A 60,948-nucleotide genomic window follows, 5' to 3' on the forward strand; every position below is an offset into this window, starting at 1 on the left:
CACTTGTGCCTGTTCAAGTAGACAGCTAGACACATAAAATTAATTCATGCTTCATCTTTTTTCTTTGTTGCCTTTTGAAATGGTACTCCCTATGTACTTTTGTTCTTCTTCTGACTACAGCAGACTAACATCTACTCTCCTTTTCTTTCCAGTAGCTTTTCTCTTTTCTGGACAACGCATACGGACTGCTCCTCTGCTTGCATTGTAAATGCTCTTTGTGGGATATAAATGGACTTGTCTGGCAGATTGCTGTCATTATCAAGAAGACCTATCTCATTTTACACAGTAAGACCTCATTAGGCAAATTCATCCAGCAATTAACCAAACCTAGAAATGAACGACAAGTGGGGCCCACCACGGTGAAATCCTGTATTACCGGGGTAAGACCAAACACTGTGGATGGAGTCTGTAATAATGACACATGCAACCAGGTGTGTGTGTGTGTGTGTGTGTGTGTGTGTGTGTGTGTGTGTGTGTGTGTGTGTGTGTGTGTGTGTGTGTGTGTGTGTGTGTGTGTGTGTGTGTGAGAAATAGAAATAGAAATAGAAATAGATAGAAATTAGGGCAACAGGAGTGTACAGTTACACACGCATCAAAGACGGTCATAAAATCAGTTGATTTGACTGCTGTGTAATAATGTAATTTAGGGGGGGGGGAAACCTATAAGAAACTCTCTGACTGAGTCTTTAAACACTTTAACTCATAGATACTTCATTGACCGGGGTCCCTCAGGGGTCCATACTGTACTTGGCACACTCCTTTTTTCCCTCAACACCAAAACTCTTTGTCAAAAATACAAATACAACACGTTGCAATGTGAGCTTGTACATGGGCTATTTTCGTAGAATGTTCGCCTATATGATCGCCAATTATGACAAGCCCAGGATAGGGACGCTACGGTTTATGTAACCCCAAATACTTTGTTGACCGGGGTCCCCCAGGGGTCTACTTGGGCCCTTTTTTCGCAGAAGACAGCCGTTCTACAAGCCATTTGCGCCAATGTTTGCCAATCACAGAGTGTTGGAATATTATTCCCAGAATAGGGAAACGCAAGGGTTTAAGTGGTGCTGCATGGTGCTGTAAAAGGGCTGCCTTTGCTCTGTTGGAGACACTTGGCATAATTTACACCATCCCTTTGTTGTGCTAGGGGTGGGGGTGGATGGGAGGTTAGATGCAATTTACAGACTTTCAGAGCACTCTGTCTCCAATCATCGAGAAATTATAGCTCCATGAGACAGACCTATAATCAAAGTCTAAAGTGGCTCCTGAGGATCTTCTACAGTAAACTGGAGCAGAGAATGGGGAGTAGGTGTGGGCTGACACCCCCCCACAACCACGCATGAGTCCACGTTAAGTTCTTTCTGACGCTTTCTTTACCCGAGTCGCGTCCAGCACATTCAGTAAGAGTTGCAACAGTTATCAAACTAATCAATGTAATCGTTTATGCATTTTTGGGGAAACATTTCTACATTTCTATCCCACCGCCCCTTATTGTTGCGCTGGACGTGATGGGTTCGTGGCTCACAGGTAAAGAAAGCTTCAGACAGAACTTAAACGGTACTTCACCCAAGAAATTACCTAATTTCTACCGGTGATGTCTTTGAGTCACTGAGAATTCTTGTTTGTAAAACATTCCTTAACGTGAATGAAGAATTTTTAAAAAATGGTTAAAAAAAAATGAGTCCAGCTAAGCGACAGTATCAGTGCAGTCCTGGTTTTATGCTGCTGTTTTCAAGTTATGAAATTACCTGAGGTAGTCTGTTTTAAAGTGGAGAAATTTTGGCAAACAAGCCAGCAGGCCTTAATTTGATTGATATATCAGTTTAGTTTGTACTCTTTTGGTTCAGTGTAATGTCTGTACTTATATTACTATAGACAAATACTGCCACTCTGTGGGAGGTTTTAAGTACTGCATACATCCAAAACCTTCATTTACCGAGACCAAAGCCTCCAGTAATTTACAATTTAGCAGATCCTCTTATCCAGAGTGACTAACAATAAGCAATGAGCTCAAACAACCAGGAAAGCAGCTGCTACCTTATAAAACTGGTGAAAATCCATACTTGAAATCACACATTTTATGATCTTACGAATCATCTTACGATCATATGAAAACAGTTAGTCACAGAGAGGTTGTCTGATATGGTCTCTTTGACTGAAATGTCACTTATAATGTCAACTAGAAGTTCGGCCCTCACACTCTAAAGTTCGGGCCGCAAAACTGCTGAAAACTTTAAAACGCGCTTGAGACTGTGATGTAACACAGAGAAGAGGGCCCCACAATCTAGCCCTTCGCTGTAGTAAATGTGCACAGGAAACAGAGCGTGCGCAGAAGACCTTGGAGACAGACCCCATGCGGGAGATTGAGATTGCGCAGCAACAATGTATGGGGTCAGGACGAATGGTCTCAAGGTGCTTTGGCAGAGCCACTCCAGCAAGCGAGAGCATCGAAGCTCGTGCTCTGAGAGCTGTAGCTGAAAACCTCTCTCCACTCCAGAGAGATCCCAGAACGGCTGAACCAACTCAACCAAGCAGCCAAAACTCAGCCAAACACCTCACAGTGGCAGTGCTCCAGCAGAGGAAAGCTAGGCTGTCAGGTAACAGGCAGGTCAGGGAAAGGTGAAATATCAACAGTGGTAGGCTGGGTAGTATCCACTGACTGGGTCCATGGATGGGTTCAGCATACATTTTGCTGAACCAAAGACTAACTGAAGACAGGGACTGTTCTGCCAGGTTTAGCCCATTGACTGCAAAAACTGTAGTCAATGGATGTACACCAGCATGTACATAGTAGGTAGACAGAGTGGTGAGCAGGAAAATATAACTTATTGTCACAAGCTCACGATTTTGTGAGCTTGTAGATCTGCTATTTTTGTGTGTGCAACTCCAGTAAATCAGGCTTTACATGATCATGAAGTATGGATACTCTGCCACATCCCATATAGACCTACGAAGACCGGCTGTAAACAATATTGTACATTGCTCCTCGCTAAGGTCAGCTCATTTATTTATGTTAAATTCACTACAGTTATGCTTAAATCTACTAAATTCAACACAGAGCGATAGTGCTTCAAAAACCTACTCACAATCACATCTATCGGTAGCAAAGTTATAGACATACAGTAGTACTATCCGAGATAACATAGACATTCAAGGTTCCCATTCCACAAGAAATTACTGTCCAGGCAACAAAAAAAATGGAGACTCACTACAATATCAGTATTTTATATATTAGACCGGGCACCGGCATACTCAGGGACCATGCCAATAGAGCATCGCAGTTCCCGCCCACTTCCTGGTTCCACTTCAAAATACTCAATGCATTTTTCCTATTGACATTTCCAAAAATATTTATATCAATTAATTTAAGCCTAGAATCAAGCCATCCAGGGTCCTGGTGAATCATGACCATAAAAAAAAAATTTCTGTGATTTTTTTATTTTATATTTAATTATATGAGGTACTATATTTAATAAATACCCTTTGTTTTGCCGTTTTCAAAAAAGTTTTTTCACAGAATCAAACGTTTTATGGTCATGATTCACCAGGACCCTGGATGGCTTGATTCTAGGCTTAAATTAATTGATATAAATATTTTTGGAAATGTCAATGGGAAAAATGCATTGAGTATTTTGCAGTGGAACCCGGAAGTGGCCGCAACTGCGATGCTCTATCGGGAACGATGTCAATTGGCAACGATGCAAGTTGGGAATGCATGCCCCACCCAGTTATGCAATACCCCTTGTACCTGTTGTCTACAGTACTCACTGTACCTGCCCTTTGTTTCTCGGAAACCGTAGGTCTGTCCGAATTGCAACTGACGCTGCACATCCCCAGGTCATGGTACAGGGATGGTTTATAAGAAACTAAAGACAGGGACCCTTTTAACTGCTCCTGCTTAAAATCTGTTACCCTTCGAAAATACAGCTTTCCTGAAGTCATGTTCTGTGACCTTTTCAAGTCTGAAGCTAAGTATTCTTTATACATTAGTAATCATTGTATAAATTCATATTTTCATCATGAATTCATGACAATACTGTAAAGTATCTCTCAAGTCTAGTATTATATGAACTTCATAGAATGTTATTACAATTACATTATCGTAACTATTAACTAATGTCTACAATTCTATGAGAGGTTTGTATTACCTGTCTCTCTTCATGAGCCTCTTGGCTCATGGGTCCAATAAGGTAGCTTGGATTGCAGGATATTGCTCTGAACATCTGTCCACCATGAGAAAGAGAGAGCTCCAGCGCGTCCTCACATGCAGGAGGATAACAGAATGTTGATGCAGGCCTGAAACATATTATAAAGCATCCATCTATCAACTTAAATATAGACCAAACTGAGTGATATTGAAACAATTATGAATGAGGTTTAGTTTCCCTAAGATATGTTGCTTTTGTGGAACATAATATTCACGATGGATGACCTTTTGATCCACACTTCAGCGACTCCCTAGATCAGTGGTTCTCGTGACAGACCCCTATCTGAAAATATTTTGTGCCAGGGACCGCCATAAAATAAGATATAAAAAAGATATAAAAGATAAAGATCTTTCACAATTTTCCAATTTATTTCTAAAATATTCAAAAGTAGCTTATCTACAAGCTCACCACGCGTCGCATCACAGCAACGCATTGTGAGCTTTTAGAGCTGCAATTCTGGAATATCCGTCGAATAAGTTGTAGGTTAACATGGTAAAAACTGATTTTGATGCTATATTAACTCATTTGTTGGGGTCCCCCTGAAACCGCCCCAAGGACCCCTGGGGGGGCCCGGACCCCACTATTGAGAACCACTGTGATAGATTGCCATGGGAACCACCCTTCTATCAGTGCTCTGTACCTCGATCTATGCCCTGTATCTTTTTCTGTTCCACCTCCGCTATTTAGCTAGGCTTGCTTGTTGCACCCACAGAAACTGCATTTGTAAACTATGCACCTTGAGCATGGAATAATCAACAAAAAAGATCTAGAATTAGACATATTCTTGAATTTAAAGAGGCACGTGGTTGTTTTGAGGTTTGAATAGCTTTTCTTCTGTTTTATTGTGGACCGACTGCCCTGTTAAGTGGTCAGATGGGTGGGCCTTGTGCATTTTCAAATGGCTGAAATGTATATAGGGGCTGAAGTGGTTAATGTATGTTTTGTAATAAAAATCGTACTAGTATCTAGTAACTAAAGTTTTCAAATAATTGTAGTAGAGTAAAACTACAATAGTAGTGGAGTAGAAGTAAAATAATTGAAAATTGGAAATACCCCAGTAAAATAAATACCTCAAAATTGTACTTAAGTACAGTACTTGAGTAAATATACTTAGTTACTTTACACCACTGAACTGACAAGCTCTATGCACAGCAGCCATATTGGAAATAAATTGGCCCTCTTCCTTACTGTTACCAATGATACTAATGAAGGCTCTGTTCCATTCTGGTCTGGTCAAACATCAGGGAGTTGATTTTGTGCATGTTGGCTCACTGGAAACACTCTGCTACACCAGGAGGTCTCAAAGTGTGGTCCAGGGACCCTCATGGTTCCTTGAAGGGGTTCCAAAGGGCCTCTTATGAGTGTGTAGCTCTGAGAGTTTACAAATGGAACCTTACGGGTCCATTTGGTTCCATTTGATAAAATCTCAGAGTTATGGGGCCCGGGGGTCCTTGAAATTAACACATGGAACAGAGCCTTAATTAGTATAATTGGTAAGACCTGTGAAGGCAGTAAGGCAGAGGCCCAATTTCTTTCCAATATGGCTGCTGTGCATCGAATTGGCTACAACAACACATATTATCACACACTACAACAAGGTTTACAACATCTATGAACACCACCTAGTAGAGTAAAACACTACTTTTATACATCAAAATAACATTATCAACACGTGTATACTTTACCCAGAACTAAAGTAGACACATTTTTCTGCGCCATGCGCTAGCAGCACGAGACATGGCCAACGTAGTTGCGCCCCAGATCCACCAGGTGGCCTCATAACACATACAAAAACTACATTTTCCTGACCCTTACCAGCCAATAGAGGACAACAGATATAATTGTATATTAACTAACAGGGGCCAAAGAGCCCTGTTACTAATCTACCCGACAGTCACATTATCCCAGTGGTGTAAAGTAACTGAATACATTTACTCAAGTACTGTACTTAAGTACAATTTTGAGGTATTTTTTTACTTTACTGGAGTATTTCTAATGTTCAATACTTTTACTCCACTATATCTGAGAGGCACATATTATAATTTTACGCCACTACAATTATTTGGCAACTTTAGTTAGTAGTTACTTTATAGATTTGGATTATTATTACAAAACATACATTAACCACACATTGTGAGCTTGTAGATCTGCTATTTTCAAGAGACTTTTATGCATTTTATACATTTGAAAACTTGGGACTTTTACTTGTATCAGAGTATTTCTACTTTGCAGTATTGTATTGATACTTTTACTTGAGTAAAAAAAATGTGAGTACTACTTTTCCCACCTTTGTATAAATGCAAGACATTTAGATTGGCGATAATACTCTACCTGACAACCAACTAGCCAATCACAGCGCGGCCCTTTCCTTTTCAATCTGAGTTCCCAGAAGTTGTGTGTATGTGTGTGCGCGCGTGCGTATGCGTGCGTGTGTGATGGACGGACGGAGGTCTGCAAGGGACGGATGTGCTGCATTGTGAAACACTGATGGAGTCCATCGTCTTCTTGTGTTAAAGTTTTAATCAGTAATCCTAGTTGATTGATTTACTTTCGCCTGTTGTCGTTTCTAAAGATCATCTTTTAGATCATTATTTCACCATAATCGACGTTAAGAGCAAAGAAAAGGTGAGTCAAATTACACTTTTTCCCTCGCGATGCATGCGACCCACACTAGCCTTTCTCGTCGTACGGCGGTGTCGCGTGTGTGAGCTCGTAGATTGGATCTTTTCAACGCGCACACACCCTGCTGGTGGCCAAAACAATGTTTTATACTCGGCTAAACTTTAAATATTTACTATATTGATTATATGATTGTGAAGTTTACGTTATAAACGTAATCCCGGTCGACATACTGTATGTATGGACGGATTAGCAGAGGCCTATTAGCAGCATGGTGGAACGTTCATTGAAAATAGCAGATCTACAATCTCACCATCTCTAAAAATAGTTAATTTTCTTCATCAGAAGACTTGTGCATTACTTTTTTAGCCCATGTGAGCATCAGTCAGTCTCCTGCTAATACCAATCGTAATGGTAAGTACGAAGACAAAATATATATATATAGTTCTAACAATCTAATCTAACAATCAAATCTAACAATAACAAATGTCTTTTCAGTGGTCGTGTAAAGTAACTAAGTACATTTACTCAAGTACTGTGCTGCCCTGCCAAGCTACGTTTTTGGACACACCCACTTATTTGTGTATCCCAAAGGTCAAATTAGCCTTCGTGATTTTGGGGGATGAACAATTACCTCAAGAACAGATGTACATATATTGTAATATCACTTACATGCCGATATCTCATTTGGCTGACCAGTTGAATCACTTTTAAACCCATTTTTCCCCCCGTAGTTACTTCTACTCCACTACATCTCAGAGGCAAATATTGTACTTTTACTCCACTAAAATTATTTGAAAACAAGTTACTAGTTACTTTGCAGATCTAAATTATTATATTATAAAACACACATTTACCATTTCAGCCTTATTTTATACATCTACAAGCTCACAACACGTCTGTGAGCTTGTAGATCTGCTATTTTCAAACATTTTAGTACATTTACTTTTGGTACTTTAAGTATATTTTGATGGCAATACCTTTGTGCTTTTACTCAAGTAACATTTTGAACACAGGCCTTTTACTTGTAACAGAGTATTTTTACATTGTGGTATTGCTACTTTTACTTCAGTAAAATGTCTGACGTAGTCGTATACTTCTTCCATCACTGGTTGTTGTGTCCTTATAGTTCATGATGTCTTCCTCTGGGACTGAGACCGGCAATTCCCTGTCCTTCCCTGAGCCAATGGACCTCTGCCCAGACCAGTGCTTCAGAGACAGACCCTTTGCACCCCATGCTGCACACCATGCTGCCATGGCCCCATGCTGTCCAGATCACAGGGGCAACGTCATCCCCAACCGAATCTTTGTCGGTGGAATTGACTCCAGTGTGAGATTTTGTCTTAAGTCCAGTGGGCTTTTTGTCTTGCTGGTGTTTCTTTTGTGACACATTACACACATGACACACTTCTTTTGGTGCTAAGACTTTGGTGCAACCAAATACTAATTAGTGTGTGTGTGTGTGTGTGTGTGTGTGTGTGTGTGTGTGTGTGTGTGTGTGTGTGTGTGTGTGTGTGTGTGTGTGTGTGTGTACGTGCATGTGTTCTCCAGACTGATGAGAATGACCTGTGGCGGTATTTCTCAGCGTACGGTAGAGTTAGAGAGGTGAATATTTTGACAGATCGCTCAGGATTTCCTAAGGGGTGAGTTCATTCTTTGTTTGACATTCATATTTTTAACATTTATTTTATTAGCATTTACTGTACTAATAACATAACCTCCTTCTGCCCATGTATCGTCTAATCATGATTGATCAATATAGCTTGTGCTAGTGTTTTCCAAATCTTTGTTCATATTCTATCTAAGTGGCTGTGCACATAATGCCGTACTGCTCAACAATGCCTCACTTCCCATTTAGACCGTTTTTGTACATGGTAGATGTCCAGTGTAATTGCAGCCTATTGTCTACGAAACAACACTGAATGTGTTTTGTTTCTTTCTATCCATCAGATATGGTTTCATCAGCTTTGAGACAAGAGAGGACGTACAGAAAATCCTTCAGAATGTAAGTTTAGAAGCTAATAGCTACTTTGCCCCGTCATCCACACTCATCCCTCCTCATCTCTCCCCCCCTCTCTCTCTCTCTCTCTCTCTCTCTCTCTCTCTCTCTCTCTCTCTCTCTCTCTCTCTCTCTCTCTCTCTCTCTACCTTCTGCTAATATAACCATCTCTCACCATTGTATTGAATGCTATATTTCCCTCCCACCCCTCTGCCGCCACCTCGAAGGCTGACAGGGTCCATTTCAATGACAAGTTTTTCTACATTGGCCCGGCAATCCGCAAGCAGCACAGAAGAGGTGAGTAGTGAATTCGCGCTGAAAGTACCACCACAACAAGTATACTACTATTGTAGTATACATACGAACGTACTGCCAGTGAAGTTATAGCTTCATGTCTCAATTATGTCTAAGTGGACAATGATCCTGTGAGAGTTTAATTTTGTACCAAATCCTATATTAAAATTGGCTGATGGGAGGACGAGCGGGCGGACCTCAGCCACGTCACTCGGACTCAGACCTAACCATAAACAAACCCGATACGCCCATATATAGGCAGGACCACGGCCATGTCACCATGACTCAGACCTAACCATAAACAAACCTGATACGCCCATATATAGGCAGGACCACAGGCTTCTCAGAGAGAAGAAGTTCAGAGGGTCGTACCCGCAGCCACAATCCCAGCGCGCCCCTGCCAGTGCCTCCCATGCCAGAACCCGAAGGGCCTGTATACCTAACCACCCCCGATGGCCTCCCTTACACCTACCACAATGGTGTGGCCTACTTCCAGAGGCCTGAAGACATCCAGTCAGCACACTACTGGCCTTCCAGCTCTGGTACCCATCATGCATACGTACGTAACACACCAGTTCATATGGTATTATGATTAGTTTTTGTGTTTGTTCATTTTATTAATGAAGGCATACATTTTCTTTTTTTTCTTCTTTCATTAATTAAGCATCCTACTACTACACACAAAATCTTGTTAATTTAAACATAAAGTGTGTAAATTAACACTACGGTCTTTGCTGTGTGCCACAAAAAAGTAGCCGTTAAAGGGTGTACTGTATATGGAACCATTTTACACACATTTAAAATACCACACGGTTCTCTTCATCAAAACAAATGATTGCTTTTGGACATTTTCAGATCTTTTTTGGCATGCGGGTAAAAACTGTGAAAATGTGCTTTCTCAGTCTCTGTACCAGCTGTTAATAAAATATTTTGCAATAGAAGTCAACCAAGGACAAAGATGAGTGAGTTGCAAACACAATCTTTTATTTTCAGCCTCCTGTGATTCTCAGCCCCCCTCCCCAGCCTGCCCATCAGCAGCCAGCCTATCACCACTACCAGGTCAGCAGTAACCCACCCAATATGTACAGTTATAATGATCATGTGAAAACGGCCAGCAATAGTTTTTCTAATAATGTCATTTGTTAACTACTTAAGCCCTATGTACTTCGTCAAACAACAAATAGTGAAATTGGTCGATAGTCAAGCTCACAACACGTCAGACTGGGCGTGTTGTGAGCAAGTATTTTTGTTATATTATTATTGACACCGGTTTTGACTACAATCTTGATTACAAGAACGAGCAATTTCCTTCCTCACGATCTCAGCAGGAAACTGATTCATTTTACAGACTGATTTTCCTTGATTCTCTTACTCTTCCAATGATTTTTCCTTCTTTTTTGTCCCCACACGTGTGTGGGTGTGTTTGTGTGTGACTATGTGTGTGTACAGTACATGCAGGAGTACTTGCAGCGCTCTGTCTACCTGTACCAGGATGTAGCCCAGCCCAGGGCCTCAGGGGGCTGGGTCCATCCAACTCTGCCTGCCATATCAGAGGTACCCACAAACAAAAGAAACACTTAAGCCCTGTGTAGTTTTGTCGTATGACAAATAGCAAAAATAGCAGATCTACAAACTCACGATGCATCACCCGGCAACACATTGTGAGCTTGTAACAATTGGTTTAGTGATGTATCATGTAAATATTTCTAATACAGTATGTGCTATGTACTACATCACCATAAGGCGAATGTTTGCCTGTGTTACATATTTTGACTGTTTGGTAAACATATTAAGCATTGTTCAAGATGTCTGTTTGGGTTCAGATAGCTTCACTTTGCTATCTAATTACATAAAGGCTTAACCCGAGCATCTCTCCCCTCCAGGAGCAGACATTCCAAGTGGTTTACCAAGGCGTCCATCCCTTGCCACGTATGAAGCCCAGGCACGGCAGGCGCCACAGCCGCTACAACAGTGCCCGCTTGGCGTACATACCGGAAGTCTCCGAGCCGGAAGAGCCGTCCAAGCCACCGGTCACACAAGCAGTTGAATAGACCTGGCCATTGTTCCAAGTCCGCTGCCGGTGTGATTGCTCTTTGGTGTAATATGTGTAATATCTTAAAATGTGCACTATTGCACACTGGGTGCTGAAATTATAGTAAGTTCTCAGCCATGCGTAGACAAATAACAGCAGTCAAAAGAAACAAAATGTGAGCCTAGAAGTACTTCATTTTCTGTGGACGTGGATTCTTAAAGCAGTGCTGCCCTCTTTTACTGCCGAGCCTTATTTGTATTTGGAACATTTGTGAAACATTTGTTTTTATTTTTTTACCTTTTCCTGTGTCTATTTTACTACACGGCTTACTGCCGAGCCTTATTTGGATTTGGAACATTTGTGGAACAGTTGTTTTTATTATTTACCTTTTCCTGTGTCTATTTTACTACACAGTTGAGCCTTCAGGCAAATTGTTAAAGCCTTCTTAAGAGTTTACAACCTTATTTGTGTTTTTAAAGTGGAATTTTGTTTTTTACCTTTTAATATATTAAATGTTACATATGCTTGCACTATTGTTGTAGGGGTATAGCCAAATCTGTTCAAAAGCAAAGAACACAATCAGTGAGTGACACTGACCTCCCCTGTACTGTTCTCAGAGCTGTTCTCAGGTGTTTTACTGCACAGTTAAGTCTGTTAAAACCGTTTACAACCTTATTTTTATTTTTTAATAGATTTTATTTTATCTTTTACCTTTTTATATATTACTAGATAATATATGATTGCACTATTGTTGTTGTGGTATTGCCAGGTCTGTTAAAAGGCAGCGACCACTGTCAGTGAGTGACACTGACCTACCTCTTTCTCAGGATTTCAGGATGTTCTGATCCACTCGCCATTTGAGTGAGGACAGTTTTGCACCTTGCATGCACTATTGTTGTTGTGGTTTCGCCAGGTCTGTTAAAAGGCAGCGACCACTGTCAGTGAGTGACACTGACCTACCTCTTTCTCAGGATTTCAGTGTGTTCTGATCCACTCACCATTTGAGTGAGGACAGTTTTGCACCTTGCATGATTGTTTCTTGTTATGCGTGTGTTCTGACGGAAATAAAAGTTTTCCCTTGGTGAACTGGATTTGTAAATTGCACTGTAGTTTATTAACCTTCCTGATGTGTTGCCTACACCTACATAGTATTTGTGGGTCAAATGTTTACCCGTAATTAAACAAAACAAAAAAGGAAAAGATTATCCAATATTTTTTTTAAAGCTAATATCCAATATTTTTTTTAAAGCTAATAAATTATAGTATGCATTCATAACCATGCATTCATTGTAAAAAGTGTTATCATATATTATACAGCGTTGTGTGCTTGTAGATTGATTTTCGGCATGTGACTCCCATCATACGAATAAAGTAGTTATCATTATTCCCAAGGCATTTCATGTAAGTACCTTAGTGCTCCATATATGACACAGGCCAGGGATGTAAATATACAGTATCTGGGTTTTAATTAGAAAACATGAATGTGTGTCCACCAGGGACCAAAAAAAAACATTACATTGTTTTAATGCATGAGTAAATAATTCATTATCAAATATGAATATAGAATAAAATGACACACTCGTGCTTTTGAAACTCTAAGGCAGTGGCTCCCAAACTTTAATTTCAAGGACCCCCATAACTCTTGAGTTTACAAATGGAACCATTTGTACACTACAGAGTTACAGACATGCAAGGGTACATTTGGAACCCTGACGGACCCTGGACCGCAATTTGAGAACCACTGCTCTAAGGCAATTGTGATTGATTATTCACGTCAAGAAAATGTAGAACAATAAATAACCCTCATCATGTACACTACAGTATGCTGCCTGAAGGGAGGATTGGTTGAGTCCCCAAATATCCCTCTCATGTCCCGAATAACAGCAAAGTGTTAAGCCCGATTTATAAATAATTGCGCATCATCTCTCGTACGGAAAATCTGCAGATCTACAAGCTCACAACGCATTGCGGTCGACATTGACATTACTAGCAGTGAAAAGTGATGGAGACAAGAGTCTCTAGCCTCAGCTGAACACATGAAAACACAAGCTGATGAAGAGGGCTGTGGAACATCACAACCAACTAATGATGACCAGCACTGAAAATCACACAAGACATGTGGAAGGACAAAGATTGTCTTTGAGCAACAAGATGTACCTGGAATCATCAAAACAAACTCACACCATGAGGTCACACAGTGAAGAAACATTTTAGTTGTGAGCTTATAGACCAGCTTTTTCCGGTGTGGCACACAAGTATAAATCAGGCTTTACGAATCACCAGTCAATGTAACAGTTGTAGGTTTGTTGTTAAAATGAATAGCACACCAGTTCATTGTATTTGATAAAATCATCAGTGGACATTTTATCATGAGACACTTCTATTAAGTTTTGATTAAAACAAACAAAACAATGCCCTCAAATTCCTTCCCAATTACCCGTCAGATAAATGTTATCTTGCTGCGAAACCAGTGACCCAGTTAAGAAGCCACTTGAGATTAGTGAAGGAAAGTAAGAAAATGGATGAACAACATAGCCATCTCTGTGTATAACAATATAAAAATAAGATTTACTTTCCCCAGCCAGGTTAGATTGTTTTAAAAGCAAATGAGCATATACACATGAGTTCCCACACCAAACCGATACTTAATAAGCAATGTTAAAATGGGAGCATAAGAATATTTCAAGAGCAGGGCCACACTCTTTGGAAGGACATAACATGAGTTATGAGGAATATCTTTGAGATAATTGGAGAAAGCCACGAGAAAATGTGCACAATTTCCACCTCAAACCTTGATTTGACCATCAGCATGAATGTTTATCCAAAACTGCACATGAATGTACTATGTATGCATTAACATGGTTGGCCGATTAGCTGTGCTATACCCACAGAGCCTACAGGTTGTGGCTTTCCAGATACAAACCCCCAAAACATTATCCAACCAATTGATGTGCAGTATATTTCTGAATTCCTCCACAGCACTGGCAAAATAGGTTTCTCATGAGCATCTCATCTATGAATCGCTAGTGAGTTCTAATGTGCTATGTGTCTTAGATCTCCAACGTGATATATATACGTAGAATTACAATATTTTTGGCTTGTTCATTTTGGGATAATATTGTGTGTCCATCAAATGTGGGCAAACAGTATTTGCAAAATAACTTCTGGGTATTTGTTTTGACCTACACACAGGTGGGGATTCAACATATGGGGACAATTCAGATACAAATGTGGAGTTGTTAGCCACAGGAAGGTACACTAAACTGGTTTTAAATATGTGCCTGTAATGGGCTGAACTTTATCACTAGAAAAAAACACAACGGAGACCATCAAAAGGTTTGAGGAGAAAGCCCGGGAAAAGAGAGCAGAGATACTCAACACAGCCAAGGGTGAAGAATGACCACCCTTCAAACCATTGTATTTTCTAATTTAGCAAAGCCCACCCACTCACTGGCACCTAAATGGTCTAAAACAAAAAGTCAGCCAAACATTTTACAAACAGCATTTGTCCCCGCCCCATCTACTTATTTGTGTGTGTGTGTGTGTGTGTGTGTGTGTGTGTGTGTGTGTGTGTGTGGCTGGGTGATATGGACAAAATCAAATACCTCGATACAGCATCTCTATTCTGACGATACTGTATTGCAAAAATAGCAGATCTACAAGCTCACAATCACGATGCGAGCTTGTAGATCGGATATTTTCACAGTTTTTACAATTGACGAGTATAAAACAAGGCTTAAGTGATTCAAACCAGGAAAAGATAACACTCCCATATCACGATATGAAAAATTCTACACGATATTTAGTCTCATTTGACAATATCGCCCAGCGTGTGTGTGTGTGTGTGTGTGTGTGTGTGTGTGTGTGTGTGTGTGTGTGTGTGTGAGAGAGACGTGGCCCAGGTGAGTTGTCAGTCTTCACTCTCCGCTTCTGCTTCAGCTTCTTCTTCTGCGTCATTCTGAGTCTCGTCCTCCATGATGGGCACTATGAGGTTGTCCTTGGACATCAGGTTGTATTTCATGACGAAGCGTGTGAACCGATGACAAAGGAACGTCTCATTCTAGACCCAATTAGATAACGTACCATTAGAATCTAGTCTGCAGTATGTAGCATTACATTCATGAAGTGTTCAAAGAAAGGCAAGATGTGGGAAAGACAAAAATACAAGAATATAGAAATCCGATGAGACACTTTTAACCACTTAAATCCTATATACACTTCATTGACCAGGGACCCAAGGGGTCTATACTTCCCCTCCCCTTTTCCTCTACACAAAATCTCTTTGAGCTGGTGGACCTGTTCGCCTATTTTTGCTGTAAGTTTGCCTAATATGACAAGTCCAGCATAAGGATGTTACGGTTCATGTGGTTGTTATCCCTCAGTATCATATATAGCAAACAGTACATATGTTATGCTGTGCTCAAGTCTTGTGATTTGACTGCATAGTGTATCTTAAATGTAATTTAGTTACAGGTGGTGGACAGTAATTAAAAAAGGTAGGGTAAGTGATATTTTTGGGTTAAAACAAAACGTTGTGTGTTGAAAGTTTAAAGCACTAGGGTGCCTGGGCCGCAAAGGTCCAGGCACCCTAGGCTGCAATGCCAGCGTGTCGCGGGTTCGAATCCTGTTCCCGACGACCTTTGCTGCGTGTCACTCCCCATTTCCTGTCAGTCTACTTTCCCTATCCCTCTCTAATAAAAAGCCCTAAAAACGCACGTTTAACGCACAATATTCTGATGGCATTTCTATATAGTGCGCTTGTTTTTTCAGGTAGGAGGCCAGATTTCAGCCAATCAGGCGAGAGTACCCATTTATTAGCTTAAATTTGATAGTGGTCCAGTTCCAATTTTATATGCTCATTTCTTTGTCATCATCACTTTCAAACTCACTTGTTTATCCTGTGTGAGTTCTCTCGCCTGATTGGATGAAATTGATATCCCGGCCTGAAAATGCATTTTCTGCATTTTCTGAGCTGGAGAGACCCCTCAGAATATAGATCTATTTAATACTTAGTTTAACAAAAGGAAAATCACTTACCCTACCATTAAGTTTCTAATTCACTCAGCCTATAAAAAATACCGAAAATGACATGTTCTTCTACCTCATATTTGTCGAAGATCTGGCGGTGGTGAAAGTATGCGTGGGAGAAGATCCTGTAGATCCTCCGACACACTGAACCCAGCTTGGCTACTGAGGATTCTTTAATGCTTACCCTGTAGAGACACCAAATTATCTTCACATACTAAATGACATGTTTATTACACATTTAAGGAAAGAAGTAATTAAGTAGTACCAACCAGAGAGGGACAATCTGAATACGTTTTATATGCTACAGATATTTTCCTGTTGATCTGATTATCAAAAGGTTTAAACTGCGCCTCTCAAACAGAATGACAGAATTCCGATCAGGTCTGACCAGTCTCTTCCAAATTGAGGTGTTTACAAGGGGTGTAATTATTCTGATCATTCAGTTTATTAGTGGAATATTGGGGTCCATGTAAACGCAATGACTGCAGCTACATGAAAACTAGTTTGAACCCCGTTAATTTCAGTACAACTTGCAAAAACTAGCTTGAGGTAAGTAATCCAACAAATACGCATATATAAGCACTACTTTTGGTCAAAGTTAAATTATAATTGCATTTTAAAGTATGAGTTCACTTGAAAAAACAGTGCACAATGATGTTGTCGTTTCCAACATTGCCTCAATTATTCTAGATAAGTTTGGTAACATTTTATGACTTTGGAGAAAATGTAAAACTAACAATTATGAAAAATAAAGCCATAAACAAGAACATGGTCTATGTTCATGTACTGTATTATGGCCAAAGAACACACACAATGATATGCACTGCTAATGATACTATGATCATTTAATGTTGGTTAATGATTTTACCTGCTGGGAAAGTACTTGTTACTATTGAGGAGGCAAGCAGCTCCGTCTAGTGTGTGTCTGGTGTAGTCGATGGCTGGGCACTGCAAAAAAGACAATTGTACAAAAGGTTGAGCCATGGAGGATTATTCAGACCCGTTGTGATTTATGGTACATAAATAAACCAAAATAATCCATAATCAACTTTTTCCATGGGAGTTTCACATTCTTGTCATGCCAGGAAATGCCAGGAAAGCTTGAGCGGTTTCCAAAAATGTAAACCACGGTTTATGCCCCCCAATAAAAACGGTGCTCAGTATAACTGTCTAATTTAACATGGCCAGCGGCTGCATTACCTGGTCGAGATGACAGCTGTTAAATATATGCAATCAGAGACTGCTATTACAGTATATCACCACAAGATGCCTCCTTTCCCCAATACACACTCAAACTAGAAACTAGAAAACTAGAAAAAGTGCTCCTCGGAGCACAGGTCTCCGCCAGGTCAGGTACGTTATTGTGGCCTCCTGGTGGCGCTATAATAGGCCAATGTGAAAAGGGTGCCATTACTTCTTAGGCCTTTCACGGCAATCGGACACTGCATTCATGATTTGAGGCATGATTTGAGGGGTAAAACTTACTCTCACCATGCCTTTCGGCCTGGCGGAGACAATTACATTTAGTTTCCTTTCAGTGTGTTCAAAGAAACAAACAGATCATTATCGGGAGTAACAACGGCACTTTATTGACTGGGGCATACTATGTTCCCTTCTTAACACATTGGCTGCCAAAAACGCAGATCTGCGTTCTATTTTTAATAAATACGTTGGCTGCCAAGAACGCAGATCTGCATTCTATTTTTTTTATTTGACCCAAAGACCAAGGAGATATGATTGTTCGAAGATTTAGACTCCTATCCACTTCCTTGTTAACTTAAAACTTAAAAATTCTGTATCTCGGCTCCTGAGTACTTTTTTTTTTCAATGAAAAATCTCTGGCAGGCTACAGCTAAAAATCTGAAATAATTCTGGCAGTCAATGTGTTAACTGATTGATGTCAAGTCTGGATATTAAAACTTGTGTCAGTTGATTATGTCAATCAATGCAATTGCAATTTGAAAAGTGAGTTCGCTGCCCCACACCATCACTTTAGTTCCAGGGGGGGCGATTAATGTATCCCGCAGTGGTCGGATTTTATTATTTTGTCCATGAAAAAGACTTCTGTAAAAAAGGAAACTTGGATGTTTGCGTTTTGCCACATCATTGCCGTGAATGGTGCAAACTGCGGTAGGCTCTCCTTCAACTTCACTTCATCTCCTAGCTTGTGATGTAGCTTAGTCCTGAAAGGAATATCCTATGGAGTGATATGTTTTACAATTCTTCATTGTATAAACACGTTTGTCAGTGATACAAGTGCATGGCAGCAGAAAGACAGTCGTGTCATCACGTGTTACAGCCGAATGTATACTTCATCGTAGGAAGGGGCGGTGCACCAAAAATAGAAGATCTACAAGCTCACAACGCGCTGCGGGCGTAACACGTCGTAAGCTTGTAGATCTGCTATTTTCGACACGCGGCCCGCTGTACGGCGAAGTATAACTCCAGCTGGCGAGTGGCGATGTTCTCACATAATTTCATTTTCTAGCACGATCGACGATTTTTGGGCTGATGGTGGCCGATAAGAATATTTTGGCATATCACCCAACCTTAGAAGAAATCCAAAGTGTTCCCATACTGGGGGAGTCGCATTACTTTTTGAGACCGGTCTCCAACTGTTTGTTATTTAACACGCTGCTATTCACTCAACTGCTTCCGTAATCAATAATCACGTGACACGGTTTGGCTGACAAACCGTTAAGATATCATAAAACCGTATTAAACCGTAGAACGGCGACACTGCACAACCTTAGTGCCAGGTAGGGCTGTCACCAACTCACCATCATGACATTTTACTTGACGATTAATTGTCACAAATAATTGCGATAAACGATTTAATTGTGTTTTTAGCATTGAATATTGGAACTTGGCTTTTTGGCTTTGTAAACAAAAGTTGTGAGGCAGACGTGACAAATGCACAAAACTTTGCACAAAAATTAACATTACGGTCCAAATATCAGAGGATGGTGGTTGTACCTCTTTGGGAGTCTTGTGGGCTGCGCAGAGGAATATCCACTGCTCTGTCGCTGTCATCTGTGTGCATGTGTCTGGGTGGCACTCTCCCTGTTGTAGTAAAGAGCACAAGTTCTCAAGTTGGCTAATTATATTTCATAATTACACAACATTCCATAAATTACCAAAGCACTTGACCACTTACAACCACTAGTCTGAGGTGGAACTGCACTTGGACCACTTTTTTCTACACATCTTTTCGCCAAAAAAACAACCGATGTGCAAGCTCACAACGCTGCAGATCTGCTATTTTGGGGGGAATGTTCCCCCCAGAATAGGGATTCTGGGGTTCAAGAGGTTTAAAACAATGTAATGAGACACCTAATTTCTCCTCTGGGATCAGCGATGCATTATATTTATTTGGAATAATGGCTGTGGTAGAATATTATGAGGCAACTTACCTGCAATTTGACTGCCAGGCCATTCAGCTCTAAACAAAACTGCCTGAAACCAGAGAACAAGAAAACATCTAGAGACCAATGTTTCTGTAATGTAAACATTTAGCAAACTGACAAGCTAGTGTTTCCATTGAATGACCACACATTCATTCAGATTTCAGAGCGATCAAATAACAGCCTTAGCCAGTGCTGGCTCATTATGACTATAATGCTAGAAAATGTTTGTTATTATTCCCTGATATTTGCAAATAGCTTTCTAGGACATTTTGAATCTTGATTTTTCTAGGATCATCGGGTGACACTTCCATGGCATTTCCTGTGTTACAGACTTACAGTACTTTATAAGTAGAAATTTGTAATTTTTACCATATAAGCCCTGTATTCTCTATGTTGAATAGTGAAGATAATAGGGGTGGGACGATACGAGTAACTCACGATTTGATACTGTGACGATAATTTGTCCCTCAATAACTATAATACCATGTTACACGATTCCCACCGTGGCAACGGGGGGAATCCATAGAGCACATGCATGTTGTAATAAAATATCGATATTTGCCGGCAATGTGTCAATTATTTATTGCGAGAGGGAGCACGACGATATATCGCGATATCTATATTTTTTACACAATCAGAAAATAACCAATCCACAAGCTCACCGCAAAATACATTGTGAGCTGTAGAGCTGCTATTTTTGCCATTTTGGAAAATTCTAAATATTTTGTGTTTAGTGATGCCAGGGTTAAAGCGTCGTCCCGCCCCTCCCCAAGACACCTGGGAATGCTAGCATCATTAAGCAGTTGCAGGACACACTTGTCAACTTGTTAACTATCCATGACATGCTGGGTTTGGATCTTGTTCAAGACATGATAAGCAGCGACTACCTGAGATGTTCATACTTCCAGACTCCTTCATCTTGACCTTCAGGTGGCTCTAGAATCTTGTCAATGTTGGCGCAGTCCACTCTAATATTCTGCTGGATATACTGGAAAGAGACAACGTAAATAGCGGCAGTTTATTTGTACAGCACATTTCATACACAAAGGCCAGTCAAGCTTCTTATATATACATACATAGTGTAAAAGTAAAATAACTACCCACTCTCCAGGTTTATTGTGAACATAACCATCACCTTTTCAGTTTTTGGTAGGGCTGGGCGAAATGGGCAAATATCACTATACCAAGAAAAATCAACACTTATGGCATATCATGATATCACAATATTCAAAATCCCAGACGATATCTAGTCTCCTATCAGTATATCGATATAATATCAATATATTGCCAAATTTTTGTGTGATAGGAACTTTTATGTCTGAAAATACATGTGAATCCAAATACAAATGAATCCAACATATTATTAGCAAAGATCATGTGTACGGCAACATTGATAGAGCTGTCAGACAAGTCTCTGAAGCCATCAAAAGCTGCAGCATCACTTGGAGACAACCAACGTAATACTCCATGCTTAGTCTCAAATCTCTCAATGGTCAACAGAGTCAGACAATCAGCTAATTGAAGACCCCTGCTTTAATTTCATGTGGTCTTGAACTCTTGATCATCTATATCGTTTGGGTTGGTCGACATGCAAGCATGCCAAAATGTTGTCTTACAACATCATCCTCTGGGTGCCGGGTTCCACTTGTCTGATGAGTGAAAATGATTGACATGTTCCCTCCCACAACCATAGATAGTAGTTCTTAAACTTTTTTTGTGCCAAGGACCCCCAAATTAATAGATATTTGACCGCAGAGCCCAATCTGAAACTCTTTTGTGCCAGGGACCCTCAGAAGAGAAGATTCAAGTCAAATATTTCTAAAAATAGCAGATGTACAAGCTCGCAGCGCGGCACAAGTGACACGCTGTGAACTTGTATATCTGCTATTTTTTGATAGCCAACATATAACAGCCCCCCAAGAACCCCTGGGGGTCCCCGACTCCCCGGACCCCACTTTGGGAACCAATGCCATAGATGGATAATGTGATCTCACCTGCTGCACAGCCAGTGTGCTGTCCATGTCCTCGAATGACTCATCAGGCCAGTTGTAGAAATCCTACAACAACAACAAAACAATGGTACACACACACAGCGGTCAGATGACACCCACGGATCCATTGATTTCCTACCTGCTGTGGTGTAAAGAAACTAAGTACCTTTACTCAAGTACTGTACAATTTTGAGGTACTTTTACTTTACTGGAGTATTTCCCATTTTCAATACTTTTACTTCGACTCCACTACATCTCAGAGGTAAATATTGTACTTTTACTTCACTACCTTTATTTGAAAACTTTAGTTACTTTGTAGATATAGATTGTTATTTATATATATATATATATATATATATATATATATATATATATATATATATATATATATATATCGGTTATTTGAAAATAGCAGATCTACAAGCTCATAAAGCGTCGCATCGCAATGCGTTGTGAGCTTGTAGGTCTGCTATTTTGAAATGATTTTTATACATTATGATTTTGAAAACTTGAAATGGGAGTATAGGGTGAGTATATTTTTATGCCAATATTTTTGTACTTTTACTCAAGTCAATTTTGAATTCCGGACTTCTACTTGTAACAGTATTTGTACGTTGCAATGTTGATACTTTTACATAAGTAAAACATTTGAGTACTTTTTCCACAACTGATCAATGGAACAACAACACGTAAGCCTATATAATAAATGTTATTGTGACTGACTGTCAGTGGATCAGCTGTCACAGTGATGACAGCTGCGCTGCTAGCCTGCGTGCTAACGTTAGCCGTGGAGGATGGCGTCTATGGCTGATATTAAAACAAAGTCAGACGTTTCATTTTTACTCCACAACAAAATCCGTGTCTTCAGCAACAAGCCATTCAGACAAAACTACGCGAATTCGTCGTCTTTCTTGCTTTATTTCTTTCTTTTAAAAAAGTTGCTATCTTTCTGTGGAAGCGTTCCAGAGCTGCTAACGATTAGCTACAGTGTTGCCATGTCGGCATATTATAGGCGACATTGGGCTTCTTTGTCTGTAAAGTTGCTTGTAAATACAGTTAGTTGCTGGTTGCGTTTTTTCTTTTCTTGTTTCTGAAGTCTACTTGCTTATTTACGCTTGCTTTACAATTTTGTATTATTATTTAAATAAGTGGTTCTAAAATATTTTCATGAAAGTGTTTTGTGCCACAGGGAGTGTTGTTAGTATGTTTCAAAAATATTCCCAAAACAATTAGCAGATGTACAGTACAAACTATATATTTTCAATATTTTCAAATAGCCTATGCCCAAAATAATCATATTTGAACTCTTTATTATATTATTTGACAACTTAGCCAATGTTTGACCAGTTTTTATTTTTAGGCAATAAAAAGGACTTATAAGTCTGGTTGCTTGTTTCTCTCACAAAACATGGCAACACTGATTAGCTACTGTAGTTGTGAACCAGCGCTTCGGCGTCTGCGACCTAAAAGCTTTAACTAAACACCCGAACCGAATGAAACTAGACTTGCCACGTACCCTCTGGGGCTAGTGTTTTAATGTACCCATACACACGTCCATTAAAGAAACCCCCGGTATACCTTGGATTTCGTCCCTGGTCGGTTCCTCCTCAAGACGGCTGTGCCCTCCGCCATGACCATTGCGCCTGGAACCAGTGTTGCCAGATTGTGCGATACAAGTAAGCAACCAGGTCCATGGAAACAAACCCAAAAGAAGTGACTTGCTCATGAGCACTTTAAACCATAGATATCTATGCTTTAAAACATGCGTCTTCTATTGAAAATAGCACACCTACAAGCTCACAACGCGTTACAATGTGACGCGTTGTGAGCTTGTAGTCGTAGATCTGCTATTTTCAAAGAAAATCTGGGGGGAAAAGTTAAAATTTCAAAACCACACAAATCTTATATGGGTCCCTGGCACAAAATATTTTCAGATGGGGGTCCGCCGCGGACAATTACATATTCATTTGGGGGTCCTTGACTTGAAAATGTTTAATAACCACTGGTTTAAACAACATTAGGAAACAAGCCCAAAAAAACGCAACCTGCTGCAACTTTACAGAAAAAGAAGCCCAAAGTCGCTTATAATAAGCGGACATGGCAACACTGCCTGGAACCCGGACGCTGGTTTTGCCACCGTCGGGCTTCCAGGCGCCTCCAGTGGCCAATGTGTGCAACCACAGTCACAGTTTATTATCGCAGTGGTGCTTCAGACTTTCAGTGACGGAAAAGCCGAAAAGGTATAATAAAATGTATTAAAAAATATTTTGAAAATAGCTGATCTACACGCTCACAATGCGTCGCATCAAGAGTTCGTGACGCATTGTGAGCTTGTAGATCGGCTATTTTCAAATGGCCAAATTGTATCCACCTGTTTCCGCGGGAATTTACTGGAGCAAAAATCCTGTGTGGGAAACATCCTGCGGGGGGACGGGAAGTAGGAAATAGCGGCTCAGTGTGTTTACATTTGCCAGCAGAACGTAGCTGTACGAACGGGCCTTTTGCATGTAGTTGAAGCGCAAGGGGGCAGGGGGCGGGGGGGGGAGAGAGTCAGCGCACTGAAGTCAAGGCACAGACTACTGTGTTGTTGACGGACAACGGATGCACGCTTATGAGAAACAACACAAATAAAACCTGGCAAAACAGTTGCGTGCATTAGCGCAAGATGAGGATAAATGAAACATTCAGTCTAAATGTCCAGCAACTACTACCAATACTTTTGTATTTGAAACCTTACATTTCTCTAAATATTATAAACTCTTAGGACAGCCTATACAAATATAATTTATGAAAAGGCTACTATAGGCTACAGACAGTGAAGTCGGACTGAATGACTGAAACGTTTTTTCTTTTTTAACTCTCTTGGTGATTATCTGGCACAGTAGTTGTGGATTAGCAAACTGGACATTAATGTTTCCTTTTCGCGTGCGAATTACTGGACATTTAGACTGAATGTTTCCTTTACCCTCATCTTGCACTAATGCACGCAACTGTTTTGCCATGTTTTATTTGTGTTGTTTCTCATAATAAGCGTGCATCCGTTGTCTGTCAACAACACAGTAGTCTGTAGTGTGCCTTGACTTCAGTGCGCTGACTCTCTCCCCATGCACCGACCCCCTGCCCCCTTGCGCTTCAACTACATGCAAAAGGCCCGTTAGCCAGCTGCGAACGAGCTACGTTCTGCTGGCAAATGTAAACACACTGAGCCGCTATTTCCTACTTCCGGTCCCCCCACAGGATGTTTCCCACACAGGATTTTTGCTCCAGTAAATTCCCGCGGAAACAGGGCTGAAGTGGTTACTGTATGTTTTGTAATAAAATCAAATTTCAATTATGTTTTCAAATAATTGTAGTGGAGTAAAAACAAAATATTTGCTTTTGAGATGTAGTGGAGTAGAAGTAAAAGTACTAAGAATTGGAAACTCCAGTAAAGTAAAAAAGACTTCAAAATTGTTCTTAAGTACAGACTGTACAGTACTTGAGTAAATGTAGGCCTTCTTAGTTACTTACACTTTACACCACTGCAAACTTTATTATTTCAAGGACTCCCCATAACGTCTCAATCTCAAAGTTATGGGGGGTTAAAGGAACCCTGACTGGGCCCAAAAAATACTAATTAACATCAATATAAAACAGTAGCAATGAAGGTAAGGGAAATAAAGATAATAAAAAGCCTCATCAAGAAGAAGAATTGCTATTAATAGATCGAGCGACCACCCCACCCCATCCATTGAGTTCAATGGACAGGTGGCCCCATCTTGTGTGAGGTTTTCAGTAATTAATTACTTTCAATGGTGTGAAGGTAGGCTACTATTACTTTCATATAGTTCTCTTCACTACTATGAAAATAAGGCATGCTCATGTGTACAGATACTTTGTATGTATACAGTATTATACAATAGCAACTATAGAAAAATATGCTGTGGTTCTCAAACTTTTTCACGTCAAGGAAGGACCCCCTAATTGATAGACTATTTATAGCTATTTGGTCAAGGACCCACCATCTGAAAAGGTTTTGTGCCATGGACCCCATATAAGATTTGTGTTGTTAAAATGTAAAAATTTGTCACATGTTTCAAGGTTTTTAGAAAATAGCAGATCTACAAGCCACTATGCGACACGTTGTGAGATACACGATATCTGTGATAATCAATATATTACAAGAGTTTTTATCAACGATATGTCACGATATCTGTAACTGAAAAAGAAGTTAGACCTGAGTTATATTGGCTATTTTCAAATAGCCAATGTATATAGAGTTCAAATATGTTCAAAATAATTTTGATGCCAACACATTTTGCTGGGGGGCCACTGGAACTCCCTCAAGGGCCCCATGGGGGTCCCCGGACCCCACTTTGAGAACCACTGATATACGGTATAACACTGTTTACAGACAGCCTATATACATTGTGCGATATCGCCGATATCGGTTTCAGCAATCCCTAAAGAAATACAGTTCATCACACTTTATCTTATTATTTTATTTATTTTATTTTGCAATTTTTGTCTCCACCGGAGGTGGAGAGTATGTTTTCGTTCTGTCCCGCTGTGTGTCCCCCCCCCTAGCCAAGCTAACATTGGTCAAACTTCACGTGACACGTGACAATATGTTGTCACCAATGCTTTTGATTGGCTAGTGAGACGCATGACGAAATAAAATCCTATAAATAGGTGTGTCACTTCAAAAAGCCATCCGTGCGTGTGTGTGTCCCTCTGAGAACACCTAACATTGGTCAAGTTTCACGTGACATCACAATATGTAATATAAATATATAAATAGCTTAGACAGGAACAGTACTTTACAGTACAAACAGAGATCACAGTTGAGATCACACAATGAAACTAACTCCCATTACGCAAACTGAAGAAGCAGCAAATCATCGTCTGAAACCTGATGAAGAAGCAAAGGCGCAGAAGGCCAAAGCTAAGAAAGCATACTCATCTACAACAGTAACACAGAAGAGGACTATAGAGTTGAATTGATCCCACAACAAGGCCGAAGTCTTAATACTGTAACAATTGGCCACCTTGATCAAATACATTATGTAGCACTAGAGAAAACTGACATAGATCAAACACACCCATCAACTGCTGAAACTGTTCAAGACAATGAAGATGAAGAAGACAGACAAGCATTTGAACAAACCATTCAATTATGAGGACTCCCATATGAAAACCACCAAAAACCACGCGCATTCTACCAAGACGACAAGTTTGAAGAGTTGGCAAACCCATCAAAGTACCCTTATGGCCGCGGTGGTTTAAAAACAGAAAGAGCAAAAAACATCACACACAGAAAATATTTTAACCAACGCCTTTTGCATTGTGATGGCCGTTTTGCTAAAGACATAGACTATCTCCTGGCAGCTCAGTACATGGTGGAAGCACAACAAGTCAAAGATCAAATTCAGATATCCCTACGGCAAAGCCGCGGTCAAACATTCCAAAATCAAAGGGTTAATGCTGGCATATTCAAATCACAACAAAATGTACAAACAATGTTATTCACAGACACACGGCCCCATTCTGTGGCCAAAAATTCCCCGTTAAATCGGGATAATGGACCTGCGCCGCCCCAATAGGTTATTCTAGCACCTGCTCTACCCGTCACCATTATGCCGACGCCGTTATTTGCGCGTGGAGGTGTGCCCGTGGGCGTGTTGTTGCTATATCCCCCACATTGAAATTCTCAACCCACACATGGGTACGGCTTGGGGAGGGAGGATAGTGGATTCTAAAAGCACCCGCTGGTTTATAAAATCACCCGTCAAGTGCACACAGACACTACAATGGCTTTGTGCGTTGGACCATGAGCCGTGTTGCCAGCCTTGGAGAGAAATAAGCAACCGCAGTCCGCAGGTCTATGAAAACAAAAAGAAGCAACTAGCCACATGAGCACTTCAAACTACTAACTAGAGCTTTCATATCCCCTAAATATTTCAGCCTGGCTCGACTAATAATTGACAAATTAGACCCAGCCCAGCCCGTCAGTCATTTTTCTAAAGAAGCCTTATTTCTCATTAAATCTTGGTAATTCGTTAAGAACAGGAGTCATTCTACCCTAACAGTCTATATTTTATTTAAAAAACAGCTTGGAGCAAATAGGGCTATATAAATATATACACTTCCCCATAACCATTTTAAAAATGATTATGGTTATTCTATGAAATATATGTTTCATAGAATAACCGTAATCATTTTTGCAATGGAGAAATCACGTCCAATGTTACCTTCTGGCCGCTGCCTGTGCTTTCATTTGAAGAAGTAATCCAACATTTACTTTGAGGTGAAAAAGACATGAAGAAAGTTCTGAAGATCCATTATTTATGTCATGTTATGGTTTAAACTTTAAAGGGAGCTCTCTACTGCTGCGTCATGACAAGACAGTGATTGATTTGACCTAGGCTACTTTAGCGTTGCGCTGCCCTGTTGATTAATTATTTGGCATCAGCTGTGTAGGAATATATAACTATTTTAAATGGCTTTCATATACTCTTGGGGATCTGACTAATATGACAAGTTGCTTATTGTGAACACAATAGCCTACGCTACAAATTAATTAATATGTGAATTTATTTGGATGTAAAAAAAACGTAGACCCAGCTCAGCCGGTGCCGACGGGCCGGGTCGGGTCCCGTTGGGTTTGGGCTAAAATCTTAAGCACTTACATTTTTTATAAGATGATCGGATCATAGTGTGATTTTCATTTTGGCTGCTGTCTCATTAAACCCATTCTGCGGGACGTGCGGGTGAATATTATATTATAGCCTATATTATATATATTAGCCTGCTATATTATTATTATATTCCCCGCGTAAACGCTACGTTCATGACCCCCCAAAATAACCATATTTGAACTGGGGACCCCCCCATTTTGTTTGACTCGGTTCCACAGATAAATATTGTGAAAATAGCAGATCTACAAGCTCGCCAGGCGTTGGGTGCTCCATTGTGGTCTCGACCCACAGGTTGAGAACCACTGCATTAAAAGCTCCAAGCAAGTTACATGTCTAGTAGGCTATGTTGTTGACCACGTAATGTAATATTTTTGGTTTAGTGATAGGCTACTCCGTGGCGCGCGCGCGCCTCATTGTATGCTGTCCAAAATAACAGATATGTAAGCTGTCGACACGACATGATGCAGCGCCGTTGATAGCTTGTATGTCTGTTATTTTGGGTAGGTATAGGCGACGCACATACGCATCGCAGCAATGTGTCTGGGTTTGAGAGGCTTTGATTGATGTAAACTTAAAGTTTAGCTCTGTTCGGGATTACTGAACAAAGGTGGATGATGAAAGATAACGGGGACAATATGGATGTAAGTTAACTTTAACTGCGTCACTTCAGAGGAAACTATGGAGCTACTACAGAGATGTTTACACACCCCTGGAATCCATTAGAACGGTGGAAATAGAACGATAACAGCCAACGTGAGTACATAGGCTATAGACCTTTCCTAAAACTGTCCAATTTATTATACCCAGTGCTACTGTTTGTCTGTGTACCACGTAGGAGCGTTGTCGCAACATGATGTAATTAATTATTTGGGAGCAGCCAGTGTGTACCAATAGTATACATATTTTAAATGGCTTTCATATACTATTCCGGATCTGACTAATATGACAAGCTTATTGTGAACACAATAGGCTACAAATTAATATAAAAATGTATTTGGATAAAATAAAAAAAAAGAAGGAAAACAAGCCCAATGTGGCTTATAATAATCAGACCAGGCAACAGTGCAGACAGGTAGATAGGCTAGAGCATATATTGGATCGGGATGACGGCTAGCGCAGTCTTCTCTTAAAGGCAATGGCTTCTGGCACGGTGATTGGTTTTATCATTGTAACGCCCAAACCACACCTATGCATAATGTAACGGGTAGCTCAGGTATTTGGCGGGTGAGGGGGGTGCCATAGAATACCGAATTTTGCGGGGAAACGCCTCTTGCCTAGTCCGAAATCCCTAATTAGTGGTTTGTTCAAATGTCCCTGGGAATAGGGCCCACAGCCTTCAAATTCCTAAAAAACACAAGAGGTTCACCAGCCTATTGGCAAAATGTGCTTTTAGAACATATTTTTGACAATAAATATTTCTTTATGTTCCTCATCTCAGGGGTACATAAATTACTTTAACATTCACCTTTTAACAAAGAACTTTTTGTTTAACTAAAAGATATATCTTTTACCCTACTGTATCTCATTAGTTATTGCTATGATAATATAATTGCTATGATATAGTAACATGTTCTATTTTAAGTAAGAATTAGAACATTCCCAGAAAACTATGGTTAAAGATAGGGTAAGTGATTTCATTTGATTAAAATAGCACAGGTCTGCTGGCGGAGACTTGTGCTCCGAGGAGCGCATTTTCTAGTTTATGTTGTTTTTGTTTTGATTTGTATAGTTTCTTTTTGTTTTTTTCCCCTTTCATCCTATTGTCCATGTCTTTGCCTATGGCTCTAACAGCTGCTGGGTAGATGCTCTTCCTGAGCCTTGAGCCCCGGGATATGAGACACCTCAAACATGCCAGTCCACATTGCAGCAAACAGTCCCTTACCGGGATGTTGCCTGTTGTCCGTAATGCTTCAAGTATCATCAGCTGTCATAAATATCCAGCAGGGGCGAGAGAGTGTGTATGGTACGCTGAGCCGAACACAGTGATGCCCGCTGTCAGTATGCTCTGGATGGTAGTATAGAGTAGAAGAACTTCTTTGCTACAGACTCCCTGTGCATTCTCCAGGTCGAGTCCTCGGTGATCTGCACAACGGGGTACCTGAAGCTGCTCACTCTCCACCGGTGCCCCATCGATCAAGCAGAGTGTAGGACCTCTGTCGTTTTATAGCAGAAGCCCACATTCTTGGTTTCACCGATGTTCAAGAAGAGACAGTTTACGGTGTGACTGCCCACCCTGACTATCTGTGGTCTAGCAGTTAGGAAGTCCAGGAGCCAACATCCAGGTGCTCATAGCAGGGTTCAGACCCGGATCAACTAAGTTGCTATAGCCAGCCTGGTGGGAACTATGGTGTTGAAGACCAAGCTGTAGTCGATGAAGAGCAGCCTGGCATATTCCCCTCCTTGTTGTCTAGATAGGAGAGGGTGGCGTGCAGTACCTGGGAGACGTATGAAGAGTGAGCGGAGTTCTGCTTAAAAAGACAGCCTAGAATGAACCATTAGGATTGAGGGCGTAGCGTAGGAGTTAGCGAATGAGATTGGACGGTGAATGAGCGTGGGGAACAGCCTGACTGCCGTGACTGCCTGATCTATCGTGATGCTCGATATGGTATTTTACTAGCCTCTCAAGGCACTCCATGAGGTTTATTTTTAAGTGGTGCTAGACCACTGCTACGATTGACTTTTTGTGCATATGTATGTATGTCTGTCTGTCTCCATGGGCACGAACACCTGCAGCTGATTGCACCACAAACCTGCAAGAAAACAAAACTCAAACAGGAGGCACGGTACTCACACACGCAGCACTTAAAAAGACACGCACAAATGCGAGAGAACACATGCGTACCACTTATAAAGACACACGGGAACACACACACACGCGCGCACACACACACACACACACACACACACACACACACACACACACACACACACACACACACAAAGTCGTACTTAAGACACATGCATGCACATGCACGCAGCACGCACGTATGACACATATCAGCAGCCTCTCTCTCTCTACGTCGTCCTCAGACGAGCCCTCCATCGGAGTCTCCAGTCATCTCGGTTCTCCATACATCTGGCCAGCTCCTTTGTGCTTTCTGCACCAGCATCTTTCCTTAGTACATCCACGTAGGTAGGTGTGGGACGTCCTCTTGATCGATGCCCGTGTGTTGGTTCCCACAGTACGAGCTTTTTGACCGGGAATTCTCGGTGCCGATGGCAGTGGCCGCCTAGTCTCATCCTCCTGACTGCAATCTTTTCTGATACACTTGGTAGTGCCCCGTACAGACGCTTGTTGGTAATGTGCTCGTCCTGGTTGATGTTCAGTACCACACGTAACATTCTGGTGTAGCACCCGTCCAGGGACTTCTGTAGGGCTCTTTCATTAGCGGTAGGCCTATTTGCAAAACCTGGGTGCGATTTGCTTCAAGTGGCGCTGGTGAGAACGAAGCCTGCTTTACACTGAGATTGCATTCCAAAATTCATTCATTTATTCATGTTCTTTTTAAATGTTAACATTTGAACTTGTTTGCACATGATGGAACTCTGCATAGGTAGACATACTCTGACCAGCTCTCATAAGTTCCAGTTTACATCTTTATTTTACCTCTTGCAGTCGACAATCAAACTCTCATTTCAAGGGACTACAAAGTGTGTACGTTGTGATGACCTGAAGCATTCCACTCCCTAAACATGTACAGTATCCCCTATATTGTGGATTAGTGAATAAAATGTCTCCTGGTGGCCGACGTACAGTATCAAAAGACAGGAGGGACAGTAATGTGCCAGGCTAGGCCATTTGCATTGATGAATCAGGGTTTTTATCTGTATGGACAGGATCAAGTCCTTGGCAGGGTATCCAAAGCCTCAAATCCCTGCTCATTACAATAACAAAACATCTAATCCAACAACCTTTGATTGAGGTTTATAAAAGAGGCGGCTGTCGCTCTGTTGCATTTACGGAAACCGCTTCAGTTATCTGTTCAGGATGAGTAAGGTAAGAGGAGAAATAACTTGTTTGGGAACTGTACATATAATTTAGTTTTTGGGGCAGGTGGAGAGTAAAATAAGTTATTAAAAACATGCTTAACTTCAATGTTATCATCATATCCAGGTTAAAATGTAATTGTGGAAAAGGGGGCATCAGCTAAAGTAAATTGTTGATTGTACTATATGCACACTGTATGCATCTTGTATAACTAAATACATTTTCCATATTGAACCTTTTCCCATTGTGAAGCTTTAAATAGGATCTAAAAGAGTCAAAACAAGAATGCATTCAATAAAAGGATTTAACGGTGGTTTGAAAATTGCATTCAGGATGGTTCGAGTCACAGCCCTGCAAGTACACACAATAGAATCCCCAGTGTTCATTTATCCATTTGTAAATCTTTTTGGTTACATTTGTACACTCCAAGAGTTCAATGAATACTGAGGATTTTACTGTGCAGCAGCAGCGGCGACAGGCATTTGATCCCCTTGATCTGTTCCAATTCAGATCACTTTCTTCGAGGACAAGAATTTCCAGGGTCGCTCCTATGAGTGCGACTCGGACTGCCCAGACATGCACCCCCATTTCAGCCGCTGCAACTCCATCAGGGTGGAGAGTGGCTGCTGGGTGCTGTATGAGAGACCCAACTACACCGGCTACCAGTATGTCCTGACCAGGGGAGAGTACCCAGAGTACCAGCGCTGGATGGGCTACAATGACACCATCCGATCATGCCGTACCTTCTCCTATGTGAGTAGCATGGCGGGGAGGAAAGCGTTCACACAGTCAAATCATCAGTGATCATTTAACTCTGTAAAATGGCGCTCATGTGTTAAATGTCAGTGACAGGATTTTGCTGTGGATGTCTGACCAGTGAGGAGTTTTGCCTCGTGTTTATCACAGACTGCATTATGATAAAAGGCCTGAATTGTTTGGGTTTTGTTCTTGCAATTCTGACTTTGTATCTCAGAGTTTTTATTTCTCACAAATGTGAAAGAGCTACGTGCAAGAATAAACCCTCAAAATGTGGATATATAAAGGACTGCGAGAAAGTAAGGCCTCACATTCAGTGGCAGAAATAGGCTCCCATAAAGGCCAGTCCACACCAATGCAACTCCTTGCAACTGCCATTTGGGATAATGGTTGCAAGTAGTTGCAAGGACTTGCATGTTGCACAGAGTTGCATCGCGAATCATTGGTGTTGACTGGCCTTAAGACTGGTTCTCAGTGTGGGGTTCTTGATGAGTTTCCACAGGGTCCCCAGCTAAATTGTTGATAGTTAAGAACCAAATGGAACTTTACTGGTCTGTAACTCTGACAGTAAGTCAAATTTGGTTCCATTGTTGGACCCATAATGGTTCATTTGGTTCAATTTTTTGTTCCATTAGTTCCATTTATGCTCCATTTCCATCAGAGTTACATTAACACAACTTTACAGTGTAGATTGATGTCCCAGAGATGAAAAAGTATATCAAATGAGCGTCCATGGCTTAATAAAAAGAAAAGTGGGCCCCTTGAAATGAAAAAGGCTGAAGAATCACTGCCATTGGCAACAGTAAAGTCACACAGTAGGAAAGAAGGCTACATAGAAAAGCTTACGAGTTGTTACGTGGCTCCTGTGTCTTCTTACCTCTTGTCCCAGCAGACTAGCGGAGGGCCCTACCGTATGAGGATCTACGAGCGCCCAGACTTCCAGGGACAGATGATGGAGTTCAGCGACGACTGCGACTCCGTCCAGGAGCGCTTCCGCAGCCGCGACATCTACTCCTGCAACGTCATGGACGGCTACTGGACCATGTACGAGCACCCCAACTACAGGGGACGCCAGTACTTCATGAGGCCCGGCGAGTACCGCAAGTTCAGTGACTGGGGAGCCACCTGTGCCACCACTGGCTCCTTCCGCCGCATCACAGACTTTTAGAGAACAACCATTCAACCTCGCAACTTAATAAAAACAAAAAACGATGCTCCCAAATGTTTTCTGACTTGCATTATTTGATTGTGTGTGTGTGTGTGTGCGTGTGTGTGTGTGTGTGTGTGTGTGTGTGTGTGTGTGTGTGTGTGTGTGTGTGTGTGTGTGTGTGTGTGTGTGTGTGTGTGTGTGTGTGTGTGTTTGTGTGTACGAGAAATCTAACAAAAACTAAGTCAACAAGGCAGTTTTTCTTTTGTATTCTTTTTCATTATCTATATGCATATTATTTTTGGAGGATTATGTATGAGAGTCTACTTTCTCTTTGCTTTGTCTTTTCTAGTTAGTTGGCCTAAAATGGAATATAGCTGATGATTCCAAGAGGGATGAGTCTTATAATAATAATAATAATAATAATAATACATTTTATTAGAACGCACTTTACATTTTTGGTGTTAGTGCTACAGGGTTTAAAAACAAATGGCACAAAAATAAATAAAAAAAAAGGCAGGGCAAAAACAACAAAAAAAAGCATTCAGCAACAATATGACACTTTCTGAAAAAGTTTATTAAAAACGAATTATAAGACCTAAGAAAAAAAGGCTATGCAAAAGCTGTTAAAAATGTGTTAAAATGTTTCTGAGGCTCTTAAGTGGTCGGGGAGGGCATTCCACAGGCGTGGGGCAGTGGAGCAGAAAGCCCGGTCGCCCAGGGTGGGATACTGGTCTTGGGGCCTGGAGAAGGTTGGTGTTGAACAAGGCAGTGATGCCCGGAGCAACTTCTTTGGCAGCTGTGAGGGGCAACATTGCCCACATCAGTTGCTGCTACACTGCTGCTTTGATCACACTAGAATCTCATAGACATATCACCATAGTAGGCCTATATGACACAGTGGCTCACAGTCAACAGAGCCTAAAATATGCACCGTTGGCAGAGCCCTCAACCAGAAAGGGTCATAAACAAAGCTCTACTGGACAGGAGAAATGCCCCTTTGTCTGCACAGGAAAACCTCTGTGAGAATGACGAGAACATTGATACTGGCAACATTTTCGGAGCTGTTAGTTGAGCAAATGAACCATCATGTTCAATAAATACTGATTATGCCAGATTTGAATTTGGCAACCATTATTCAATAACGATACAATGAATATTAGTTACACAAGTTACATTCTACCACCCATTACCTACTCTGACTAAGGTTTCGTGACATTCGTGTGCAACTGTTGTCCAAAGAGAAGATACCGGTGACCACTCTGCTGACTCACCTACCTGCTTATTTGAATGACAACAGCTGGCATCACACCTTTGCAAAGCTCCAACGTATATATATAAGTATACTTCATCCAGGTAGTGACAACAGGGAAAGAAGCTCGCTTACAGCAACAGCAACCATGGGCAAGGTACATGTTCGTTTGGTACACTAACCGAGGGAAACGGTATATTTGCAAATACATTTCATGGCCCAGATGGACAACAAAAAGTATATATTATGTATACAGTATGTGTTTTAAAGCCAAACTAGTATCAACTGAACTCACATTTAACTAAATTTGACATTGTCTGATGTATTCTGCAAATACTGCTTCACCTACTGTAGGCCCTACTCCTCACACAGCAGGGAGGCCTCTGTGGATGATGCTGAACCACTTACACCCTTCTTTGCTGTATGTCAAATAGCAAAAACAGCAAAACACATCAACACGTTGACGTGTTGTGAGCTTATAGAACTGCTATTTTTGCCAACTAGAAAGAAAAGAACAGGGACTCTATGGTTCATGTGTTTAATGAATGCTGCCTTCATCCTTTGTCCTTAGATCATCTTCTACGAGGACAGGAACTTCAGCGGCCGTCACCATGAGTGCATGAGTGACTGCGCCGACCTGCACTCCTACTTCAACCGCTGCCAGTCCATCAGGGTTGAGAGCGGCTCCTTCCAGATCTACGACCGCGCCAACTACATGGGCCACCAGTCCTTCCTGAGGAGGGGTGAATACGCCGACTATCAGCGCATGATGGGCATGAACGACTGCGTTAGGTCCTGCCGCATGATCCCCATGGTAAGGAGCGGTTAGGACCACACAGTGCCTCCGTACGAGCTTGGGTTTATGAATGTTTCGTAACCGAGCGAGGGAATTGGCTTTGTGTTCAAAAAGCTGTTGAAAAACAGTGATACAATTATATGAACAACTGGTCGGTTGTTTTCGTTTGGATTCTTGAGACATTGACTTTAGAGACGTTTGACAACAGAGATAACAAGGAAATTCTGCAGAGAAACGAGGCTGCACAGCCCAGGGAGAACTAGAACAGAATGTGTATTGTATCCACATAATACACTGACTAGTAATAGAGAACAATTTTCAGTTGTTGAGCTGCAGGTTTCTAGAACAGTGGTTCCCAAACTGTGTGCCGAAGCACACTGGTGTGCTGTGTGAAAAGTCCAGATGTGCCTTGGGATTTTGTGACAACCACACATTATTATTGCAACAACTATACAAAAAAGTCAAACACCCTTTTTAAATTGACTATATCAGTCCGAATACGGAGGCAAATTCTGTACCCCCCAAAATATATTTTAATCACTTTCAACCTGACATCCCTGGTTTGCCTGGGGCACAACACATTTTCAAACCAGTGTTTTCAAACCACACAACAGAGAAACAGCCACCTGTGCATGTACTGTAAGTTCTAGTTCATAACTCGCTCTCTTCTTCGATTGCCTCCGCAGCACCGTGGCAACTTCAGGATGAGGCTGTACGACCGCCACGACATGAGCGGCCAGATGATGGAGCTGAACGACGACTGCCCCAACTGCGAGGACCGCTTCCACATGTCCGACTTCAACTCCTGCAACGTGATGGACGGCCACTGGATGATGTATGAGCAGCCCAACTACAGGGGCAAGATGTACTACATGAGGCCCGGCGAGTACAGGAGGTACGGCGACTGGGGTGGCATGAGCCCCCGGGTCGGTTCCATCCGACGCATCATGGACCTCTGAAGAGGAGGAGATCCTCATCAAGTGTCTTCTGTATGCCCTTTTTCACACGTTGAATAAAATGGTATCAGCCCCTCGTATATCTTTGTGCATCTTGATTATTTCATAGAGTTCATACTGTACCTTGTCCATTGCTATTCTTGCTGCATTACACGACTACCACCTCCACACACACACACACACACACACACACACACACACACACACACACACACACACACACACACACACACACACACACACACACACACACACACACACACACACACACACAGAGAGAGAGAGAGAGACTTAGGATACCGTGGGGCCTTCCAATGCGGTGCAATGACGCTTTTACTAGTGTTTCTCAAACATTTTCATGTCAAGGACCCCCAGATTTATCGGACACAGACCAGTGCCAGGAACCCTCATAATAAAAGATTTTTATTGTTCAAAGATTTCGTAAATTTCACAAATGTAGCTGTGCTAATAACAGTGAAAAGAGGTAAACCTATGATATGAATAGTCATCCTTATACATTCTCTCATTGGGTTTGACTCCTATAGTGAAATAATAATGAAATTAAACTGTTCATCATTTTGCTGCAGACCTCCTGGAACCATAATGGAGTTATGGAAACAAGCCCCTGGGGCCTTTTGTGTTATTCCTTTAGCATAACCTTTGACAGTACTACCTGTACTGTTCATAAGCGTGTTAATAAAGTATTCAATCAATCAACCCCCCCCAATGACCCCAATGCAGTATATACAATACTGAGTATGTGTGAGTGTGCGTGCGTGCATGTGTGTATAAAGCACAGTGTGCTGGTGTCATATTTAATTTAAAATTCTCAGTAACCATTTTCGAGGAGACCATAATAAAACCCTTTGAATTAATGTATTGTTGGACCTTATTACAGAAAAATACAGACAAAAATATATAAATATCACATTACAAAAAAGATTAGTTAAAGCTGTATTTTATCCCGACTTAAACTTTCTACCTTATACCTAATAGTCAACCACATGTAATGATACCTGTGTGAGCTAAACACATTATGAAGAGGTCTTGATAAAGGTCCTTGTAACTGAACTTAATCAATACAAATACAATACAATACAATCATAATGCAAAGGTGGCCTTTGTGTGTGTTGGAATTAACTTTTTCTTAAAATGTGGATTTTCAAGGGATTGATTCCCTCCCTGCACCACAGAATGTGTGCGTGCGTGCGTGCGTGCGTGCGTGCGTGCGTGCGTGCGTGCGTGCGTGCGTGACTGCCTGCCTGCCTGCGTACGAGCTTGTGTGTGTGTGTGTGTGTGTGTGTGTGTGTGTGTGTGTGTGTGTGTGTGTGTGTGTGTGTGTGTGTGTGTGTGTGTGTGTGTGTGTGTGTGTATGTGACCTTCTATTATCCAACAAAAGAAAGACTTCAGAAGTCTGAACCAGAGTAATATGTTTGTGAACTGGCTGTCATCCAACAACTCAAAACAAGGAACATTTAACGTTACCCACCCAGTTTAATTGCTAAATGCTCAGTTGCTCAATGTGAGGAATATATAAAAGTGCATGAAGGAATTAATCGGTTCATGGGATAGCTTTTTGTTTTTGATTGCAAACAAGCACATTGCTACAGTATGTTGTTTTGCTGATGCTGTAAGCGTTGACCACATGGGTCAGTATGTACCGTGGTGTTTTGATCAATAGTGATGAACAAGAACAATGACACATCACACCATGAAGCATGGCTATACGTAATCTGATTGGTGTCCCTATATCTGTTGATAGCAGCAATTTGAATGACAATACTTTATGCTGCGCAATCACACAGCAGCTTTTTATATAAAAGGCGAGAGACGTGGAGAGCATCCATCCAGTATCATCCAGGAAGCGACAACTGTAACAATGGGGAAGGTACAGTATGTTTGATAGCCATCATTAATGCTATTACATTAATTAAATAATCAATACGATAAGAATCTCTAGAATTAATCGTAAATGATAATCAAACCACAGTAATGTATAACCATGTTGACAGTTCATAAATGACCCTTTCACAGATAATCTTCTACGAGGACAGGAATTTCCTCGGTCGGCAGCATGAGTGCATGAGCGACTGCGCCGACCTGCTCACCGTCTTCAACCGCTGCAACTCCATCAGGGTGGAGAGCGGCTGCTTCATAGTATATGAGAGGCCCAACTACCAAGGCCCCCAGCACTTCCTCAGGAGAGGGGAATACCCCGACAACCAGCACATGATCGGCATCAGTGATGGTATTCGCTCCTGCCGCATGATCCCAGTGGTAAGTCTTGAGAGTGACCTCTCGACATTGAATTGAAGAGCATTAAATTGCAGGTATTGACAATATTATGGTCTACTGTCAATGCTTGCACATCGTCAAATGTAACATAAATTATTGATTTTATCAGCTCATTTCTTACATCACAGTGTACCATGGCACATTTTTTTTTTTTTACCTTTCTATAGTTTCTAACCTTTAGAGAGAAGCAAACTCACAAATTTGGCCTGGTGTTAAGTGGCACTTTAAATGAGTACTTTACTCCCGAAAATACATTTTTTTCTATAAGCTACTCCCCCCATGAAGCCTTGAATTGACAATTGTATTCACTTTTTGTGTCAATTTCCTTCATGGTGAATAAATAATCCAAAATAATAATACTACTAAAATAGTTCAGAAAAACTATTTTTAAACAATCTATTTATAAGCTTCAACACAGCTCAGAGTATAATCCAAGTGTCTTGTATCCATACCTATACACAGCATTTTTGCTCAAACTTTACAATTTGAAACACTTCACGAAGAACACGAGGGTCTTCTTGACTATCGTCTGTCCTTCTCGTCCAAAACAACTGTGAATTGGTTCGGAGTCACTGTATGTCAGTGAGTTTGACTCTGGTACAGTGTTGATTTCGTCGACTAAAACTATGACGAAAAATGTTCGCCGACTACCTTTTTTCACTGACGAAAACTAAATAAAAACTAAGCTACAATGACTAAAACTATGACTAAATATATTGACAATTTCGTAAACAAATAAAAACTAGACTAAAATGTTATGGAGGGACCGGTGGAGAAGAGATCCAGTAGAAGTAGAAGTCATTTTATGCTTGGTTGCACTCGGGTGTTGCGCTCTGAAAATAGCAGATCTACAAGCTCACAACACGTCGCACTGCGATGCGTTGTGAGCTTGTAGATCAGCTATTTTCAACAGGCAACCAAGAGTAAAATCAGCCATCATGACGCCATCGAGGCCCGCCAAAATACATTTGAGTCGACTAAATGTCTAAATCAACTGTAGATTTAGTCGGCTAAAATCTTATGATATTTAGTTGACTAAAACTAGACTAACACTAAAACATTTCAGATGACTGCAATATGACTAAAACTAAATGGAATTTTACTAAAAAAGAATATGACTAAAACTAAATCAAAATTTGCTGTCAAAATCAACACTGCTCTGGTATCTTCTCCTCCTGCAGCACCATGGCTCTTACAAGATGAGGCTGTATGAACGCCCAGACATGAGCGGCCAGATGCAAGAGGTGAGCGATGACAGCCCCAATGTACAAGAGCGTTTCCGCATGTCCGACATCAATTCCTGCAGCGTGGTGGACGGCCACTGGCTGCTGTATGACCAGCCCAACTACAGGGGTCGACACTACTACCTGAGACCCGGCGAGTACCGCAGGTACAGCGACTGGGGAGCCGTGAGCCCAAGGGTCGGCTCTCTACGGCGAATTACTGACTTCAACTAGAAGTCTTCATACCTCCTTCCTCTGTCCATTCTGAATAAACATGCTTGTTTAAACTCTGTGTATGTGTTTGCTTCTGCATCAAGTGATCATGGTTGAGGGAGACATGTGTGCATCGATTACAGGGTGTCTGTAGATTTCATTTGGTTTGGCTTATGTTGAAGCTGTTTTCCTGTAACATTCATGACACATTTAAACCTACCCAGCCACGCATGGGACAGATCAACATATCAACAGGGTCAGATGCAATAGCATTGATTGTGAGAACTCCAAGGGTCAGTTTTGTAACATTAGTCTACCTTTAGTTGTATCATTTTAACATTTGACATCATGCTCATGAACTTTGACCATGTCAAGCAGGAGCCTCGAATTACAACACATGGCTGGAAAGGAAATGCAAGAGGCAGCACAGTGGGTGTCTGAACAGTTTTATTAACATCACATTACATGAGACCATTGAGATCACTCTCTTCACATGGCGATGCGCTTGATGGAGCCCACCCTGGCGCTCATGCTCCCCCACTCGTTAAACCTCCTGTACTCGCCTGGGCGCATCAGGAACTGGCGTCCCCTGAAATGAGGATGCTCATAGAAGATCCAGTGGCCTTCCATCACGTTGCTGGAGTGAATGTCGTTGAATTGGAAACGCTCGGACACAGAAGCGCAGTCGTCGTTCATCTCCATCATCTGACCTCCGAACTCGGCGCGCTCGTAGATCCTCATTTTGTGAGAGCCAGTGTGCTGTGGGGTGGATGAAATGACAAGGATTCATGTTACAAGAGAATTAGAGACAGCTGGTCTCTCTTTCTTTCTTTCTTTCTTTCTCTAATAAGAGCAACATGACTATTACAAAGCTCTAGCTGTGAATCCAATATACAATCAAAAATCACACGACTTCAAGGAGAAGCTAAGCTTTAACGTACAAGCTGAAATTGTCATACTGTAGTTGCTCCAAGATTGTCTGATGCCACCATATAGATGACTTCATATACAGTAGGGTTACTAAGAGCAGTGGAGGATCACCAGCACATTGGCACAGATCCTCAGACCATGCCTGACTGAAGCTTACCGCGGGGATCATACGGCAGGAACGGACGCAGTCGTTGAATCCCATCCAACGCTGGTAGTCAGGGTAATCGCCCTTCATCAGGTAGTACTGATAGCCCATGTAGTTAGGCCTCTCGTAGACCATCCAGCCGCCACTGTCCACCCTGATGGAGTTACAGCGGCTGAAGTGGGAGTGCAGGTCGGAGCATTCTCCGCCGCACTCGTACGAGCGCCCCTTGAAGTTCCTGTCCTCGTAGAATGTGATCTGAAAACAGGTCAATCGAGGGGGGGTTGTTTGTTGTATTGCAAGAATTCTTTCTGGATGTGAGGTCAAATAAGGAGACCAGGCGGACTTTATCACATGACAAAGGGATAAATGATCCCTGTTTATTGGTTTCGTTTCAACAGTCTGTGGAGGTACGCAGAGGCACAAAAGATGCATAGAAAAACAACCAGCCTTACCTTTCCCATTGTGTTGGCAATTCTAGCACCAGCCACCAGCCTGCCCTGCCTTTATAACCCGCAGTCGACCTGCAGCTTTGTCATTCAAATCGATGAATGTCTCGTCAGCTGTTTTCACTGAACAATGTACTTTTATTTGTTGTGAACAAAGCAAATCAGCTATTTTCATTCTAACAATGGTATCCCAATGAACTACTAGGATGTTTAGGGTTGGTTCAATATTCATTCAACTCACAAATAAAATGTACATATAATGAAAAAAAAAAATATATATATATATATATATATATTGTCTCTGTCAGGTGGAATCCTCATACTGTATGTCCAAAACGGTTACTTTTCAGGATTCAAGTTCAAGAATAGCAAAAATAGCAGATCAACAAGCTCAAAACGCACCGTTTCGCGCCGCGCTTCGAGCTTGTGGATCTGCTATTTTTGATACTTTTGTGTGACGCTGTAGGATGATCAAGTGGGGCATTCATTTACGAAAAAACACAAAAAGAATATGGAGATAAGGTTTCTGGCCGACAGCAACGATATATAAATAAATAAATCGTTGTATGGCTCTAACACCTCTGTTAGGGCCATTTACTGTATGCTGCAGTACATAGTGTACATAGGTTCATATGTTCGGTATTTGTATTGCGCATGCAGTCCAAAGAAAGAGAAATGAAAGAAACTAGAAAAAGTGCTCCTCGGAGCACAGGTCTCCTCCACCAGGTCAGGTGTAATAGGCCTGTGACAAACAGCCAAAAAGGGCTTTAGTTTTTGAGATACCCCTACCGGAGGTAGAACCAAACACAACATAGTTTTTCTTCATCTCTAAGGTCTCCCATACATGAAATGGATTGTTGTGTAAAAATATTTTACTGCAAAAGTGGTGAAATTGATATATAAGGTTATACCCAAACAAAAAGCCTGGCCGTCTGGGGGTTGAGGCATAGAAACTCATGTAGATTCACAATGGAAGCTCCGACAGATTTAAAACTTGGTATAAATGAAGTCAGGACATTCTTCTACATTCTAAAAAAAGAATGTCAATATCTGAATGTAAATAGGAGATACAGTCATTTGAACACATACCTACATAGGCGGAAATGTAAATCTATGTAGAATGTTCTCTTTACTTTGTAGTGACTCTGGCATGGATTGTCATGGCAGGACCTATGATGTCTTGTTTGAAAGGTGTGGTTCTACTGAATCCAGCAATATCAATAGTGTAAAGTAGCTTTAATACTCATGGAGTTATGTCACTAAACGTATATGGTGTCCCAAATCGTGAAAACATGAAACAGTCCTAATGAAATCTACAGTATCACACAGATTAGTTTTATTTTCAATTCACTTATCAAGGGTGGAAAAATATTAGCAAATTCACTTGAGTGGAAGTCCCTAAAATGTATGAAATGTCCCAATGTTGAGAAAATTTGAAAATATTATTTAGCAAACCTGACTGAGGGAAACCAAGATCCACCCATTTGATGCTCAAAGTTATCCTCATAACAGCAAGTCATTCACTTCTGTAGAGTTTATATCATTTAAGATATTTGGTTACAGGTTATACTATTGTATTTGGCTCCACCTGCTCTGTCTGCATCGTATTGCCTGCCTACATGGGCTTCTTCATAAACTGATAGGTAAATCATTGCAAATATTGATGATAAGTGAAAAGATGAGAAGGACCTTGCCAAATCAAGTAGCTAATCAGCTAGCTGGAGAGTGACATAGCTTAAAGTTACATTTAGTGTAACAGAGCCTGTCCAGAAGCCTGGTTTGGACCCTGATGACTTTTCTAACTACCGGCCAATCTCCAACCTTCCTTTCCTCAGCAAGACCCTGGAAAGAGCAGTGCAGTAGCTGCACAGCTCCATCAGCATATGTCCAATCATGAACTCTTTGAACCTCTCCAGTCTGGCTACAGAGCCCACCACAGCACCGAGACCGCCCTGATTAAGATCACTAACGATCTCCTCAGGGCTGCTGATTTAGGCCACATCAGTATCCTGGTTCTTCTGTATCTCTGTGCAGCCTTTGACACCGCCTCCCATTCCATCCTCCTCGACCGCCTTTCCACCCACCTCAGACTCACCAGATCTGTTCTCTCCTGGTTCCACTCATACCTGTCCAACAGGCAACAGTTTGTCTCCATAAATGGATCCAGCTCCCACCCAGCCCCAGTAAACCATGGTGTGCCACAGGCTTCTGTCCCATCCTTTTCACCATCTACATGCTCCCGCTTGGTCAGATTATCCGCCACCATGGTCTACGTTTCCACTGCTACGCTGACGACACCCAGCTGTACCTCAGCACTACACCAAAGCCCTGCCCTGGACAGACCTCATCCGCACCAAACACTGGCTGCACATCACCCCCACCCTCAAACACCTCCACTGGCTTCCGGTTAAATTCTGCATCACCTACAAAACTGCTCCTCCTCACCTATAAAGCTCTCAATGCCCTAGCCCCGTGGTACCTGTCAGACCCCCTCGAGGATTACTCCCCAGCGCGGAACCTGAGGTCTTCTGACTTGGGGCTCCTCACCACCCCTCACAGAAATAAGCGGACCCTCTGCGATAAAGCTTTCAGTGTAGCAGCCCCTGCCCTCTGGAACTCTCTCCCCATGGAGATTCGCCAGACGCCAACACTGGACTGTTCAAGTCCACACTGAAGAGACACTATCATTATTATTAGAAGCTGCACATCGCCAAGAAAAAAAACGAAGAGACAGAAGACTGTGAGACACAAGAGCCAAGATCTCTCTGAGAGGCAAATACTACATAGAGCTACAGATATATTGAGACAAAGCATGGACCAGTTTCTTAAGTATGTCATCATAACCCTTAGTTTAGAGTCATCATTTAAATTTCTTTAGAGAAAACAGTTTTGTCAATTACTGCAGTGAGCTTAATAAAAGCTTTTTCAAAGGTACTGGTATGCTGTTCTGATTATTTATGTTTTATTTCAGTTTTATATTTCGTTTAAAGATTTTATGATGTTTGGCATTATACACAAAGACATCCGGGTACAATCAACCTTTCTGATGCTGCATGACAGACCGTGTCTCTGGTACTCTTACTGTACCTGTCCCAGTCTTAATGTCAGATGTTCTTGTCTTGTATGGCCTTCCCACAAATGAAACAATCTTTCCGTATGTTAAACAATGTTGTATTAACCCGACTCAGTCTTCTTGATGAGCCTGATGCAGGTATTGTTTGCTCTAAGATACCATTATTTTTGAAGGAAAGTATCCCATCTGTATCTGTCTGCCATGGCTCTCCACACCGTGCCATGGCTCTCCACACCGTCCTCTCGCACATGGACAACAAGCTGCTGAAGGACAAATATGTACGTATGCTGTTCGTGGACTACAGCTCAGCATTCAACACCATTGTCCCAGCAATACTTGACAAAAAGCTCAGACACCTAGGGCTACACCCAAGCATGTGCGACTGGATACAGGACTTCTTGTCCAACCGACATCAGGTGGTGAGAATGGGCAGCATCACATCCGACCCCCTGACCCTCAACACCGGAGCACCCCAGGGATGCGTGCTGAGCCCTCTCCTCTACTCCCTGTACACGTATGACTGCATAGCCACACATGTCTCCAACACCATCATAAAGTACGCGGACGACACGACAGTGATAGGCCGAATCGTCAACAACGACGAGTCTGACTACAGAGAGGAGATCAAATCACTGGCACACTGGTGCCGGGAGAACAACCTCTCTCTTAACGTCGACAAGACCAAAGAACTGATCGTGGACTTCAGGAGGCCACGGAGAGACCATGCGCCCATCCTCATCGACGGTGCTGCAGTGGAAAGGGTCAGCGAGTTCAAGTTCCTCGGAGTACACATCGAGGAGGACCTCAAATGGGAGACGCACTCCACACACGTGAGGAAAAAGGCTCAGCAGCGACTGTACTGGCTCCGCCGCCTGAAGAAGCTCGGAGTAGGACGTCGCATCCTCAGGCTGTACTACAACAGTTCTGTTGAAGGCATCCTAACAGGCTGTGTCACGGCCTGGTACGGGAACTGCACTGCCCGAGAAAAGATCAGCCTACAACGAGTAGTGCGATCGGCAGAGCGGATAATGGGAATCGAGCTCCCAGCGATCCAGGAACTGTACAAAAAGCGGTGCGTGGTCAAAGCCAAGCGCATCATCAAGGACAAGCACCACCCAAGTCACAGACTGTTCAACCCCCTACAACAACCGCGACCGGGCAAGGGGCTCTACCGCAGTATCAAGAGTTCCACCACCAGGTTTTGGTGTAGTTTCAATCCAGCTGCTGTCAGAATGCTGAATGGGGCATAAGCCTGGATGAGTTCAGCAGCCTGACAGCAGGCGGCGCAGACTTTTCTGGCTCTTCCTGAACACACCTGTGGATTATACCAGGGACAATGACTTGGACTTTAGCCCCCCTCGGACACACCTGTGGACTACACCAGGTACAAATGACTTTTTGTTGCACTCCCTCATGGAGCTACTTGCGGATTATACTAGGGTCAGTCCACTCTAGGTGGACACGCACTGACCTTTTGCACCTTAATCCCTTGTATAACGCACTGACTTTTTTTTGTTTGTTTTTTATTGTGCTCCTTTTCCTCTAAGCACCTTAACGTCCATTGTCTATCATGCACAGTATAAGTATAACATGCACAGTATACAATACATTGCTGCTATGCTCAGGCACCTTAGTTTAGTTTTTTTAGTGTTTTTTATTATCTCAGGTAATTTGTAAATATGTAGATAACTTGTCTGGCCTTCTGTTGCTCTCTTGTTTTGATCTCCTTCCCACCTGCCCCCCACCCTCTTCTTCTCCCCCCCCCCTCTTCTTTCTATGGAAACTAACGTTGCGATGGGAACGATGTACAAAAAAGAATTTCACCCACTTTTTTACCTTGTAAACCTGTGATGTGACAATGAAACTGATTCTGATTCTGATTCTGTTGAGCAACATTTAGTATGCTTTGAAGGCCTTCTGCTGTGGGCTTTTTGACATATGGATCTTGTTTCTTTACTTTTTCTGAATGTTTACCAAGGATGATACAATGATGTGACGAGATATTGACATGTTTGTTCATCACACTCCATTCTGGTAAAGAAAAAAAGAAAAAAAAGAGAAACACTTCAGAATTGGCACAGTATCTATGTTGTAAGTACGCTATTGTTAGGCTATATGTACACTAACCATATTGTTACCAGTGATACTATAAGTTGTATAATCTGGTGAAACTGCTATTGTGTGCTGCTATTGTCAATGTAAGCTACTGGACAGGCTTTGTTACACTAAAGGAACTTTAAGCTAGGCCACTCTCCAGCTAGCTACTTGATTTGACAAGGTCCTTCTCATCTTTTCACATTCCAAAATATTTGCAATGATTTACCAGTCAGTTTATCAGTTTATGAAGAAGTCCATGTAGGCAATACGATGCAGAGAGAGCAGGCGGAGCCATACTAGTATAACCTGTAACCAAATATTTTTTAACGATATAAACTCTACAGAATTGAATGACTGTTATGAGGATAACTTTGATCATCAAATGGGTGGAGCTTGGTTTACCTCAGTCAGATTTGCCAAATAATTGTTAATAGTTCTACTGTAGGCCTGCATTTCAAGTTGCATATATTTTATAAATATGTTAACACTTTTTCAACTTTGGGACATTTCATACATTGTTGGGAAAACAATGGTTTTACAAAAATAGGCCTCCTGGTTGCGCTATAATAAGGCAATGTTAAAAGGGTGGCATTTGTTCCTCAACGTAGTGCGAATGTGCGTGCAAAGTTTCACTGCAAGTGCAATCGGACGCTGTGTTTGCGGCATTTTGTTCAAAACAGGCCACTCCTGCAAACTTTAGATGTCTATCTTAGCCAATCAGGATGGAATATGAAAAATCGAACAGATCCGTCTTGATGACCTCAACAGATCCAGATGACCTCTCCCACTTTCCTCTCCCACTTTCACTCACTCCTTTCTGCCTTCTCCCTCTCACTATCACTGCTAAATCCTCTTTCTACCACGCCAAGATTCAATCCTGTGCCTCTAACCCAAGGAAGCTCTTTTCCACTTTCCCCTCCCTCCTTAAACCCCCTCCCCACCCCAACATCATCCCTCTCAGCTGACGCTGAGAGGGATGATGACAGCTTGAGGTTGGTGACAGCAGTAGCTCCTTTTCCCATCTTCCCTATAGAGAAGTGTACGAATCACCCAATGCTAACCCCAATAAAAGCAATGCTAACCCCAACATATCATGCCTGTCCTCCTTCTCTCCAGATGAGGTCCTGTCCTCTTGACCCCATCCCTTCCCCAATCTTCCAGACCATTGCACCTGATCTGCTCCCCTTCATTACCTCCATCATCAACACATCTGTAACTTCAGGCTGTATCCCATCTGCCAGAACAACGCTGCTCCTCAAAACAAAACAAAAAACTACTCCTCAGACGTCAAGATCTACAGAGCGGTATCACTCCTTTCCCTACTTGGCCCCCTCCTTTTCTCCTTGTACACTAAATCTCTCTGCACTGTCATATCTGCTCACAATCTATGTTATCACTGCTATGCCGATGACACTCAACTGTTTCTATCCTCCCCCTCTGCAACTCAGGTGGAAGAGCGTATGGCCGCATGTCTGGCTAACATCTCACAGTGGATGTCTTCTCACCACCTCCAGCTGAACCCAGACAAGACTGAGCATCTTTTCTTCCCAGCTAAGTCCTGCCCCACGCAAGATCAAACTATTTCCATAGACAACGCCCTGGTGACTTCGGTACCAACAGCCAAGAGCCTTGGTGTTGTCCTGGACAGTCAGCTGACTCAGCTCTCATTCAGGGCACACAGCACAGCGGTCATTCGTTCCTGTAGGTTTACACTCTATAACATTCGAAGGATCAGACCCGATCCTCTCCCAGGAGTCAGCCCAGCTCCTTATCCAGACATGAGTCATATCAAAACTTGACTATTGTAACTCTCTCCTTAGTGGCCTCCCGACATGTGCACTTAAGCCTCTCCAAATGATCCAGAATGCCGCAACACGCTTGGTCATCAACCAGCCAAAATGTACACATGTCTCCCACCTTTTCCACTCCCTCAATTGGCTCCCAGTTACTGCCCCGCACAGAGTACAAAACACTGATGTTACAAAGCAACCAAAGGTATGGCACCCCCATATCTTCAAAGACTGATCCAACCCTAAAACCCCTCCCGCTCACTCAGATGAGCTAACACAGGGAAGCTGTCAGAACCTTTGCTAAAACATCCGGGACAACGCTCCACACGTCCCAGATGCTTCTCCCTTCTGGCTCCCCTACTATGGAATGAACTCCCCATTGCAATTAGAACTGTAGACTCCCAATCTTCCGCTGTAATCTGAAGACTCACCTCTTCAGACTCCACCTTAGCCTGTAGCACTTGCCGTAGCACTTGCCCTAGCCTCGACGACCTTACAGGCTTATGCAAAGGCTAAAATGTAATTTAGATAGCATGTTATGCAGACAGATGCCAGGTCATTGTTGACCTGGCATCCTATAGTGTGTATAGTTTCACTGTACAGATTATTGATTTTCTTTCTGATATTCTACTGTTAGACTGATGATAGGTTCTTGGTTTACTTATGATCCTAGATTACTATTTCTATGCATTTTATGTATTACCTTGTGTTGACCTTGCTTACTGTAAATCGCTCTGGATTAAGAAGAACGTCTGCTAAATGCGTAAATTGTAAATTGTATAGAGATCATGTGTACTGATTTGCGTGAAATGTGGATATAATCGGAAGGAGTAATATAAAAAAATGTGTTTTACATAAATCAGCCTTCTGGTGGCGCTATAAAAGGCAGATGTGAAAAATACAGGGGAAAGGTTTTTCCTTGGCCTCTAGGGAGTGCGCATACAAGGCCTGTTATAGTACCACCATGAGGCTGATTTGAAAATTTTCAAGTGGCATTTCTTCCTCAGCCTAATGGGAATGTGCGTGCAAAATGTCATGGAAATTGCACACTGTGTTCATGATTTGAGGCATTTTGTTCAAAACAGAGCACTCTTGCAAACTGAATCTTTGCCAATCAGGATGGAATATGAAAAATCTGAAAGACCCGTTTCGTTTAATGACTATAGAAACTGTATTGATGTTTGGACAAAATCTGTAGGCTACTGAGAGTACTGACAAATTTTTTTTGCAAAAATATGCCTCCTGGTGGCGCTATAACAGGCCCATGTGAAATATTTGGGGCAGAGTTTCTGCTCGGGCATCCAGGGAGTGTGTGCACAGTTTCGCTGCGATCAAGCCAACGGTGCCGGAAATTAGCTGTACATAGGCCTATCTGTTTCTTCTAAGCAAAATACTGTATGTTACAAATGTATGTTGCCAACTGTCCCCTACAACTGAACAACAGATGTAGGTTTTGGAAAAGTCTATAAAGGCAGTTGCAGCTTCTTTCTGACACAATTGTAAGCCTACATGCCACAATGTGTTCCATGCAGCTTGTTTTAGGTTGAGCTCCTGTCTGCTCTCGGAATGGCTTATCGTTAACGTTATAAAGCACACTTTTGCTGCACAAAATCCCCCGGTAATTGTCACAATTAAGTCGATTACCTTTCTTAAATAACAAGACCAATCCAGCTGGGGCCCAGCTCATTGGATAGCCAGTTACTTTGATAGTTTGCTCACATAACATGTGATGTTGTGTATGCAATAACAATGCATGTTATTGCCATGTATGTTATTTAGACACAAATGCTAAGTATGTTATTTAGATAGTATGTTGACGTTGTTAAGACAGCAGATGCTAGCTCTGATATTTACCTGGTATCCTACTTTGTAGCACTTGACAGAATTCTTGCCATCTATTTACTTGACCACTTCCCATGTACTGTAGTTGGTTGACCAACTCCAAGCCATTTACTCTGATCTCCGATGCTCAGAATAAAAATGTCTGCTAAATGCCTACATTTTAAAGTGTAATTATTAAATTGTAATTATATTATTAACAGTATATCTACAATATGATTTAAAGCAATCTGGGACTTTCTATAATGAATAAAACACAATTTTAACCAATCTGTAATGTATGGTCAGGTCAATACAGTATAACTTGCACATCTGCAGTGGTCGTAGGTGGTCCACTAGTGTTCCATTGAGAAATTCTGACCCTGTTGTAAAGTTATCTGAGGCAGACAAAGCACCAGTTTGGAAACAAGATATGCCACCATCTTTATATATGTATGTACATAATTATATTCTTTCTTATTTTTACGGTGTGACGTCTAAGGGGGAGCTGTGTGGAATAGCGTTTGTCCATATGTCCCAAATATGTACAGTATGCCCCCCAAACCTTTGTGTGTCTGTGTGTTTGTGTGTCTGAGTGTCTACAGCTAAGCTCACACAAGACAGGAAGTCAATCCCTGTCCATGGCAAGCATATGTTTTTTTGTGTGTGAATTCAACAACAAACAGCTGGTCTGAGTTCAATGAAAGCCATTATGGGCAAACTAGAAAGTTGACAAACTCTGCATGTTGAATATGATTATGCAACATTATTATTTCCATTTATTTAGGGCTTTTAATTTGGAGCAATTGTTTCCCTATATATTTGCCAACAAATGATACAAACGGAATTTTCATATACAGGTTTATAAGCCTTTATTAAAAACCTATTGTTCAACAGTCAACGGTGAACTAACAGGAATCCATGATACGTCTGATGGAGCTGAATCTCATCCCGGCGGACTGTCCCATCTCCCTCATGCTCCTGTACTCTCCAGGCCTCAGGTACATCATCCTGCCTCTGTAGCTGGGCTGCTCGTACATCAGCCAGTGGCCGTCCATCACGTTGCAGGACTGGCAGTCGGACATGCGGTAGCGCTCCATCATGTTGTCACAGTCCTCGTTCACCTCGTGCATCTGGCCTCCGAAGTTCTCCCTCTCGTACAGCCTGACCTTGAACTGTCCCCTGTGCTGCAGAGGGAACGACAGCCATCACATTTTACAATATAAACCACTTAAACCCCATATATACGTATTTAACCCATTAAGACCTGAGGCCGATTCTAAAAATGTTTTCTAAATGCTTTCTAGATGCTTTCCCGGATTTAATGGGTTAAACCCTATATACGTCCCCCAGGCGCTCTATATTAGACCCCTTCTGTTTTTGCTCATACACTAAATATCTTTGAAGAAAATTGCTGATCTACAAGTTCACGACGCATTGTGAGCTTGTCGATCTGCTATCTTCACCTAATGTTCGCCCCAGAGGGACGGTAGGGCTCAATTGGTTAATTATCATAACAACAAATTCTATGAGGCTACTCCTGCAGTAGACCACATGCTGTAGAGGAGGGTTTTCAGACCTTTTCGCTTTCCCATTCAAACACCCCCTGGCGGTCCCTGAACCTCACTTTGTAGAGGAATTGGTTTGCAAATGTAGGGGCTACTGCTGCATGCAGCACAGTCAGATTTGGACTGTTTGTGTAAATAAGCTGATTCTGAATCCTGAATAAATCCATGCTGCCAGACATTATTGGACTGGAAGGTTGCAGGGTTTACCATGGGGATCATGCGGCAGGACCTGATGCAGTCAGTCATGCCCATACGCTGGTAATCGGAGTACTCGCCCCTCCTGGCGAAGAACTGGTTGCCCATGAAGTTGGAGCGATCGTACACCATGAAGCATCCGCTCTCCACCCTGCAGGACTTGCATCTGGTCAGGAATGAGGTCAGCTCAGGGCAGTCGCTGGTGGTCTCATAGGAACGACCCTGGAAGTTCCTGTCCTCATAGAAGATTATCTGTTAGAAAAAAAAAACAAGATGAGAAGAGTGAATATGCATATGCAAAGTTTAATTTTAGAGCACAACCAATGAGAGTTCTAGTCCGATATTTTGTCCAAAAGGTGCCACAATTTTGATTGATTGAAGCTTCAATTTGAGAGCATTTAAATTAAAAGTAAAAAAAATGCATAAAAATAGACACAAATCACTTTTTGATAGATACATTTTTTTAATTAAGTATTAAACTTAAAAGGAAACAAGTAAATATAAAATACTGTACACACACAAACTGAACATTATTCTATTTAATCACTTAATAAGTCCTATTCAAAGCATTTTAAAAATAGCCAATCTCCATGTTCACTGTGAAATTCGTAATAATCGATACACATAATGCATAATTGCAGATATGGATGTCATCAAAAATGTCAAATCAAACCTATAAATCAGTGTGGCTCTATTTCATTTGAATTCTTCATTGGCTATGCCTCACCTTTCCCATGGTCATGATGATGATGATTATGAGTCTCCTGCTTGTCTGTGGATGGAAGTATGATATTTGGACAGTAGGCCTAATTGTAGAACCAATGCACTGTACAGGGTACTTTTATACAGCCACAGAATCTCTATTCCCATTGTGTAAAGTCCTGACTGGACAGTATAATATGGTGGCCCTTGTATAATGACACACTGACTGGTTTGTTATTGGCCATTGTGTGCAGCTGCGGTTATTCTACATTCGCTATTGTGTCCGTTCAATGGCAGAGAAGAAGAATATTCTCGCGCTATTAAAATTCTCTGATAGCGGAAAATGCATTACATTACAAATACAATAGATGTCAGATTAATCTGCTGTGGGCACAGAAAACACAGTTGTATAAGCAAATACATACACATGATAAATGAAATAAAATTATGGTGTTGAAATCTAGCACCAAGTCTGTTAATTTAAGAATTAATAATTTTCTCAGTTTATAGTGCGAGTTGCATACTTGAGTCCTGCATCTTGCAGATCCCTTGTTTAATGTTTCTATTCTTTCATAATAGCCTCTTCATTGCTGAGAGGAACACCTACTTCCTCTTGGTAACAGGAGTCATGAATGAAGTCGTGGAATTTGGTGACGTGAATGCTTCCTTTGTAGGCTTCCCAAGTCAACAAGCCTGTCTAAACATAGTCCCATATATGTAATATAGAAAAAGATATATATATACACACAGTATATATATATATATATATATATATATATATATATATATATATATATATATATATATATATATAATTTTCCTTAATTAATTAATACATGTATATACACATATGTATATCCTCCGAAATGTACATGACTCATCATCTAACTGATACAGAGCTTCACAAATCGACATTTTAATTATAGCCTTGGAATGGTGTTTGTGTGTGTGTGTGCGTGCGTGCGTGCGTGTATATTGCTGGAGCCTACTGTATTAATTATTGTAACAACGTATCGTGAATGACCTACTCATGAACCATGATAAAGGTAAGATTCACTTCATAACATATACATTCATGATGTTTCAACACATACTGCATCTTGTAAAATCAACAAAGTACTGGATTTGACCAACAATATTTTGAATATACCATACTGCAATTTTACATTGTTTTTCTGCAGTTTTACGAAGATCGGCAAATGCACAAATGTGTGCATATGTGTGAGAAAATGTTTTCATGAAACTTGGTAGGAACGATCAGTAGGCTGCACCGAAGAGATGATTCACTTTTGCGACAAAAAGGTCAAAGGTCAGGGTCACAATCAAGATAAAGACCTAAATCAAGAACTGATGGGTGGATGAAATGAACTTTTGCGTCAAAAAGGTCAAGGTCACAACTGAGAGACATAGAAGGTTTTACACCCCAGATGCTTTTGTTTGTGGTAATCACTTAAATGAGCTAAGCAATGAAGGCTCCTTCAAATCCCCTTGCAATGCATTTACATGCACTCTAGCAGAGCACTCTAGAGAGCACTTGAATCTGAAATACCCCCTAGAACAGATTGTTTTAGGAATGCCTTCCCTTCACGGTTCCAGCTAACATAAAGAGTCACTGTGAATAAATGTGCCAATGACATGAAGCTTTTAATGCATACATTTTGGCATAATTATTGTGTTACATTGTATACCAGAGTTCTGGTTCCAGAAAAATTATGCTGCTGTGAACCATGTGCTTGGTGTTATTGTTCTTGTCCTGTATAAAGAGAATATTGCTGGAGCCTACTTTAATGTTGTAATACCGGTAATGTATCGTGTGTGACCTACTCTTATAAACCATGGCAAAGGTAAGATTCACTTCACTTCATATACATTTGTGATACTGCATCTTGTACAATCAGCAAAGTACTGGATTTGACCAACAGCTCAGTTCTGCTACAAGTAGACAAGACAAAAGCATCTCAACAAAGGAAAGACTTCATTCCAAGAAATCACAAGTGAACAAACCAAGCAGTAGAATAGACTGTGTTTCAATGTTAGACACCACACCACAATCATATATTTGAAGGAACTTGATTCTTTCCAGATCATCTTCTTCAATGACAGGAACTACCAAGGACAGCACCATGAGTGTAATGGTGACTGCAGTGACCTGCAAACCTATTTGAGCCGCTGCAACTCCATCCAAGTGGAGGGAGGGTGTTGGGTGATCTACGAAAGGCCCAACTTCGGGGGATACCAGTATGTCCTAATGCCAGGAGATTATCCCAACTACCAGCACTGGTTGGGCTTTAGCGACACAATCAGGTCCTGCCGGATAATCAGTAATGTGAGTAAAATAGGCCCTGAAGCCCAGAGAGTTCCTGGATGAATTTTTCATTAAAGTTGATATTTTGAGGATCATTAAAATGCACAAATGCTTGTTTCAGTTTTAACCACATGAATCCTACCATCCCTATTCCAGTCATGTCATAACAGACTATTGTTAGAACATTCTGTGAAAATAGCAAGATTGTACATTAAGGAGTTTGTAGCTTTGATGTAGAGGAAAAAAGGAGGGGGTCAAGTACAGAACCCTGGGAGACCCCACCCCGGTCAATGAAGTAGGGTTGGTCATGACTTTGCTCCATTATTTTCCAACAACACATGCAGATTTTGTCCTGATGTTTGTAGTGTATAACTTTAACTAGCTTAGCGATTTGTGCCGGGAACAGGTGGGGAATTCCTGGAGACTGAAGGTGTTCGAGAGGGTTAACTTCGAAGGCCAGTCCATGGAGCTGACTGACGACATGCCGGCCTTCCACGAGCGCTGGCACAACCGAGAAGTCCACTCCTGCAAGGTGTTCGAAGGGGCTTGGGTTTTCTACGAGCACCCCAACTACAGTGGGAAACAGTACCTGCTGGAGAGGGGCGAGTACAAAAGTTACGCTGAGTGGGGGACCGTGCAGGCAAGCGTAGGTTCCATGCGAAGGGTCAAGGCGTACTAATCATGTCATATCCATGGGAAGAATATGCAATGTAATTGTTGAATTGTCCAGGCAATAAAAGCTACAGCACGTGACAATAAATCTTCCATGGCTCCTCTGATCTAAAATTATTGTTTCATTTTGATCTGGCATTAGGCATTTCAAAATCGTTACCCATCCTGCATGCAGTACTGTTTGGCAGGGTATTGCAATCGGTCCTGTCTATCCTTGGCTGCCCCTAAGACGATATTAACTTTTGGATCAAAAAGGTCAAAGGTCAACCTCATAATAAAGGTCGAGGTCTGTCTTTTTGCAAAATAATAAAAAAGAAAATCTAAAACTCATAAAATCATAAAACTTTGGCTGCCCCAAATAGATGATTAACGTTTCGGTTGAAGTGGTCAAAGGTCACATTGGAGATCAAGGTCAAATTTGGGAATGGATCAGTGGAATTTCATGAAATGTGGTGGGAATGATCAGTATGCCGCCCAGAAGAGATCATTTCGTTTTGGTGGTCAAAGGTTAAGGTCACAATTGTCCAGCGCGCTTCAGCCAGTAGAAGGTAGAAGGGCTCGTCGGTGCTCAACAGGGACAACTTGCATCAGAGAAAATAATAATACCTGGGCATTTCAGGAGAGACTACCCAAATCAAATATACTGGAGCACTTGACTGGTCTGCACCTGTTTTATTGTTTTGCAGGCGTGACTGCAAAACACTTAGTCACCCCTGCAAAACAATAAAACACGTGCAGACCAGAGTACTCCAGTATATTTGATTTGGGTAGTCTCTCCTGAAGTGCCCAGGAATTATTATTTAAGGGTTTGCATCAGCATGAAGTAATGAGGGAAGTTGTAAAAGACTTGTCAACAAATGCCAATCTAAAACGTCTTGGTTTTATTGAACCAAAAATGCAATTCAAATTTCACCCCAAATTTCAGTGACTGCCACTATAACCAATTATTTCTGTTCCGTGATCTGGCACCATAAACTCTAAAGCTCAGCATAATACTGCACGTATTAAACATGAAAGCAAAACAAACAGCATCAGCTGCTGACACCCTCATTTGAATGACAATCATTCTACTGTCAATGCATTTCATTGTACTTCATATATAAATCTCAACCATGGTGCTGTCAGTGTGGTGTGTTTGTGTCAGGGGGCTTATTGTACTGAGTGAGGACGAGCAAAATAAAGTGGAATAATGGAGCGCATTGGGAAGGTAAGTAATTACTTCTTGCACAGACTGTAAAACTATTTCCTGCAAAGTAAAAACAATGTTTTTGTATCTATTTTGTTAGAATTTTTATTTTTGTATTTGCTATAAGCTTCTATGTTGGCAGTGCATGTGTGTGTGTGTGTGTGTGTGTGTGTGTGTGTGTGTGTGTGTGTGTGTGTGTGTGTGTGTGTGTGTGTGTGTGTGTGTGTGTGTGTGTGTGTGTGTGTGTGTGCTTATGTTAGAGTAGAGTCAAAGAGTAGACCCAAAACCTGTTTTCAAATCGTTATACTTACTATATTCTTTACTTCTTTTAGCCACATTAACCCTAGTGTTTTATTCTGGGCATCAGGAAAAATAGAGGGGTCCAAGTATAGTCAAATGGGGGACCCCGTTCAACAAAGTATATAGGGTTTAAAGGAGGAGTTCACCCAAAAAATGACTTATTTTCTATCAATTGCACACCCTATGAAGCCTTGAATCCATGGATTAATTTTTGTTTTTGTCGCATTCCTAAGATAATAATTTGATTCCCGTCTCCTACCGGCTAATGTATCCGGTAGGAGACACAAAGTAGATTATTTGTGTCTCCTACCGGAAATACACACGGTCATCAAATTTTTGTCTTAGGAATGCCACAAAAACAAAAATAAATCCATGAAATCAAGGCTTCATGGGGTGTGTAATTGATAGAAAATAAGTACTTTTTGGGGTGAACTCCTCCTTTAAGTTACTGTTAAATTACTTTTGATAAGCTTTTGTACAACTTTTTTTTTTAGCTTTATATTATCATTCATGTCTTCAAATTATTCTTTATTATTCACTTGGCAATGTATGGAATTTTCTTTTTTTTAATTGTTAGTGTTTGTTAGTCTTGGTTATCTGCAATCTGGTGTGATATGCAATTTCCTATACGTAATTCATTAAAACCTTAAATAAATTGCACAACTATAAGTACACTAATTGTACTAAGTTATTTACCATAATGTATTGATACTAAAATCTGTCTGGGCTATATCTACTGTTCAACTAATACTGCAATATTTTCCATGCAGATCTTCTTTTATGAAGACAAAAACTTTCAAGGCCGGTTCTATGAGTGCACCAGTGACTGTCCCGAGCTCAGCTCCCACTTTGCTCACTGTAACTCAATCCGTGTAGAGAGTGGGGCCTGGGTGATCTATGAGAGAGCCAACTACATGGGATACCAGTACATCCTGACGAGAGGGGAGTACCCCGACTTTCAGCGTTGGAACGGATTTAATGACACTATCCGTTCCTGTCGTCTTGTCAGACACGTAAGTGTTAAAGAACAAAGCTAAAGAGTCTTTAATTCTCTTGGGGCTTTAGGCCGTGCTACCCCTTACACATACTTAGAGCCACACTCTCACTGGTGGTGGGACAAAAAAAAAGTCTTCGAACTTAGATTAATTATGAAATTATTAATGTATATATGATTTTCATTGTGCAATCTGCCTATGAGTTATCTTTGTGCAAAGTTGACATTTTTGCCTGAGGGTGGTGCTAGAGGCAAGGTCGTGGGATAACGTTTAGGTTTCAGTAACTTTCATGGCAACTTGCCCATTTGGGATATCTTGGAAATGTTTGCCTACGGGTGGGGCTAGAGTTATGTACTGCATGGGGTCACCTAAATCAGTATGTGTCATCCTCTGGGGTGCATGAAGGTACACAGCACATTCCACAGTCTTTGCGGAACATGTCCCACCCATCATTCTGCTGCTTTTGAGTGTGTAAGTGACAAATAATTGATTCTTGATTCTTGAACAGGTCCACATTTTATTACTGAAGCTGCAATAAGAACTTATTTTTCTAATATTGCAATGAAACTGTGACTAACACTCTGGCATGCACACCGCGACTTGCCACTCTGTGTCTCCCAAGGCGAATTCCAGCACACACAGGATCCGTGTCTACGAGCGTCAAGATTTCAGTGGTCAAATGATTGAGTTCGCCGAGGACATGCCCAGCCTGACAGACCACTGGCGCCACCGCGAGATCTGCTCCGCCCACGTGAAGGATGGCGCCTGGGTCTTCTATGAACATCCAAACTACAGGGGTCGCCAGTACCTGCTGGAGAAGGGAGAGTACCGGCGCCACGGCGAGTGGGGGGCCCTCCATCCAGCCATTGGGTCTTTCCGACGCATCCAGGATTTTTAAATGATTCCTAGCTTCCCACCTGTCCCATTTTAGATACACCCCCTCCCCCAAACACCACTACCTGTTCTAACCTCACCCCTCAGCTCCCTTCTCCCTAGCTTAGGTCTTATCAAATAAAAATGCACCGCATATTGCATGCTGAGTGGGTCTATTTCTGCCTCTCTGACTATGAAAATGGTGTCTGAGGTATTCGTCAAATCCATCGCAACATCCTGACATGAAGACCTTTTTAAGGTGTGACCCTGATGGGTCCAGCCGTCTAGAACCACCATGTCTGGAGGTGGTTTGTCTGAATCTGTGTATGTAGCTCTGCCCCCAAAAACGTTGACCAATCACAGCACAGGTCACACTGCCACAAGCATACAGTGAACCATGCAGGTCAGATTAAAGAAGTGTTTTCAAATTTAAGATGTAGGCTACTATATGTAGGCGGATTCAAGCCAGTTAGCCAGGTAATTTATTTAACTGTATTTTGAATTGCACAGGGAAGCCACGCTGCAATTAGACTCTGTGCCTTGTTTTCTTTCATTCGATTAATTATCCAGGATCTTATTTTAACTCTAAAAGTGTACAAATTGCTGTCGTGATTATTTTGTGCTATATGCGAAATATGCAAAAAATTATGAAAATAATAAAAGTTTTGAAAAGGGTAGCAGTTGTTTTACACAGTTGTGGGTTAGGGTTAGCCATACAGTGCAGACATTACCAAGAGGGACCTCACGTGCACATGTGTCTGTGTGCACACACCATAGCGGTTGCAGACATCAGCTGCAGTGTTTATTCTAGACCACAGAGAATTTTCAGGAAGAGGCACAATATTATTACACTGGTGGTTTGATTGGGGTGAGAGGGTGAAGCAGGCAGGTGGCGTTCAACAGGCACACACAGCTAAAGCCTCGAAACAATAGGCCCACAATACCAGGGGGATTTGCCAACAAGAATCCACA

The 60,948-nt window shown here is 41.6% G+C and overlaps 6 protein-coding genes across 6 annotated transcripts; 3 read left to right on the forward strand and 3 right to left on the reverse strand.

Moving 5' to 3' along the window:
• Positions 1 to 12,593: 12,593 nt before the first annotated feature.
• On the reverse strand, positions 12,594 to 23,230 carry LOC308080803 (MOB-like protein phocein). The gene is made up of 8 exons (XM_080422809.1): positions 23,157 to 23,230; positions 21,582 to 21,644; positions 20,475 to 20,575; positions 19,594 to 19,636; positions 19,157 to 19,243; positions 17,049 to 17,128; positions 16,254 to 16,365; positions 12,594 to 15,212 (listed from the first exon to the last, which is right to left on the reverse strand). The coding sequence occupies exons 1-8, from the start codon at positions 23,214 to 23,216 to the stop codon at positions 15,063 to 15,065; spliced, it is 696 nt and encodes a 231-aa protein (XP_080278935.1). The 5' UTR covers positions 23,217 to 23,230; the 3' UTR covers positions 12,594 to 15,062.
• Positions 23,231 to 32,243: 9,013 nt separating this feature from the next.
• On the forward strand, positions 32,244 to 37,153 carry LOC308080526 (gamma-crystallin M2-like; the record flags this gene model as incomplete). The annotated part of the gene is made up of 5 exons (XM_080422422.1): positions 32,244 to 32,252; positions 32,754 to 32,996; positions 33,892 to 34,164; positions 35,970 to 36,212; positions 36,881 to 37,153. The coding sequence occupies 5 exons, from the start codon at positions 32,244 to 32,246 to the stop codon at positions 37,151 to 37,153; spliced, it is 1,041 nt and encodes a 346-aa protein (XP_080278548.1).
• Positions 37,154 to 39,169: 2,016 nt separating this feature from the next.
• On the forward strand, positions 39,170 to 40,902 carry LOC308080804 (gamma-crystallin M2-like; the record flags this gene model as incomplete). The annotated part of the gene is made up of 2 exons (XM_080422810.1): positions 39,170 to 39,427; positions 40,627 to 40,902. The coding sequence occupies 2 exons, from the start codon at positions 39,170 to 39,172 to the stop codon at positions 40,900 to 40,902; spliced, it is 534 nt and encodes a 177-aa protein (XP_080278936.1).
• A 468-nt stretch (positions 40,903 to 41,370) lies between these two features.
• LOC308080527 (gamma-crystallin S-1-like) lies at positions 41,371 to 42,417 on the reverse strand (the record flags this gene model as incomplete). The annotated part of the gene is made up of 3 exons (XM_080422423.1): positions 41,371 to 41,640; positions 41,969 to 42,211; positions 42,409 to 42,417. 3 exons carry the CDS (start codon positions 42,415 to 42,417, stop codon positions 41,371 to 41,373), a joined length of 522 nt encoding a protein of 173 aa, XP_080278549.1.
• A 9,671-nt stretch (positions 42,418 to 52,088) lies between these two features.
• LOC308080805 (gamma-crystallin M3-like) lies at positions 52,089 to 53,685 on the reverse strand (the record flags this gene model as incomplete). Its single annotated transcript, XM_080422811.1, has 3 exons — positions 52,089 to 52,367; positions 52,956 to 53,195; positions 53,671 to 53,685. The coding sequence occupies 3 exons, from the start codon at positions 53,683 to 53,685 to the stop codon at positions 52,089 to 52,091; spliced, it is 534 nt and encodes a 177-aa protein (XP_080278937.1).
• A 1,795-nt stretch (positions 53,686 to 55,480) lies between these two features.
• LOC308080528 (uncharacterized protein) lies at positions 55,481 to 60,001 on the forward strand (the record flags this gene model as incomplete). The annotated part of the gene is made up of 6 exons (XM_080422424.1): positions 55,481 to 55,489; positions 55,729 to 55,971; positions 56,357 to 56,622; positions 57,805 to 57,829; positions 58,879 to 59,121; positions 59,726 to 60,001. The coding sequence occupies 6 exons, from the start codon at positions 55,481 to 55,483 to the stop codon at positions 59,999 to 60,001; spliced, it is 1,062 nt and encodes a 353-aa protein (XP_080278550.1).
• Between the last annotated feature and the right edge of the window lie 947 nt (positions 60,002 to 60,948).

Source organism: Gymnoscopelus braueri (genome assembly GCF_963280865.1).
Source record: "Gymnoscopelus braueri genome assembly, chromosome: 24".
Taxonomy (NCBI): domain Eukaryota; kingdom Metazoa; phylum Chordata; class Actinopteri; order Myctophiformes; family Myctophidae; genus Gymnoscopelus; species Gymnoscopelus braueri.

Bases quoted from the DNA above. Each gene is read 5' to 3' on its own strand.
- LOC308080803 (XM_080422809.1), bottom strand. From the start codon at position 23,216: ATGGTCATGGCGGAGGGCACAGCCGTCTTGAGGAGGAACCGACCAGGG. The intron at 21,645-23,156 runs GTATACCGGGGG...TTGTTGTTGTAG, and splicing joins GACCAGGGACGAAATCCAAG to GATTTCTACAACTGGCCTGA. The intron at 20,576-21,581 runs GTGAGATCACAT...GTCTCTTTCCAG, and splicing joins GCACACTGGCTGTGCAGCAG to TATATCCAGCAGAATATTAG.